This window comes from Oxyura jamaicensis, chromosome 4, assembly GCF_011077185.1.
Source record: "Oxyura jamaicensis isolate SHBP4307 breed ruddy duck chromosome 4, BPBGC_Ojam_1.0, whole genome shotgun sequence".
NCBI lineage: Eukaryota > Metazoa > Chordata > Aves > Anseriformes > Anatidae > Oxyura > Oxyura jamaicensis.
Window position 1 is genome coordinate 68,330,285 of NC_048896.1, and position 70,056 is coordinate 68,400,340.

Genomic DNA, 70,056 nt, shown 5'->3' on the forward strand with positions numbered 1-70,056 from the left:
CAAAGGCAGGCAGCTGTCTGTCACCAAAGCCCTGTGCATACATAGGCCGGGCACAGAGCAGCTCTGTGCCTCCTGCGTGGGCTCACCAGCAGCATCCCTCCTGCTCTGCTCAGAGAGGCACAGCTCAGAAAAGCCTTCGAACTCCTAGGAAAGAGAGGGAAAACCTTCACGTTTAACTGAGTTCACCTATGGCCAAAACACCACACCATTTTTGGCTACACCTTTCCTTTTTCAGGCCAGCCTGCCTCCGCTAACTTCCAGCCAGAGGAGCTCCTGTTGCATACACAGAGCATCAGAGAATTGTACACACATAGCCAAAACTGCCAAAGACAGAAATGAGGAACTAAACTGCAAGCGATGGAAATGTGTTGACGAAATCCCACTCCCTGGCTCACCCAGCAGATCAGCCTTGGGATGGTGGCTAACAGCTTCCTGAGCTCCTCTGAGCAAACAGCACAGAAATATAAGTCGTGGTTTGGTGCATGCCCAGAGTGCTGAACTAATAACATTTGTCTCACATGTAAGCAGCTGCAAAACCTGATATTTACACAAGGATTCACAGAGATGAGAAAAGACCGCTTTTTTTTTTTTTTTTAATTTTTATATTTTTAGATTTCTTTTTTTTCAGTCTCTGGTTCAGATGGGAATTAATTTGGGAAAACCCTCTGGTCTGTGTCATACAGCATGCCAGGTTAAATGACGACAGCAGACTTTTTTTTCTATCATTGAAGACTGGCTTTAAAGCATTGCCATCATTCCCACATCAGTACAGCAGCATTTTTACCTACCAAAGCACCCAGCATTTTGCATGCCAAATAGATTGTGAGAAAAATAAAATTCTACCTCTTAAAGCAACCAGCCAAAGATCTCACAAAGGCACTTTGTATAGATACAAACACACCCAAATGTGAAAAGAAAATGCTGTGAAGTTCTGGGAATGTCTTTTGTTAGCCCAATTAGCAGAGCTGGAAAATACTTGCCAGCTTTAGACGCCCAGGCCCTACCTCAAGTCCTGACACGAGTTACTTCTCATTTTTTTCAGCTCTATCAGCTGGTCTAATAAACACATCCTTCTTTTTACAAACCTTGTGTCATTTCCATGGAGAAATGATAGAGCAGGTGAAGCTCCTGCTGGCGGACTGCAGCAGTGCTAATGGCAGGGTGGATATGGAAATGCGTGATGCATGAGATTGCTGCAGGATTTAGAATAGTTTGCAAACTCAAAACACTTGAACCTGGATGCCTGCTGGGGGGTTTAGGGTTTGGCAGTTCTGGCTCTGTGCATTAGACTGGTTCCACCAGTTTTATTTTATTTTATTTTGAGGTAAAAATCAGCGTGCTCAACAGAGCCATCAGGACAGCAGGACAGCATGGCAGTTGCCAGAGAGGCTTCCAGCTTTGCAGGATTAGGGCTATATGTTTTAACACAAAATGTATAATTTTGGCCCAAATACATCCCATGTAATTCCTTCTCTTCCATGATGCTGTTTCAGTTTTTCCTTTGGTATGAATAGACTTGAGTATATGTATTACTCTTAGACAGGAACTTCTTCCACAGGTCTTACCCTACAGAAAACTATGGTTATCATACCCATGTTAAAAGTCCTTCAAAACAAAACATTTGGAGTTGATGGACAACAAATGTATTCCTTTACCTCTTATTTCTCTAGAGGCTCCAGCTGCTCTGCCTCTATGGTGGCAGCACATCTGTGCTGCTGTTGAAACCAAAAGGGGGAAAAAAAGATGAGGAAAAGAGGAACTATTTAACAGATTTTTGTCTGATGCTTCCATCTTGTGGCCAACTCAGAAAAGAAAACTTTTGTTCATTATTTCAGAATAGGTGAAAATAATGCAAGGAAACATCAGAACTTTTAAAGGTGTCCCAAACATCTCCTCTAGTTATATGGGTGGGGATGAACTTAAAATAAGTTTTTTAATTTGGAGGGCACTGACAACAAGCACTGTTAGAGGAAGGGACTGGGTGCCTCCTCCATCACCCACTGTGTTTTGTACTCATGAAGGCTGGCTGTGCTGAAGGGGGTAGGACAGAGAAAGGGCTGGGCTGATGAGCCCATGGGTGCTAAGCCCTGTCCTTTGTCTTACTGTGGTCACCGTGTCCAGACTCCCATGGTGTATGTGCTTTCTTTCAGCTGATGGCTTCATGGGCCAGCCCAGCTCTGCAATACGGCTTTCCTTCTTCGTCATGTATGAGCATATGAAAGGTTTACCTTTCATTTTCTCTGATCTTTCCGAGGGGTTACCCCAACACACAGCTCCTACACCACCAGGTGATGGGATGTGGCCACCTCACTGAGGCAGCTGCAAGCTCACCCTGCCTCAGGTGCCACCAGCATCTTCCCAGGGGTGACTGGGTGACTGCTGTTCCTGAGGGAACCGTTGTTCCCTGTTGGCACAGCAAGCCAGAAGGTTAGCCAAAGGCCTTCTCACCTGCATACGCTGAAGTCTCCCACCTCGGGTTTGTGTAAAAGGCTGCTCCCTACCTTTCCCGTCCCATCCTGGCCAGGAGCCCACCCCTCTTTACTGCTCATGGCACACTGCTGCTCTCACCCCAGCTCCTGTCTCCTGGCAAATGACTCTTCCACAGGCCAGCAAGCTCCCTTGGTGGATTTTCAGCCAAATACACACATAGGCCTTGAGAGAGGGAGCAGGACCGTGAGCATGACTTCTGGGGAAACCTTGGCTGTGGTCTCCAGTGCAGTGAGAATTTGGGCTTTTGTGCAGGGTGGGTCTACTTCAGCAGGAGGGCTCCCAGTGTGGACACATGCATGCAGTCGTACCTGATGCAGTGGTGAATGTGTTCCTGCTCTGCAACAGGAAAGAAGGGGACAGAAAGGGATTTGTGCATCCCCCCTGTAATAGGGCATCAGGATTAATAAGTCTGTCGCTCCCCATGCCTCATGCAGGTGCTGATGTTGCAGCCCAGCAGGCACACAGCTGAGGACACAAGACATAAGCTCACAGCACTGCTGTGACTCTCTCCCCACCCCTGATGTGGTGGGAATTGTTGCCTGTCCACACAGTGCTCTGGGATAAGGAATCCTCTTTGGCAAGGGTGCAAAGGAGAAGTACTCAGCTGTGCCTAAGGCAAGGGCTCAGGCTGTTACGCCCTGCTTGATGTGAGGAGGGGCTTTGTTTTGTGAGGAACTGGTGAAGGAGATGTTAGAGGGAGGGTTCACCTCAAGGAATGTTTGAACAAAAGTGACTACTCCCTGGACAGGAGGCTGCTAACATGCCCCTTCTCAGGGCTTCCCCACTGCAAGCCTTTCCCAGCTCCTGCTTGCAAACAGGGACAGTTTGCAGAGCAGGGAGCTCATCAGACAAGTTTAATTCAGTTTTCTGGCTGATATCACGCAATTCTTTTCCAATTCTCATTTGGTTATATTAAATCCTGTGGGAGCTCAGCATCACAGAGCAAAATTTGTTTGGATTTGTAAAGAAGGTTTGTTCAGTTTTTTTTTTTCTTAAAAAACAAACAAACAAACAAAAAAACATCCATGGCTAAAGGAAGAAAAACCATAGCCATTTAAAGACAGGGTCATCTAATCTTCCACATTCATCAAGAGCATCAGACCAAAGACTGACACAAGCCAGTTTTAGTTCCTTGTTGAAAACAACCCTTGCATAAAACCCTATACCAGAAAAGCCTATACCAGAGAGGCAGAACATATAGTGCAGGCATACAACAAAGCATTACTGTTTGCATCCCATGTCACCCTTTCCACAGTATGTGCAGACTGGTGGGCATCAAACCTACCAGCACACACAGTGCCAAGACCAGAAGAGTTTTGAGCGTTTCGACTCTTGTGGGGAGATCATCATTCACAAAAATAAAAATTAAAAAAAAAAAAAAAAAAGACTGACTCCTTATAACCACCTTTCAATAAGTGAGTATAGACCCCTCACATATCCTTAAATTATATATCATTTATTGAAATATAGAGATCTTAATTTACAGGATTTTTTTTTCAAAGACAAAATATCAACAGGGGCATTTTGTAATACATTTTGTGCCTACCATCACTCAGGCCAGTTTGCCCTTCTTCAAACATTTCACAACAGCCACCATTTTGGAAACACTTCCTTTTTTATTATTCTAAAATATAACTTTTGGACATTCAAAGTGCAACAGTTAACGTGCCTGTGGAATATATCACAGTAAAAAAAAAAATATAAACAAAGGCAGTGATATAGCTGTCATAAATGTTTTGGCAGTATTCTAGAAGTCTATATAAAAATACTTATATACATATTGATGTATAACATCACCATATCTCACGTCCTTCATCATGAAATAGGACCTTTTTGTACAAGTTGAAGACCACACTGTAAGGAATTGGTTGGCCATTCCAAATCAAAAGCTGTGTTTCATAGGCTAATGTTGATTGTCATTATACAATTACCCTAGAAAAAGGTTTGGGAATTTCTCTTCCAGTGGCTTCTCAAAAATTAAGCCATAAAAGAAAAAGTTGGTACTACTGAAAATGTTGTAAAACTAAAGGAATCATCCTCTGCCTCTCATTCTAATTTCCAGGCCAGCTTATCTGATTCCAGCTGGGTTTGGCTAGATCCCTGCTACAGATGAAATTAATGTACACAATTTTAATGAGAGGATGGAAAATTATCATTCCCATGCATTGGAAAGTGAGCTGGCTCTGGTTCGCATCCACCGTTTGGGTCTACCCCCAAGATGTGTTGTGCGATACAGAATGAAACTATTGAGGGGAAGGGGAGACCATGTGAAAATGTCCTTGTATTCCAGTAACTGGTAAATAAAATGTGCTGGGCCTGACTTTCAGACCCTGAAGAACACTAGGCCATGTGCAAAAATGCAGGTGAAATTGCTTGCCTAATTTGAGCATGTAGTTGTAACGATTACACATGCAAATTAAGGCACGTGTGGTCTCAAGTGGCCATTCAGATATCTGGGATATCCAATAGACAATTTGTGTTTCCTCAATTCATAGTTCATAGCTGGAAGGGGGCTTTACATCATCTTGTGTGTCCTGGCTATATCAAGAGTCTTTATATTTCACAGTTGTCCCCATACAGAGCTCAGCGGCATGTTTGGCTAAAGCACAGCTCCCAGAAAGACTCTCAGTCTTTATTGACTGCAGGAAATGGAGGATGCACCATTGCTCTTGGTTCATTCTGATTGTCAGCCATCACCAGGGTTGGAAATGCAGGTGCCTCACTTCAGGTTGTGTTTCCACATCTGCAGAACATTTGTACGTGGCCTCAGCCAGGTGACATTTTGAAACCAAGATCCAGAATTATTTGCCTGTAACACTGACAATATTACATCAGCTTTCATTTGATCCACAACCATCCGCAAGTGAAGCCAAGGGGAGTTGTGTAGCTTTCTTTAGGGCCATTTCAAACTAAATTTTAGTTTGTTGTTCAGATCCAGGTAGGATGTGCTGTACTCACTGCTGGTCCACTTCTCACACTTGCTAGGAAAAATACTGCAACACAGGGATGAACTTAAACCATATTTGCATTGATTGTGTCATGCCAGATGCTGAGCACTCCTGCGAGGTGCTTGTCACACTGAATTAGGGTTAAGTTTGAAAGCTGAGCACCAGAAAGTATGGGGCCCTTTGCAGTGATGTACCTTTTTTCACATGTAAGTCTTCCAAAGCATCATATATCAATAACACATTGTATAGTGATAGCAGTAATCATAATACTTTGTTCATGTAAGTGGTGTCAAAAATAACTATTGCAGGCTGAGATCAGGTTCATTTTCATGCACCTTCTTCCAAAAAGCACACTTGGAAGCAATTACCATTTGTAATTAGTCTGCAAAGATAATAAGTCAGAGATTTCTGCTCTTGTTTAAACCTGAAAACTAAGACAAGGATACTTGTTGCAGAATTATTTCTGCTTGTTTAATCTGGAGCTCGAGGCTGGGAGAGATGTCTTTGTTCCTTGAGCAGTTCAAATACCAAATTGATTCTTCACAGCTAAACCCAGGATAAGATTTCTTTTGAGTACACATGAAATACTAAACAATGGGATGTTGCTGGTGGTTTATGATAATTTCCATCCTGGAAATCTGGCATAAATTTAATTTTAAAAAAAACTTTACTTACTTGCAGGACAATAACTGCTTCTAGTACATCTGATTAGAAAAGCTACTCAGTTCATGATAGAAAACTAAATCTTAGTGTAATATAAGATCCAAATTTTTCTCCGTAGTAAAGTAGTTTTAGCTAATCAGAGCAATACTCTGCACAGCCAGATAAAAGGATTGTTTCATAAAATTTTTCAGGTCAGACTTTTTTTTATCATACTTTATAAAATTTCTTGAGACTGTGCTTTTACTGAAGGACAATGAATTATAAAATATACACTTAGTGTTACTGAAAACAGTAGTAGTATTATCATGAAAACAGCTATCTTCTATAGTTAATAAAGACTTGCTAGGTTTCTAACACCTATTATAGACTGTTTTTTAATTATTATTATTATTATTATTCCCCTTGCATTAATGGTTAAAAGTAACATGTTTTTTAGTACCGGTCAGTTTTTTTGTGGTTTCAGACCCTTTTGGTCCAAAAGTGGTTTTTGCATGTTCTTCAATTCACATGATAGTTCAACAGCAGCTGACATTGAGATTGAGGGAGGAAGTACACAAAATTCATGAGCAATCTCTTCTAAAATCCATGGAGTGTGTTCAATGTGCACCTCAGAAGATCCTTGAGTAGACAGTTATTTACATAATTACAATGGTGAAGTATTGCTGCAGTGGAAATTCTATACATCAAAGTCATAGGAATGCCCTTGAAACACAAAACTGGTCTGTTTGTGGCCTTTTCCTTCTCCCTCCTACCAGTCTGAATGGCAAACAACACTGAGATGCTAATGAAGTACTGCAAGAAGCAACACTAAAAAAATCCATCTTCAACACGTCGCTCTCATTCACACTCAGGCTGATTCCCGTGCCCATCACTGGGAGTTTCTCTGTACAAATCCATCTTCCCTTCACATCCTCAACATTGCAATAAAGTGGTTTTCTCTGTGGAGCAGAAGTCTGTAGACAGCACGGCAAGCTTCCCCATGTGCAGAGTCAGAGGGTGTCCGTGGGGTTACAGGAAGCTGTCCTCTACCAGGTCTGAGGAGTCAATCCCAATGTCATCCATCATGTCAATGTCCTCAATGGTCTCATCCTCTCTCTTGATAAAAGTAGAGCTACTGGAACCAGTTTCAATGGCACTTTCTTCAGATGTCTGGGAACTGGAAGAGACAAACATCTCAGAGTTAAAATATGCATCTAATGTGGCCAGGTAAGTGTCCCAGTTTCTAGCAGAACTGAACACCACCTCCCCATGTGCTTTCTGATGCATGACGCAATAAGATAATAAGACTAATAAATAGATTAATACTGAATGAAAAAATAGAGGTAATAAATCTTAATCTCATTGGTGTTTCTTAGAGACTTCGTTTGCCCTCTTACTGAAAACAGTGCAAGAATATCCAAAAAATAAATGTCTAGGTTGCTAATTTTATATACAATGCTGCTGAAAAGGCAGTGGTGAGTTAAGTCGCTGCCACTCACAGTAGGGGTTAGACAGTGCTGTGCTTTAGTGGAATTGTTCGTATACTCTGAACAGGAAGCAGTAAAATGTCCTGGACAGACTGCTGTCAATGAAAAAATATTGTAGAAGCTAATGACAAAAACTTCAGAATTTTGGAGTTGGTCTCATACAGAACTAACCAGTCCCGTGATACATTGACCGGGAGGGACAAAAATGTGCCCACAGAGCACTCAGACAGCTGCTGTGACTTGGCAAAGCTAGCAAGAGAGTCCCAGTGACACACAGGAGCACCCTGTGTCCCTGGCAGCCACAAAAGAGCCAAAATAAGGTATTTCCCATAGAAAATATTGTGGCTAGTCATATTGCCATAGTTACATGGGACCTTCCTAGTCAGTAACTCCAACAGAGCCCAGGAAACTATTAATGGAACGGGATGATAAAAAGCTTTAATGCACATCACCAAAGAGGACCCAGAATGGTAACGATGGGCCACCTGATCTGAAAATCGCACCCACCTGTGCCGGTTCCTCTTGCCAAGCTCATCTTCAGAAACAGGGTCAATATCAGGCAGGGGGATGATGTACCCGCTGTCAGCGCTCAGCCTCTGCTCATCAAATCCACTCTCTCTGTCCTTTAACTTGTCTTCGTTCTTGTAGGTGACACCAATGTAAGCATTGTCACAGTCCCCTCTCATGCGTGTGACAGCTGGGTGATCGCTTTTCAGGAAGTCCAGGTGAATCTTCTCGTAGCTCTGAAAATATTCATTTCAACCCCCTCATTAGATGTTATTCACTAAGACAACTTTTCTTCAGCTGGGTAACTATGATTCATTAACCCACTCATTAATTCATCATTTGCCCTTTGAGCCTGCAACACTCGATGGAGAAGCCCAGCATCTTAAAGTGACTGGGAGTTTGAAGTGATAAGTTGGTTTTAGAAGATGCTGGAGTGAGTGTGGCAGCATAAAACAGTCAAGTAGGTGTGACAAAGAGGTAGGGGGAGAGGGAAGGGTTTGAAAGCAGGTTGGGAAATGAAATTAGGAAATGAAGCACTAAATGATGGAGCAGGCAAAGCTTTTAAAGAGGTGTTAGGAGTTTGAGAGGAAAACCTGGTGGTGAATTGTGGCAGGGTCTAAAGAGGGAGAGAGTAAGATTGTACATATGGGCCAAGTAATTCCTTTTCTGGAATACTTTCACTGCCTGGAAAATCCCGTGAAAATACGTGAAAAAAATCCTCCACTAAAACCTTCACTCAGTAGGATTTCATGAGAGTTCTGCTTCCCACCTAAAACTGCAGAATTGCTTCTTTTGGTAACCTCAGCTTCATGTCCCCAGGACATGCAATGTCCCTGCCTGAATCATGTAATTCATGCAGGTTAGGGTGTGTCAGTCCGGTGGTTCTGATGGCTGAACAACGGTGACAACTCCCTCTAAAAATATATGCCGAAAACACAAACCTTTTTGTACTCTCCAGGCAACAAGCTCTCCACGATTTCACTCAAGTGGTAAAAAGAGGGTCTTTTCTCTGGTTCACTGTTCCAGCATTTCACCATGATCTCATACCTGCAGATAAGATGGAAACCAGTTTAATCAACTGGGAAGTAAAATGAGCTATCAAATGAAAGCTGAAGCCAAAATTGTCCAGGCTGCCCAGGCATGGGAAAACCAAACACACACTTACACTTCATTGGTAGCATGATCGGGTTTTGCCATTCGGTAGCCACTCTTTATCTTATTGTAGAAGGTAGAATCAACCATCATGCCAGGATATGGTGTGCCACCTGCAGGTAAAACAGAAGAAAAAATACTGTTCTACATTGTGTTAATACTTGCAACCTTGTAATAAATCACAGCTTATGATATTGAAAATGTTCACATATCCACAAATACCAATTAGTGTGTGTTTGCTGAACTATATAAAGATGCTGACTTGGAGAAAACCACACAATTCATTTGTCTGCTTAACACTCCACTAGGGTATATTTTAAATTTTAGAGAGTGCTGAGGACACACAAGAGTTTAGATGAGTAAGAAGCAGCTTGGTTTTAAAGGCTTTTTAAGAACTGTTCAGAGGCACATATATCTATTCCAGTTATTGATCATTTTATGTTTCGTGATGTGAGATAAGAACTGTTAATAAAAATGATAGCTAACAAGCCTGGAAGCTGTGTGCAGGCTTGTGTGCCTACATGTACAAAATATTCTTTCCTCTCAGCAAGGGTGTAATTGCATAGAACTGAAGCTTTGTAATTCATTACTTGCAATGTTAAGTGGCTCTAACGTAGAACCTGTTTATAAAACTGAAACATTGTCTTTTTCTCCAAATACTGACTTGCTGCTCAGGCCAAAAAGTGCCATGGTTTGATATGCCATTAAAATTAATGAAACTAAACTGAAGAAGACCAAAATAAATAAATAAATAAATAAAATAAAATAAAAAATAAAAAACTGAAGTACGTTGTTTGCATCAGCTGCAATCTATTTCTGGTCTGACGTGAAACATTGGCCAGGAAAGACTGAAGTGGGAACCACTTAAAAAAAAATACCTTTGCAGTGTTTCTAAAGTGTATTAACTGGGCAAAGAGTCTGAATGACGCCCGGATCAGGTCATCAGTCTGCATTTGACAGACCTAAGGTTACTGCTCTGCTCTGCTTCTGGCTTTCTGTGTGACTTTGGACAAGTCCCTTGCTTGTGACTGTGTTTTGCTTTCCAAGAAATAACAATTTTCTTTGGTGCAGGCATGCACGCTGTAATATTTACTCCAAAGATCTCATCCCTTTCAAAAGCAAGGTTTTCACCTTAAAACTAGGCTTCAGACCCTACCTTACAAGCAGGACCACGAAGCACTTAATTGTGCCTCGGTTCCCCATCTATACAGTGGCACTTCTGTGTCTCCCAGGGATGCTGGTGAATGGATAGTACAATGCCCAGAGATTACAGTAATTAATACCATAAGTAGTGGTGCAATTGCTGCGTTGTTTTGTTGATTTTTGTTGTTGTTGTTTGTTTGATTGTTTGTTTTTTGAGAAGCAGCAACGTGACAGCTTATTCTAGAAAATAGCATTAGACTTGGGGTTGCCATGGGGCAGTAGTAGACACCATACAGGCATGATTAATTCTGCTCTGAGTAAATCTGGGCAAAGCACACTTGCTGAAGCAGGCCAGCCACCCACCCGGGAGGCTAATTAATCAGCCTGAGTCAAGAGCCAGGCTGTTCCCAGCTGGGAACTGTACATTGTCTCTAACTGCTATACGTTGTCATAACCACTTTACACTGCCATAAACCAACTGTGTGAACAGTGCTGACCTGGAAATGAGAAATCAGTGTCCCAGAAGATTGACATTTGTGTCTGTTCAGTAATGGGACTAAGACAGGATCTTTTGAAACATATATGAAGAGACTGCTTCAAAACAGCCACTCGGCTGGGATGCAGCCGAGTCTCCCCGATGCATGGGGGAAGCTTGTTCCTCTGCGTTTTGGCCAGAAATTTTATCTTGGCCTGGAGACACCAATATTTTTCCACAACAGCTTTCCAGTCAGTGCTTTCAGTTTTCTAGCAAAAAATGTTAAAAAGTATCTTTTTTTAAAAAAAAAAAATAATAGAATGGACTTCTTCACACCTAATTCTGGGACCTGAAACCCCATAAACCACATATAGAAGAATAATTACAAATTGATTTCATGCATATATTTCTAGTGTAGAATTTGAAATGCTTTATGTGGAACAGCTTGGACTGAAAAAGTTTAATTATGGCACGTAAGAAAGTGTTCACAGTACATACCAAGAGAAAATATTTCCCACAGCAGAATGCCATAAGACCAGACATCACTTAATGTTGTGTACAGATTGTCAAAAATGCTTTCAGGTGCCATCCATTTTACTGGGAGAAAAGTCTGTAGCAAAAAGAAATAGACCCCAAAGCACACAGGTTAGTCATTAAATAAATACTTCCCATTACAGTTGTTTGATAGCCAGGATTAGCTTCTCTTTTGTAAGAAAACTTGTGTTAACATGGATAGTATTTATTTTTAATTCCATGTCACACAGAGGTGCTAGGATTAGAAGCAATTAGAGCTACTCTGCTCCCCAGAATAACTGATTAAGCTGTAACTGTATTCATTTTATTACTAGCAAATGACCAGGCTGATTGGAGATACAGTGCAAAGGGTGGCACTGATGATCTAGATTTGATATGTCATTGACTGATGTGTTACTGCTCTACATATCACAGTAACAGTTCCTTAATCTATCCAGTCACAAAACTTGCCAGTTAAAACTTAAGCCTGTGAAGCACTAAGTGTGGCCAAGAGCTTTCCAGCTTTCAAGCAGACTTAGGAAAGTTCTGTGAATTAATGAACTGAAGAAAAATTGTTCTCAAGAGTGCTCATCGCAACAGTCAATTAGTGTAACCAACACTGCTAACTGACATTTAAGGCTGACACTTCTCATTGCCATTAAAACAGAGCTAGGGAGATTAAGAAGTACATACGCTGCCCTTGGAGACGTAGTTGGAATCATGCATGATGTCTCTAGCCAACCCAAAGTCACAGATCTTCACAATTTTTCCTTGAGCCAGAAGGACATTACGAGCTGCCAAGTCACGGTGTACGCACTGCACGGAGAGAAATTAAGTAGTTCAAGGACATGCTAATTCCAGGAGGGCCACTTCCCTTGCAGAGCCCTCTGAAAACATCCAGTTCTGTTGGTTTTCTGGGCACAGTCTCAACAAGACCTTCTAATGCACAGCCGTCATTCCTGCCCTCTAACAGGGACATGGAGGCATGAGTCCCCAGAGACAGCAGGGGCTCATGTGGGGTTACTGCAGTGGGGAGGATGCCACTCTTTTCTCCTCCACCCATCATGTGCTAGTGATACATTTGTGCTTCTGAGCACGCTGGCCTGTGGCTGCATGGACCCTCCACCCAGCCTCTGCCTTCCCCCACCTTCTCCAGGACCCTGACTCCACAAATGTCATGGGCTGCAAAGGAGAAAGAGGAGGGTGCTTTGATTTTTCTAACCATGGTGATCTCAATTTCCAGGTAAGTGAGAGAGCTGCCCAGAACCCCAGAAGAATATTATACTGCGTCATGTTTTTAGAATCTAAACTGAAACTCACAGCTGAAGACATTTTGACACTTTCTTACACGTTTTATTTACTTACATTTTTAGAAGCCAAGAATTCCATTCCCCGTGCAACCTGGTAGGTGAAGCTCAGCAAATCCAATAGGCTGAGGCCCTCCGAACTGTCATCTGAAAGAAGGTTTTTGACTTCTGAATCTATTGAAAAAGAGAGAAAAAAATATGTTTGTGCTGTAGAGTGTGAAAGCAACATTAATTTCCCCCTACCTATCATGATTCTAGGCTGATGATTTTAACAGAGTACCATGACCAAAACAGTCTTTTTATAATAACTAAACACTTCTAACGTCTGCATCAGCCACTCACATGCTGCATTGTGTTAAATATAGTTTTTTTTTTCCTCCTGTCTGCATTTTTTCCACCACAGAATGACAGAAAAGGGAGAAATTTAAAAGGCCCAAAGAAGTGTTATACAAGTTGTTTACAATACCAAGTGTGTGGTTTATTTATTATTTTTATCATTTTTATTTAATATTTATTTAGAGGTGGTACTTCTGTCAGGTTTTTGTGTATGCATATACATTCTTATCCATTTACTGTCACTGAACACTGTTATGTTTTCCAGAAAGTATTCACTGGGATGAATCCAATACCAGCAAAATGGGTCAGGAATTCTATGGCAACAAATTTATTTTTTTATGAAAGATGTCAGCAAAAAAACAGTCAAAACTCAGTGATTCATTTATCCCTACTGTCCGAGAGCACAATATGAGTGCATTAGTCTGCCCGGTAAATCTGGGACTGGATATGCTTCAGTTCCTGAGGCCTAGGGCCAGAAGTGACTGTGCCTATTTTAAAGCAAAGCATATTTAGTTTCTGAGAAAAGGGACAGGGAATGGGATGCATTCATTATCTTCATTACATAATTCAGGAAAGTATTTGGGAGTGTTCTACATTTGGTAAGTGTCAGCTAATATGAAATGTAAGTGGAAACAGAGCGATATAAATTACTATTATTATTGTTCATTCCTATTGCTCAAAATCTTGCAGACTACACGACTAATGAAATCACTGCCTCCAAAGACTGTCTATAGCTCCAGTGCAGAACACAGCCCCTCAGCAACTCAGCACAGAAGGAAATATGCAGCTCTACCTCTTCTGCCCCAGGAGCATGCGCTCCTGCCACCAACCATGACAGTCCTAGCACCAGCTTTTAGCTGATAGCTGATACTCACACACTTACAGAACACAGCTGAGTGGTTTATGCCCATATCATAAATGGCAAAAATAAGACACGGAAGGGACAATTCTATGTTACCTGACAAAGATTTCTTCTTATATGAAGCCGGCCGATCATACACAGATCTCTGAATATCAGAATATTTAGATCCCTCCTTCCTTTCCAGCATTGGCACGTACTGAGTTGTATCAGCTTGTTTCATGTCCATGTATTCTCCAGTGTTTTCAAATGATAAAATCACATAACTGAAATTAAATAATAATAATAATACAGTTGCAACAGTTAGTATTACATAGTCTTCCCCACCAGATCCTATGCATCTGGCAGTTCTTATGGCATACAACTTTATTGCTGTGAAATACAAGGGTGTAAGAGCTGACTTCTTGATAGAGAATGCATAGGAATCCTGTATTACAACATAGCCATGTATTGCCATACATGCATTACCACATATTATTTATTACATGCTACCATGGATTACAGTAGTCAAACAAAAGTGCCTCAAACTTATCCTTTTGTCAACAGTCAGGTATGCAAACATGTATTGTCTAACTTCCAAAAATCCCACTAAATTCAGATATTACTACCTCAGCTGTTCAGTTCAAGGAGTTCCAAAGGATAAATGTAGTTTATTCACTCAGTTTGTATCAAATCCAGTCCATCTGAGCAATCCCATGCTCAGATGAATGTTTCTGGCTGAATTTGGCTACCAAGTCAGTTGGTCTATTTGCCTGCATGTTTTTTCGAGGGAATCCCTGACACCTTCTAAATCCTGGCTAATGCTATGACACTACTTGATTGTTGAATGTACAATGACAAGCTTCATCCACCATCATCTGGAAAAAGCTATTGGAAACTGTTGAGACTAGCTGGGCCTTTGGTAGGTAAAGGAGAATACTTGGAGAGCAAACTCTGCCAGGTTATTTGAAGGGAAGGAGTTTTAGACAGGAGAAATCCCCCAAACAAGTAAACAGAGAAACCAAGTAGTGGTGCTTTACTTCTAAATCTTGGGTGCGTAGAGGCAAAAGGACATCTATAGAGAAAGGAGGAACACTGGACCATCCTTTCTTAATGGAGGTGTTCTTTGGGACCTCAGGATCAGGTAGGGAAGAGGGAATGGGTCTTGAGAAGACAGTAGACGAACTGCATTACTCCAGAGACGATGCTGTAACAAGGCAGATTTGAGACTGCTGGGGACTTGTAAGGATGTTAGCTTTTTCTCTAGATACGTATATCTCTCACACTACCTTGGGTACAGCAGAAATTGTTTAAAGGGTTTGCAAAACCTGTATGTTGTGCTGTCCCTTGAGTACATGGAAGGCTCTAAGTTGCTGGTGTCTGTGGAGAACCCACAGCGATGCTGGGGCTGTGGGCATCTGTACAGAGGAACCATGGATCTAGGATACATGTCAGGGAGACTCAACAAAAGGTGCTGAACCTTCCTGGATCTATGAAAACTGATAAATGAAAACCCACTGAGAAGAATTAGGGAGAGCTCTGAATCACAGAATGAGAGGAAAGGAATAAGTGTTAGTAATCACATTCCCTTATGTTGCAGGTCATACGTTTTTTTCCCCCTTTTTCCCACCTTCTTGTGCTTTCATCAGCTGGGTTCATCCCAAAGATATCCAAGTCTTTCTTGGGCTTCTCTGGGTGGCGGCTCAGGAAATTGTCCCTGTTCTTATGCAGATAGTTCACCAAATCACCATAAAAGCAGTATTCAGTGATGATGTAAATAGGACCTGATGAAATAAGGCAAATCAATGCATTGATGATGTCTTTCAAAAATGAAAGATTTCAAAGACAGCAGAAAATCAATTCTAAAACATTAAAAGTACTGGAAGTTAATGCATTTACTAAGTTATGACTGTAATGTCTGCCAAATAACAAGTAGGTTATGAAACCTTTTATTTATATATATTTTGTGTTAAAGTGCTTTGCTTGACATTTATGCATTTTTTACAGAGCAGCAAACCTCTGCTCTGTCAGACAAACTCACCTGATTTTGTACAAGCTCCAAGCAGGTTCACAATATTCAGGTGGGGCCCGAGATGCGTCATTATCTTCAGTTCAGACATGAGTGCCTGTTTTTCACTGGATCTAGCTGTAGCTGTTGAAAAAGCACACCAATCACTTAGCGAGAGCAGTCACCTTCTTCACAATAACAAGCCATCTTTCTTTGCTTGCCTCAGTAGAACATTTCTCCCATGGTGCCTTGAAGAAGACTGTGTACTTTGCTTGACAAGGAGATCTCTTAAGGCTTGGAGAAGAGTCACGAATCACTAATAAAGGACTCATTTGATCCAAATCAAGAGCTGGCCCAGTCTGTTTGCCCTTTTCCAGGGGTACAGTGGATTGCCTGGGTGGCACAGAGGCACTTTACAAGCTGCTCTTTTCAACACAAGAAATCTCCTCGTGGTCCTGTGCAAGTGATGCAAACAGGCTCCACCCACACTGCAGGTAGGTTTGCAGCTTCAGATAAGGAGAAACTATTTATATACAAGCAACATTTAAATAACCCCATGGGAACATGCACTGCCTAGCATGGGAAATGAAACAGTGATAACTTACGTTTCAGCATTTTCACAGCTACTTTCATCACTGGTTGAGAACGGCTCAATCCATATGCAGTCCCTTCAACCACTTTTCCGAATGCACCAGAACCAAGGATTCGACCTGAGCACAAGAGAAAGCATTATTTATTCCCGAGAAAAACAACAATTAGCCTCATTTCCTGCTGCCGTTCCACTCTGGGCTGTGATTCTTACATGGAATGAACACGCTCACTTAGCCAGACCGCCGGTATTATTATTATCAGTGTTGTTAAGCAGAAAAGCCAAAAATATTTTAAAGAAATGTTGTAATTAAGAACAATTCCTAAATAAAACCAAGCAAGAAAACATCAGGAGCACATCTGTACATGGGCACTTGTAGGAAAGGAGCTCTGAGGAATTTCATTTCACTCAAACTTGTCTCCTAACCTGCCTTGCCACCCTCATTTTACCCGTCCTAAACATTGAACTCCCTATGTCTAAGCTATTGCCTCAGTCAGTATCTGACTACACTACAATTGTGCCCTTTACTTCAAATCTGAACTGGGCTCTCCAGCTGTTCTTTCAGGCTGCTATATCAGTGCTGGATACATCTAGCAGCAAGACAGGCTGAAGAGAATCAGCAGCACGTTTAGGAATAGACAAGCAGGGCCATCAGTGATCTGAAGGAAGCTGAAATACATATTGATCACATATGACGGGAAACTCCTCTGAAGTTTAATGTACAAGTGTGCTTCACATGTTTGAATAAATTTTATTGCAAATTTCCAAATGCTATAATGAAACATCTAATGTTTATACACACTTTACTCTTCCCACAAATCAATTTAGACAAAAATTTTGGATTATCATATCCTGTCTTCTGTTATGGATATAGTGTGCAGAAGAATTGTATACAGATTGAGCAAGATTTTAGAGAAATATAAACTGCACAAACATGATCCAAAATACTATATTTCATAGCTTCCATATTGGACAGCAAGCTCATTACGGCAACGTTTATTCAGTGAACAAACCCATATATGAACTCCAGATGACAGGACATTTTCATATTCCCAATGAGCTTGCTGTTTCATTTCATGTTATTTTTTAACTTCCAACACTGGCAGACTAAGTAATGGCTTTTACTACGGAGATATATGGCATCTTGTCTTTGACGTTCACTTGCAGTTTGAACTTGCCGCCTTTTACACTTCTGAAGGTGTTATCTGGCATGCAATACCATATGTTTCTGTTATCCTGTGGCTACAGTCCACACTTTTATTGTATACACACTTTTAGAAGAAAGTTTTCAGCCAAAAAAAATATATATATCAGCATTCATTAACAAACACAAGAAACAGTTAAAGCGTGAGTAGCTGAGTTACCACTGAAGAACTTCTCCAAGATCATGACAGTGTAGTTTGTCACGCACACAAAAACTATCCAATTTCTTTTCAAAATTCCTGTGTTCCAAAGGTTATTTTTCCCAGTCAGGATGTGAGAAAGCTTCCCACTAAATTTCAAACTAATTCAAACAACCTGAGTCTGAAATTTGGCCCCTGAAATTTTTCAGCCTAAAGGTCTGGGAGCCACATGGCAGGATGCAGCCCTTCAGAAAGTGATGGCACTCACTGATGCTCCTTGATCTTCTTGTCTTCACAAGCCAATTCTTCCCCAGACCATATTGTCGACTGAGCACGAGACACACATTTCCCTCCCCTGCACCTTGGCCGAGCCTGGGCGAATGTGGAGGCAGTGAGAGCGCTTCTGGAGCAGCAGGGAGCTATTGCTGTTATTTCCCCTTTTCACCCCTTTCCATATAAGTCCCATGTGTCTTACACTTGGAACTTGGAGTCAGGTGGGAGCTGACTGCTTACAAGGCATCTGTAATGCAACCAGCTCCATCACTTTCTGGATGCCAAGGCCTGCACTGGAGCCCAAAATTATATTGTAGATTTACTTTTCTTAGTATAAAGGCATGAGGGGGATGTGCCCACTGGAGGAACAGGACTACTTCTCTGCAACAGAGGGACTGTGCAGACGCAAGGCTCCTCAAACTGGTGGAGGAACTGTACTTGGGGGTGAGAGCTAACTTCAGTTCCACCTTGGCACCCACTCAGAGAGCTTATGTGCCGAGACCAGCAGAGAGGTGCCACGTTCTGTTCCAGGGGGCACGACTACAAAGGTGAATTCCCAGACACAGCCCTCTCAACTGGGCTCTCCTTTGGCTGAAATTGAACAGGAAGGATCATATAACCCCAAACCAAATCATTACTTTCTTGGCATGTACAAAAAAGCCAAACAAAGGACAAGCTTTATCATCTATATCCAGCTTCTAGACTCGTAAGAAATTAGGTACCACATCACTAAGTGCTGAAAAACTTGAACCTTAACTTGTCTTTTGCAAGATGCAAGTGGGGATGGGTCTGATTCTATGTGTCAGACAGGCATTTCATTTTATTAACTCCACAGTATCAAAAGAGTGTCTTTTTTGGGAAGCAATGGGAGCAACTCTGCAACCTCTACATCCATCCCAAAATCCTGAGATCCAGCAGCACTCAAAGCGCTCTCCTGGAAGGGCCCTGCCCTCTGCCATTTCAGGATGTCCTGCAGGGACTGCTTCTCAGCAGTGCCAAGAGAAAACAGTGGCACAAAAGCAGCTCACTCTGTTATCCAATTTCTCATTCTCTTGCACAACCCCTAGTCCTGTGCTGGCTTCTGGGTGCTTTAAACAGAGCACTACCCACATTGTGGAGAGGGGATAACAAAGGGAAATGTGCAGTGTAACCCAAATTTATCAATTGAAACTCCAGCCAGCAAATGTTCAGAGTTGGCATTTAACATAGCTCTGCACTCCAGGCATTACTAGCTCAGGAAAAAAAAAAAAAAAAAAGGGGAGAGAGAGAGAAAAAAAAAAAAAAAAAAAAAAAAGAATGCCAGCTGGCTTACTCAGCTAGGGCGGGAAGTGCTCATCTGAATGAGCCAAAATGTTTTTGCCTCCTCTTTCACAGCCTCCCTGAGCTAAAGGTGCAATTCCTTTGCCGCCGTCTCCCACTTCAATAAGAGAAAACACGCAGACCAGAATTATCAGGCCCAGGAACAAAACTGTCCTTGTCAGCCAGAGAGGAAGCATTTAATATGGCAAAACAGCCAGCAGGGAAATGTTAACTGTGTCAAGAAGAATGCTTTGCACAATCCTGTTTGCTAAAAGGACATGTAGCACCCGCGTTTAAAGCACTGACTGTCATGAATGTACTTGTAAACAGGAAAGCGCTGAAGTAGACTGGTGCTCATGAGTCAGAGGGAGACAAAGTCACAGTGGTGGTCTGTTAACTCAGATCTGACAAATCCTATTTAGGCATATAATTAAAGTCGGGGTTGTTATAAAATAATTCCATTAAATATCCACCCTTGCCTAGTTTTCAATTAGCAAGATGAATTTAATTAAAGGCTATCATTCCTGAACCAGAAATTTTCTGTGCCTCTTTTTTCAAGAAATAATACCAGTTCTTTTCTCAAATAGGGGTAGGAGAACTACACCAGGGGAATGCGTTCTTTAAACGATACAAAAATAAATAAATAAAAAAAAAAAATACACCTTTCAGTTTTCTTCTCCTGAGTTTTTGTATACAGTTTGGTGCACTGATACATCCAAGAGAGGGATGCCTTGTGCATTTAAAGCACTACCTGGACAGAATAGTAAAATTGTTTATAATCACTACAATTTCAAATGATATAAATGAAAAATTGGGCCAGCCCTGAAGAAGTAATTGCTAATTGAACTCTGTATGAAGGCCAAGGCAGGCAAAACAAAGCAAGAAAGCAAAGGGGGAAGGAAGAAGGGCAGTAGCCACAAAAATAAGTTATGCAGTTACTCAGCAATTATATATGCACATCATGGATTAATAATTTAAAAAATATTTTAATAAAACTACATAACTACTTGCAGGTTTCCTTTGGCCTCTCCACATAAATATATAAATGTCTCGCAAATTAAAACTGCTGATTTGCTCCTTGTGGATGCTTTAGCAGAAGTGATTGTTGGAACTGCAGTTTAACACTAGCAGGGGCCACTTAAGCCACATTGACGTGGGCATTACACACAGAGCATGCAAAGCTGGAATGAAGGCGTGGGAGACACTAACATGAGTTGCTCGAGGCTAATACCACTGCAGGAGAAGAGGATGTGGAAGGAGAATTAAAGAAAGCAGATAGAGTCTGGAGTTCATGGTCATGAGTTACATTGCAAATGCTGGTATTGGAGTTGTCCATAAAAAGTTGTCCATAATTGTCCTTTTCCCAGGAGAAGGACCGGATTAGCCAGAGGAAACTTACCAAGCACTAACCCATCTCGAGGAAACTCCCATCTGGAGTCATAAGGCAGTTGCATTGGGTCCACATAAATGTATTCATGGCCATCAGGGCTGATAGACTCAATGACTCTCCATCTTATCTCATACCTTGGCTTCTGCAAAACATATTGAATGCAAAACTTATCATTAGTCCTGTGCCTGACTTGAGATCAAAACCCAGCAGGGCTCAGCATCCAACGTGAAATATTTCTTTCTAGGTTACCTGCTTCCAGATGATGACCAGGACAATCAGTGAAATTATCACAATCACTAACAGTACTAGGACTGCAGCAGCCACCGTCAGTTCTGATCGCAAGGCTGTGAAGTAACAAAACAGACCATATTTTCCTCCTGAGACATGAAGAACATGACACATGCACAAGACACCCCTCTCCCGCACCGCCACAGTTCCCATGTCTTGCAGATGTGGCAGGAGCACTCCCTGGGGCTGGTGACTGTAAAGCCTTTCCAAGCCCAGAGCTGTGCTGCCTTCCTGTTTCAAGACCAAATGCAAAGATTGTCTGGAATAACATCCCATAGCCAGTGGTAATAAAATGATTAAATGAATTGTGGAAACACGTAATAAGCGAAAAACAGATGCACCATAAAGACCTGTAAAATGCCTCATCCTCAGATGTCCCAGGGTGAATAAAATCCATTTTAATTTATCTTTATTTGCAGTAACTTATGTTTTTATCTATAATGCATTCTTCCAAACTGAATTGATGTGTTAAAGAGAGTTCAAACTGGCTGCTGTAATCTGACAGAAGGACAAAGCAAACTCACTGGGAGCCACAAGTTTCAGTTCCCGAGTAACAGCACCGAGGTCGTTCCTTGCCACACATCGCACAGCCAGGGTTTCCTCTACTTTCTGGAAGGTCACCTGGCTTTCCACCATGTTCTTCTCATCCAGATGGGCTTCCATGTGTATATCGGAGATATTGTTAGTCAGAAGTGTCCATGAAGTGTCATTGCTGCATCTGCAAAGAAGAATAACAGTGGAAACAGGGCTGGGCGTAGGTATGGATAAAGAAGAGTGAACACAACAGGAATCACCTTTCCCTATAATCATCTTCTGACAATGATCATTTTAAAGACCAGAAGTACTTAAGACCACCTTGGTGAAAAGCCTGCATCTTTCTTCCATCAGAATAATTGGCCTTCTGATGCTCATTACTGCTGCCACTTTGAAGGCCTGATAATGCAACCCAGCAGGTCCAGCGTAGATAGATCTTGGTGTTGCTAAGTATCGTGCATATAGTAACAGATGGATCTCTACTTCTCCCTGAATCCTTCACAGTCTTCAGGGCTTCTTGGGGCAGGGCTAAGAGGACAACCATCCCACCAGGCAGGAGGAGACAATGAGAGCGGAGCACAGTTGGGCTGTGCCCAGGGCTCCTAGCCTCTTTGCATGTGTGGTCTCCTTCTGCCTTCTGTGCAACCTCTCAGGGACAGCCCAGCCTCCCAGCAGCTACAGCAGGAATCAGTCTAGAAGCAACAGGATAATTGCTACATGTCTAGAATACTTTGGAGGTGAAAATTATAATTTTGGGGAGAAATAATTACAAGTGAAAATTTAGAAGCACACAAGAGTGTTAATGGGGCAGATTGAGCTATCAGTGAAACGATAGGAACTCCCTGAAAGGAGGGACAGGTACTCTTCAGGATCTGCTACATTCACTTATTGAACACAAAGCTTTTATCAGAGCTAAATCAAGGCATCATGTATTCTCCTACAGGATATGATCACTAGGAAAGGTACGGACAACCTCTCAAAATATAAGCAATATGCCTCTGAAAAGATAAATCAGATTTATAGTTTACTGGGCCTTGATGAGGAAAGTGTAGGATAGTAACTAGTAATGTTAAGTTAGTCAGTGAGAAAAACAGTCATATTTTAGATCACAAAGCACCCCTTCTTACTTTTTAATGTCCTTGCAAACCAGCCATTCCACATCAGGAAGTGGGGTCCCCTCTGCCAAGCACCTCACTGTCTGTCCCCCTGCAGAGCCGTGGTGGTCATCCACAAGGTCTAAGATCAAGGCTGGAACTAGAAAGGAGTCAGGAGTTTGTTAAAATATTAAGCAAGATCTAGAAAACAGTTTAAAAACTCAGAAAAAGCAGGGCAGGTATTATTTGGCCAACAGCTTAGTGGCAGCTAGCAACTGGGGCTTGGCCAGGAGGTCCTTGTCTCCTGAAGGGCAGAAGGGATCCTAGACTAGAGCCACGAAAAGGAAGTGCGGTGGGTATGCCACGTCCTCATGTCATGCTGAATGAGCTATCGCTCCTGCTGTCAGCTGGAATAACTTAGGCGGGAGGAAAAAGTTTCTTTCTGGCACAATGCCAGTGCAGAAGTCAAAGCCAGGATCAGCGTACAAGAGCTCCAAGGACTTAGCACGCACACACTCCTCCGGACACCCTAATTCTCACTTTTCTTATCTCAATAGTCCAGGCAATCCAGTGCTCGGTGTTGACGCTGTGTGTAAGTGGATCAAATCTTTGATGTGGGCCATCAGTTGTGGTGAGCAAGGCTTTGGGACTCCTTACCTTGTATGAGCAATGAGAAGGTGTATCTTTTTATCTCATCTTCATTTTCAGCAACCAAAGTATAGTACCCACTATCTTCTTCCTTGGCCCGGATTAATTTTAGTATACTTTGAAACCTGCAGAAATGGGAGGTCTGGTTTGCAAATTTTTGTTTGTATTTTGTTTGTATTTTTAAAGCAGGCATAAAAAAATCTGCTTCAATGCAACATATAATCTGGGTATGTGGAGATTGTAATGTGTTGACATTTGGCATTTCTAGCATGCCTTTGCACTAAAATCATTATTCAAACAGCAAATATCTACCAAAATACAACTGAGTAACAAGTGGGCATTATTGTATTCTGCATGGCTCTGACAAAGACTCTGATATTATTGGAAGTAGCTAGAGATTATTGGAGTGAAAATTTCTTGGAGGGACTGAAGAGGGCTAGTGCCCAGAAACCAAGCTTTGTATGTTTTGGAGGTGTTAATGTTATCAAGGGAACAAAAAAAAAAAGGCAGAATAGGCATCACCCTTTAGAGCAGAAAACAGAGGTTTTTTAAACGCTACTTTAGAAGAAGCAACAAACTGAAGTAGAAAGAGAGAGCAGGAGTAGCTCTTAAGTTTCTAGGGGAGATTGCAAAGTAAGATTCATGAGAGTATTTTTACCTTGTTTCCTGGACTCTGCTTGAACTAGTAACAATCTCAGTAAGATTTTCAATCAGAGTCACATTATCCTTCAACCAGTACATTTTTGGAGCTGGGTACGCCTGCACATCGACAACAAAATTTTTGACTTCATGTAGATTGACAGCTTCCAAAGGGCTAAACTGAGGCTCTAGATGAATGAACCCTTTGTCTGGAAATGAAAAAGCCATGTGTGAACAATGCTGTGCGGCATTTTTCAAGAGTAGTGTTTTCCAACACGTTAATAATTTTTGGACACTGAAATCAGACTATACCATGAACTGTAATGACTACTTTCTTATTTTCCTTAACCTCCTTGGTTGCATGTCGAGCAGTACATTCGTAATCCCCTGTGTCTTTCACTGATGCCTCAGGAATGGTCAAGGTGTAAACCAGCTTCTGCGATGGGACTTTGATATCATCAAGTTTTATCACACCTTTTTCTTTCTGTAGTTTGGAGAAGGAAAAAAAACCTTACTTAAGTAACTAAGCTGAAAGTAGACCATTGAGGATTTATGATGCCACTGGAGTGAGAGTAACCATCTAAATCTGGCATGCAGAAGACTTGTTTAAGTCAAGGATATATTTTCAAGCCACAGGCACAAAAGATGTGTCTATAAAAATACATCCTTCTGGGGGCAGTCACAGAAGGGTGAGGAGATTTAGAGCTCATATTTTGTTCACTTGAAACAAAATACCATTCAAAATTTGGGTGAGCAGTCTGAAGGAACATTTCACTGCTTATACTACCTTCTCAGACAGAAAACCTGTGGGGTTTTATTTTGAATTTTCTTTGTTCAGTTCCCATGAAGTATAGGGTGAATTTTTATCCCCTCCACCAGACAAAAAGTAACCAGTTACTAGATGATTTGTTCTCTGTGCTCTAAAACAAGAATAATTTATCAGCAAGGAGAAGACTCTTACAAGAGTAAGAATGGTAACCATGTTTTGAGAAGCTGGAATAAAAAATATGTTGGAGATAGTTTTCAAAGATGGTATATAGCAGGGGCTTTAATGTGTAAAATGGAAAATAGAACAAAATCTCAAATCATTATTTCTCTTGGGGTATTGATTTACTTAAGTAAAAGCTGTAATTTGGGGTCACAATTAGGCAGTCACTTCAACTACTCCATGCCCTCAGTTACCAGACATTTTAGATGGGATATTCTGAAATTTTGTTTTGACAGGATGCTAACCTATTTTCACTGGATAATTTTTTTTACTGCAGAAGGATGTTATGCAGGTTTGAAAAAGTTCTGAGGTTCTCTGGAAGTTTTAAGGTTTTCTTACTTTTTTTTTTTCTTATATGTTCTTTTTTTTTTTTCTTTGAAGTTCTCATTAGTGAGTAATTATACTGACAGCAAGAGTCATTTTAATTTACACCTGCACATCTAGGAACAACTAAGACTGTGAACCTCATTCTCCATCATCCTTTATTATGCCCAAGAAGCCAGGGTTTAAGAGAGCCATCTTTGAGGTTCATACCCTCAGCAGTAGCACTATGCGCAGATGTCCGACACATTCCTAGATCTATTTCCACAACATTTCTTTTTTTGAACTGGCACGAGACCTGAGAGACAGCATTCCTCCCTCAGTGTGTGGACTCCCAGTCACACCTCACCTTCCTCTCATGCTTTGCATACTTACTAACAACAAAGTCTAACTTTTGGTACTGAGTTTCTTTTGTGATACCTTAGAAGTAAAAGAAATTACTTTGTTTTTTCTCCTCAGCTGTCCTCATTCAGAGAAGAGATGAATATTTCACAACCCCACCTTCTTCCCCAACAAATAACTACAAACATGCAGACTGAGAAAAAGAAAGAGAGAGAGATTTACCACTTTCCCAGGATAATTCCACTGTAAATTAACCACCTCGTTGTCAAAGACCACACAAGTTACTACAATGGTCTCGCCTGTTTTGTAGACAGTTTTAAGAGCTTCAATTTCAACCGGCAGCTGTGACGTAGCTAAAGATAGAGAGAGAGTACAGATTTAGTGTGCAATGTATGCAATTTTCACATTGTGTAATTTCAGGGGGAGATTTCTATTTCACTTCCTCAATTGAGGAATTACCTGGAAAATTCAGTGAAAGTACTGCTGATTTATACTGATATAAACATTGTGTATTTAAAGGATGAAGTGTGCAGGCATTGAGTTTAATCAATTCAATTAATAAAAGATCCATGCATAAAATTCAATTAACAGTTCCTATCTCAAATGCCCCTATGAGATATTTTACTCACTGCACTTGGGATAAAAGTTATTTTCCATTTTGCTAATCAGTGGCTGTCTTTGAATATCCACTACTGGTCAATAAAACCTTGTTCTCAAAATATTTGAATTATGTTGTTTTTTCCAGCCAACCAAAGTTCTATCATTTGAATCCACTGGGGAACACCAGGCTTTTAAGTTCTGTTTCAACAAACAGGATGAAAACAAATGGGTTACAAAAGACTTTTGCAACTATTTGAGAGAGGAGGTAAAATTAAGGGCATTTTATTCTCATCAGAATTGTATACAAGGTAGTTTGCTAGACAAACTAGCAACTAAGTGACTAGCAATATTGCCACAGGATCAAGGAGCTCATCATCGGGGTAATATCTGATATAACTCCATGATGCTGGTGCTAATATGACTCTACAGTGTGAGAAAAGAACTGGGCTGCACATTATTGCTTTTTTTTTTTATTAATGAAAATAAATAAATACCTCTTAAAATATAGATGAGGAACGCATCAGACTTGAACTCCACACCATTAACCGTTGTTTTGCATGTGTATGATCCTGCGAGGAAGTTTCCTATGAAGCCTTGTTTGTTGTCATAGAAAGCATAGACAGCCTTGTCTAAACTGTTAATTAAAGTCACTTGAGCATTTGGGTCACTCGTCCGACAAGGGATAATGGTGGGATCACCTTCTTCTACTAGGATGAACTGGTCTTCTGGTATGGAAGGAACAAAAGGCATGTCTGGGTCTGTAAAAAACAAGAGGTATGTTTACACTACCTTGTTTGTAGGAAGTCCATATGCAAGAACTGGATATCAATGACCACCTACAGGTCTTAACTGAAATCAGTACAGTTCATGACTCTGCTTGTTCAGAGACTGCAGGTGAGGCATGCTAACAGCATCTCGGTTTTGCTTTTTGTTGCGTCATGTAGCGAGACATTTGACCTAAGCACAAAAGAGGAAAGGTCTCAGGCTCCTTCCTGACAATTCAGGATGCAGAATAGGAAATGAAAAGGACTCCAAGAGAAAAAAAGCTAAATATTATTCTTCCCATTAGACCTGGTTCTGATATATTCCTACAGTGAGGGCAAAAGGGTATTAAGTGACACAAAGCATGAAAAATAACGAATGGGTATGAAAACATTTATGCAGTTTCTGGTGATTAAATTAAAGATGACTTCTCTGTCATAAACAACTTTATCAAGACATATATACAGCAAAGATCTTAGGGATGAATTTGGACTTATACATCTAATTTTTAGGACAAAAGATTTTGTGCTCAAGTGCAACTTTCACTGCAATAAAAAGAAATATAATAAAAATCAAACAAAATTAATGTACCGATAATGTTTTATTGGAACAAATCACTCATCTTTTTCAGATGGATTTTTTTTCCTTCTGTAATAGTAGCTGCCCCATAACCAATACACAAATAAAAGAAAAAAGAAAAAAAGAAAAAAAGAAAAAAGAAAAAAAGAAAAAAAGAAAACACTCTTAATAGCAAAAATAGTAGAAATCAGTTTTAGTGTTGCTTATGGCTAACACCATTAAAGCCACATTTAATCAAAAATAATTCAGGATACTTATCTTTATTCATATGTAACATGTCCAACATTGCAGTTAGGAGACATAGTTAATTATGGTCACAGCATGTGGTTTCCAGACTATGGTATTTGACCATAAAAAAGCAAACAAACACCTGGTAGTTTTAGTTCTTCAAAGTCAACAAAATGCATGCCAACTTTCCTATCCAGCCAATCCTAAGTCAGAGTTCAAAACATAATTACATAACATATCAAACATAAAAAGCAAAGCCCTTAAATTATCTACACTTGGCCATTCGGAATAAACAAATAATCTTTGCTAGCCTGAAGCTTCTGTGCAAAGCTTTATAATGAAATTTAATAAATAGCAATACAAATCCCTCCAACAATAGAATTTATGCTGCACTGGCAGGCTCTTTGTAGCAATAGTCCAAACACAGCCCTCTATCCCAAACACACTGCCAAGTCCATGTATTCATTTTCCCAATGAAATTTAAAACAGAAACAGGATTCACCTAGTTTGGTTTTCTCTGTGCTTTTAGTGAAACTGGGATATTGCGTGAAGTCTCAGAGTAATGCTCCTTGGCCAAAGTGGGTTGCTGCCACCCATTGCCCTCCTAATTCATTGCAGGAAAAACAATTGTAAAGACAAAATTTATAGTGGAAACAGAAACATTCTCTGTAATTTGGAGAAAAGGATATGTTTCTGCATTTATGACATCCTAATGTTCAGTGAGTGGAAAAAATTACAGGGTGTCCCTGCTTTGCAAATGTGGTAGGCTGAAATCTAGAGGCATTTCAAAATCAAAACAAAATGCCTTCTTCTTGAAGAAATCTTCTGTCTTTTGCCCTTCTATCCTTTTACTGAATGAGTTACAAGCCTGTTTAACAGCAAGAAAATCTTTTGGTGATTTGGCTAGAGCTGTTTGGAAATTGAGATACGTGTGCCAAACCCCGCAGCCTCTGCTGAAACCTCTTAGTGCTTCAAGAATGAATACAAACGCATTCAGTTTGTTGTGGGAAATGTAGAGAAAGTCTTGGAAGAATTGCTGTACTTGAATCACACATCATGAACTGCAAAGAATCAATAACGCAGTAAAATAGCCTTTAAAAAAGCCTCATTAGTCCTTCCTGCCCTTTTCCCCTTCCACAATCCTCCTTGCAGTTTCAGACATCATCTCCTTCACAACTTATTTTAGTTTTGCAGGATGATTTACAGTCCTTTCTTTTCTCCTTCATTTCCTGCTCAGACTATTTACTGCAAATATCATGGCTTGGTCTTCTCTGGCCCTGCCGTTCTGCCACTTATCCCCTGAACACTGAGGAAACATCCAGACAGCGCTTGGCCAATGCAGCCAGCTATGGCTCAGTCTGTGGTGCCTACTTCAACCACAGAAAAATAAATAAATAAATAACTTGATGGATAACATGGGAATCCTTTAAATAAATTTTCAGCCAGAACAAGGGGGTGGGAGGGCAAAGCTGGTGATAGGAACTTCTGAAGAGATGTCATTTCTTCTGCATCCAGCAGATTTTCCACCACTACAGAGAAAGGTGGCACGGGGACTGGGAAGGCTGTGTTTACTTTGAAAATTATAGGGCACTGCAAGAAATGCTGTGTAGAAACACCATATTTTTAATCTTGCCTCAGACTGGTCAGCAGTAGCATTTCTCTTTTCATCCTCCCCTGTAACTGCCACCTCAGGACAACTCTGCTGCTTCCTGCTTCCCGGGCCCTCTGCACATGTGGGCTATTCCCCTTTCTGTTTAAATCAGGTTAAAAACAAGACCTGGCCTTCCCCAGCTGGTGACTGCTTTAGTGTCAGATGTGACACTGGTTTGGGGCAACACATGTCCCAAAACATCCCTCAGTCACCCCGGAAAGTGGGTCAGTCACCCTGTGGCACCCCCACTTACCAGGAACATAGATGTAGATGTCTTTCCCCTCCACTTCCCCATCCTCCACTTGCGTGTGGTTGTAATAGCAAACATACAGGCCCGTGTGAGCAGCTGAGGCATTTCCTACTTCCAGCACTGTCACGAAGAGGCCACTGTTGTTCTCTTCATGTCTGATGTCTATCCTGTGGCTTCCCTCGGTCACTGGGTACTGCCAGCTCACTTCGCTGTCTCCAGAGCATTTGAGTGTGAAATTGGAATTGAGCTGTACAACCATTTCATTTCTGTTGGGAACAATAGTCGGCAGAGGAAGCTGGCAAAATGTTAGGAACGGGCCTGGAAAAAGACACAAATAAAGAGCACATGAACACACAGCCCCTCCTCAGCACAGGAACGAGAGAGGGTGCAGAGTGGATCCAGAGCAGGCATCTTTATGGCCATTTCAGACGTGCTGACATCCCAGGAAATTTGCCCTTGTTAAAAGCCAGAGCTGTTCCCAGTGGCGGGCAAATGGCCTCCCTTTGAAATGCTAAGCGGAGAAGTGTTTGCTCACTGAGCCCTGTTTGACAACTCCAGAGGTGAAAGACAGAGGTGAAGTTAGGGATGGCTCCCAATCCACACCTCAGCTTCCCAGCCCCAAGTCCCAGCCCCAGCCCCTGGCTCCCAGTTCATGGGCACCCTACAAGCCGGGCTGCAGGTCCTTGCAGCAATGGCCAGGAAATCAGCAAGTCTGTCAATTTTCAAGGAAGCTCACTGCTGAAAGTTGGAAACCACTTCCCAAGGCCAACACCTGCACTTTACATCTGGCTTCTATTTCAACAAAGGGCCGGGGAAGGGGCCTAAATCCAAAATTTGTGCATCGGGTCTACCTCTGGCCAAAATGTACAGAAATTTTATAGCCAAATAAAACTGTAATTCACTGAACTAGATGTTGTAGATGGCACCACTTTTCAGATGCAATCTACATTTATGGGGTCAGATTTGCAAGCCTAGGTAATTTGTAGGTGGGCTGGTGCAGGTCCAAGTCCCAGAAGGAAAATGAGAGGGTCCACACCCTAAGCTCCCGAAAAAGAAAATGGGGAATCACCAGGAAAACAGTGTGAAAGTGGGCCCTGCACAACAAACCAGCAGTAGGAGCCCAGGCTTTCTTTGAAACCAGTTTCTCACGTCTGCACGTGTTATCTCAGCCCGCAGGGCCCTTTCTATATTTGGCAGCCCTGTGGCAAACCCTGCCCTCCCCTCCCAGCGCCATTCGTTCTGCAGATGTGGGCAGCCCGGCGAGTGCGGTTATGTGGTGGGAAGGGGGAGGATGCTGGAGCCCACACAGGCAGCCCGGCTTGCTCCATGCTGCCGGAGGTGCTCCAGCGTGCCGAGGGTGGGACAGCTGTAGGTAGGCCTTTCTCTTGGACTACCAAAGGGGAGGACAGAAAAATAGAGGCTGGAGGCAGCTGGCCAACCATTTGTTATTGTGAACACGACGAAAGGAAACTTAAATATGGGTTTGCAAAGGAGTAGGGATGGGGAGGCTTAGAGGACTGAGGAATATTACCTGTGAGGAAACATCCCAGGATCAGGAATGTCCTTGGGGAAGTACCCATCGCTACCAACAACTGAAACAGAAGAGGGCAACACGGAGCCAGTTAATAAGCTGACAACAGATAAAAGAGCTCACAGGACCACTCTCCAACAGTGCCCTTTGCTTGCACCCTGCCGAGAGCAGGAGCACCCTCTGGACCCCATCTCACACCCTCATCCTGGTGAGACACCCACCCACACCACCCACACGGCACTTGGGGCCACAGGCAGACCACCAGCATGGGGAACGCAGCCAAGGGACCACAACCTCTTCTCCTCACTAAGTTCTGGCCCACCCTGCTTTTGAATTTTGGAAGTTACACACAGCACAAAGCTGGCACTTGCAGCAAAGAGCCTGCAAACAGCACTGGTGCCTGCTGCAGCACCCAGGACTGAACCCACACTTCTACTTGGATGCTGTATTGAAGTCAGTGGGGATGCAATGGCTATATGCACTAAGTTCTGACCTTTTAGCAGCTTGCAGCTTTTTTTTTTTTTTGGGGGGGGGGATATTTAAAAGCTACTTTTATTATAAATCACACAATTGTGAGTGATATTTTTGTTTTGCCATTGTACATATGTATATATATAGCTTAATGAGCACAATACAATACAATAGTGTTTATTGCTTATTTAGCAAGTATTCCCTTGATCAAGAGACATGCTATTTAAAACATATGCTGAAATTTTCTAATGGAATAAATACATGACAGACTGTAGGCCAGCAATGCCATTCACTGAGCACCTCTTCTCTCCAACAGTGTGAAAATCATAGGCTATTTGTGATAATTTCTGCTTTCAAACAAATAATCAGAAGGCATCAGTTATGAAGAGGCAGCAATGGCAATAAACAACTCTGAACCTTTATGTTATCTAATCACATTTCTACTTAAAACCCTAAAGCAGCCTGCTAGGTAATTTCCAAAAGAGAAGCTCCTACAACCCCTGCTCCCATTGAGATCAATGGACATTTTTTGTTGACTTTAATAGCAACTGGATTTGGCCCAGAGCCAACATAGACTAAAAAGGACCGTACAGAAGAACCCGTAATCTGAAACACAGTCTAAGGAGTAAAATAAAGAATGATGTGCCAAAACAGAGACTAGTTTTTCAAAGGTTCTGGTGAGTTTCTATTCACCCTCTGCTCCCAATTCTGAGATAGGAAAGCACATAGGTGAATCCAGTTATGAAGGCTATGCTGATGCCATATGGGAGCTAAATGATTACAACATGCCATGGGCTGCTTCTGAACCCATCCCTCTTTCCTCCTGCGACGCGTGGAACAGACAGTGCTCCTTTGCAAAGCGAAAAGTATTTGATACTCCAATCAAACAAAAGGTCTCAGAAGCAGGATTAGAAGATTTACAAACTACCAGCCCCCAAAATTGTACAAACAACCTCAGAAATCCAGCTGACAACTTTCCAGCAGAGACAAACCATTTTGCCTGATTCTTCAATTAGCAATAATTGCCACGTGTTTATGTATCTGTCTCCTGTTGATAAGAGACTCTCAGACATCAAAGAAGTCCATTTGTTTCAGCCTCCTTATTCATTTTTATCACATTTATATCCTGCAATATTTTTTCTGATAAAGTGACCCTTTCACTGTAAATCTTTAAAGAATTCCCATCATCTGCTTTACTGATCTGAATCCTAAACTCCCAAGATCCACAAGACAATGTTACCCCACTGCCTACCGAATTTCCTTCAGCCTTTTCCATTTGAAAATAGAGTCTTTACCCCTACTGTGTTTTTTTTCCAGACTATTCAATGCAAGTGATGCAACACAGAAAGAGAAAACACAAAACTAATATCTTTTACACACCAGACTGCAGAAGCTCTGCTGAAGTGAGCTTACACTGATGCAAAGCTGTGTGAGGACTGAAGCCTTGTGAATAAACTGATGTAAATAGAGGTGATGGCATTTCCAAAGTGTTATTTGAAATTTGTTGCCTTAGTTGGGCTGCTATAGCAATCAGTAAGAGCTGAGTGCTTCAGTCTACACTTGCAGTTAAAAAAAAAAAAAAAAAAAAAAAAAAAAAAGATTTTCTAAATCTGCATTTCCCAACTGGCTATTCTTTCAAAATTCATAGCTTTGATCTTTCCTCAATGACCTGTTAATCTTAGCAAGACCCAGAGCAACATTTATGCACTGTGAAAAACAGAATAATGTACTAAGGACTCATCATCATTCATACTCAAAATCTGTTTGAACTGGATTTAATTACATCGTGCATCTGACTTTGGCATACTGGAGTCAAGGTTTAACACAGAATTTAACACCTCTGTTCTGGGCAAAAGAAAGTTTACTCATTCCCAAAACACCTAACATTTGCTGTTTATTTACCATAAGTTAATTTTATGCACTTATTTTGCTTTTTAACCTTCTTTGTAGCAGAGGAGCCCTCTTTGTCCTAAATTACCCACATCTCAGCCTTGAATAAATACACCAGGTTCAGTTTTTAGCATAACTACATCAAACTACAAATTGGTGTAACCTCTGTGAAGCCAGTAGATTTATGCAAGCATTGGTAGCATGTATACAATGTAAGTTGGAGCCAACCTTAATTCCTTGCATACCTTGAACAGAGCTAGTTAAAATAGAAACATGAGAGTGCATAATGAAAGAGAGATGATGCCACGGGGGTGGGAGGGGGGGGGTTGCCAAACTCTCTGCAGTGGAGGTTGATTGCCCAGGGTAAAACAATCATCACATCTGCTCTAATCACTGGGTTTTGAAAGGAACTGACTGAAAATTCGGTATCTCTGTTGTGTGCTTTAATGATAAAAAAAATCAGGAAAAGAGCATCAGAAGAACTTTTATCAGCAAGGAGCCAGTCTTCCAAACACTCACTGCCAAGCACTGGCTTCCATCCAAGAGGGGTTTCATTGACTGCAGAGCAGAAGAGAAAAAGTAAAATCAATATCCAAAAAGCTGATGGAAATATGTGTTTAGAAGATGATGATATTCCTAGGCGATTGCGTGACCTAGATAGAAAGCATGGTGGCGGGGTAAAAAGAGCCATCCGTATATGTTTTTCATACTGCTGTAAATCAAACAAAGAACTCTTTCAAGATGGAAAACCGTCCCATCTACCAGCAGCCTGGAGACTGACAAACTCGATTCCTGCCAGCTACCTAGTCACTGCACTTCGTGCTCTTGGCCGCAGGATGGCAATGTTGATCCACAGCAATAAGCCAGCTCTCCTGTCCAGCAGGAGGAAAGGCTGGTCTCCAGCGCGGCAGCTGGAATCTCAGCTAGGTCTCCTAAATGAACTTAAAATAAAACTTCTTATGTCTTAACTTCATGCGAATTTGCTGGGTTTTCTTCTTTGGGAAAAATAAATAAAAAAGTCCCTATTGCTCTGTATTTATATAAATTATACGATAGTAGGTGGATTGCAAATCTTGGCACGTAATGATGTGATTATCCTTGTTATGAGAGGGCTGGATAATTTCAGTGGAGGTTTTGTCTGAGTGGCAATCCATCCTTCTGGGAAAGCTGATCTTTTCCAGCAAGAGTGAAGGTTAGCCCAAGAGAAGAGGACAACTTTTCTTCCTTGTGTTACATGTCACCAGTTGAATGCAAATGTTCAGTCAGGACCTCCTGAAACATTTCTTGGTTTGCAGTTCCCAAATTACAAACTCAGTTCTCCACAAGAGCAGAGCAAACAGGAGAGCGTCTGACGGTTTCGCTGGGGAAAGGCACAAACAACACGAGAAAATTTCTTCTTTGAAAAGTCCAGCATAAATGTTCTCCCAAAGAGCAGTTTGTTCCATGTCCCTTTGTGAGTGTTTGCATCTAGCATAGCCTGTGCATCTCTTCTGGGCTGTGCGGGAATAACTACGCAGCAAGCTGAGTCTGTCTGGGGCTCCTGCAGCGGCTTCAGGCTCTGCAGGACACCTAGTGATGGTTGCCACCCGTCAGCCTTCCAGTCAGCTCCAATTCTTCAGCCTAAGCCATCAGGACAGACCACAGGACTAGGAAATTAGAGGTAGAGGACAGTCTACAAAGTCTAAATTTACTTAAAGGACTTTCTGGTCTATTCCAGCAGACAGAAAACACAACAGGTATTTCCAAGGGTACATCTCACTTAGGTTCACAGGATCGGGTCAGGAACTTCAGAGAACACCTCAAATCTCAACTTAGGTGCTCAGAAGTGGTGGATGGAAAAAAACAATCCATTTCTGTTGACCATAGGAGCTAGGAAGCCCAGCCATTGTAATCTGTTCCCCTGAGTGCCTACGTGAAGCTTTATTGACTTGAAATAGATGAGTCAAGCAGGAGAGCAAGGCAAGAGGGAGAGAAAGGACCGCTTGCTTACTTGCTTGCTTCTTTTAAATTTTCAGCAATTCTTGCCAGCACCAAAAAAAAAAAAAAAAATGACCTCTCAGAAATCAATCTAGTCTTTAAAACGAGTGAAGCAAACGTGTTCTAACAGATTTTTCAGTGTTCACATGCAAGAGTAACACCATTGTGGCCATCATGATGTAAGGATACAAGCGAGGTGAGGTTTCTATAGGGTTATCCATTTCACCCCTTTTCAGACCAATTGCTGCTGTTGGAAATAGCCAACAGTAGGTCGGTCACGAAAAATAAAGGTCTGGGCTACGCAAGTCTTTTCTGTCTATATGAATTGGACTCAAATCCTAGCTTGATACTGCAGTACTGCAGAGAGGTATTTTATTAAAATATTTATTACTTCCTGCTTTCTTGAAACCTAATACCTATGTATTACTCTCCCAGCCACATGAAGATCCCCCATACATCAAGGAGCAAATAAGGGCAGAGATGGCCCCGGTGCCCATCACAGTCCTGCTGGCACACCTTCTGCCCGTCCCTGCCTGGGGAGGAGTACCAGACTAAGGGGGCTCATTTCAAGGCAGCGGGAGACCGCCTGCAGGCTGGGAGAGCTGCTTTGCTTGCAGACTCCAATGTCCCAGTGCTTTGTGCGGTCTCATTTTTCTTCAAACTTTTTTCCCCCCCAAGCTTTGAGGTTGGCTAAACTGCTGTTTAGCTGAGGGCTTCACAATGCTCTTTGTTAAGTGGAAGCTGAAAACTAAGAGCCTTGCTGTGAGATCTTTCTCTGTCTCCTCTAGAAGTAAAAGCCAGATATCCACAGCTCAGATTTTGAGCCGCTGGTGGCAGAGGGACCTTTGATGCCTCTCTCCTTGCTTTGATCCTGTCTCTGGCCCCGTCCGGGGACACTGAGTTAATGCAGCCTAGCTGGACCCCCAGCTGGGCCCTGACCAGGCCCTGGGAGATGCTGAGGGCAGCACCCCGGCATCCCCCTGCTGGCTGCCCCCACCTCACTGCTCCCCCGGGCAGCAAAATCCAGTGGGGAGGGGGGGGGGGGAGGGTGTTTAGCAAAAGGAGACACAGCAGGGACCCCGTTGGGGAGGCAGTGGAGACCCCATTGGGGACCCCATAACCAGACAGGACGTAGCTGGGGAATGGAGGAGGGAGGAGAGGGGCACATTGCCACTCTCCAGCCCCCATCCTCGGGGTTTTTCTCCCCGCTGCAGGGAACCCGAGCTGGCGGTCTCGAGGGAGCGGGAAGAGGGGCAACCCCAAAGCGCCCCCCCCCCCCGACTCCCCAGCTTGGTTTTCGGCTGCTAGAGCCGCTGCAGATCAGAGGCTGCCCGGGACACCGAGCAAACCTAGCAGAGACGGCAGCTCCCAGCCACTCTGCTGTTTGTCTAGGAAACAATAGGAAAGCGTTTGCCAAGCTGGAGCAATTTTTTTTTAAACGCGAGGTAACCAGAAAAAAAAAAAAAAAAAGAAAAAAAAAGAACAAAAAAGGGGGGGGGGGGGGGGGGGGGGCAAAACAAAGCCGTGTTTCCCTCCAGGGCAGCTCCCCGACGTGAGATCCGGGCTTCTTCTCCTGCCCGCTCCGCCAAGCGAGGCACGGAGTTCTCCGTGTCCCCCGAGGGGGCGGCCACCCGCGGGGGGACAGCGGCTTTACCCCGTCCGGGGCTGTGACAGCGACGTGCCCGCAGCCACGGGGACGGTTCCGTCTGTCCCGAATGCCCTGGGCGTGTGGTTTCGGGTCCCGGAGGCTCGCCGGGAAGCCGGAGCGTTTGCGAGATGCCGAAATGCCGTCGAGGGGCGCTGGGTGCGTGCCCCCGGCGAGGGAGGGGGCCAGGGCAGCGGCCCCCGCAGCTGTCGGGACGTGGGCAAGCCCACGGGGGCGGCTGCTGCTGCCTCGCTGGATCCACCGCTGCTCGCACAGAAAAAGGCTGTCCAAGTCCTGTTCTCTGGAACGGCTCCTGGGCCGCTGGGTCCCCGTCCAAAAATGTTGAGCAATGCCGCAGCCAGCCAAAAAGCCATTTCCTACTCGCTCCTAGGACTTTTCCAGGGGACTCCAGCCTGGCAGAGGCTGGCGAGCTTGCAGCCTCCGCTCTTGACCAAATCCAAACGGGGGCCGCGAAGACTTCAGGCCCCCCAGGGGGGCGAGGCGGAGGGCTCCAGCCGTCCGGCGGTGCGGGCGGCGCTCCCGGTGCGAGAAGGGGGCTGTAAGCTGGAGCGGCTCCAGGTACCAGTCCTGCCCGAGTTCAGCATCTTCTCTTTCCGCTGAGACGTGGAAATACAGCAAAAGAGCGGGGGGGTGGGGGGTGGGGGAGCGCAGGGATGGAGATGTGGTCGCCAGCGCAAAGCGTGTCCCGCCTGGACCCTCGGGGGGGGGGGGGGGGGGGAGCAAGGTGGGAAAGGGGACCTGAAAAGGGGAAGGTGGCGAAAAACAAAGGGTGGGGGAAGGGAGAGGAAAGCGGCGGGGTGAAGGAAGCGAGGGCAGAAGGTGGGGATGCGAGAAGAGGGGGAGCCGCCGGGTGCCACCCTGCCCTGCTTCCCATCCTCGCTGTGCGTCCCCCCGCGCCCTCCGGGCGGGCACCGGCGCTGCCCTAGGAGCCCCGGAGGGGCAGGAATGCGGCCCGGTGGCCCCCGCCGTCCCAATGTGTTTGTCATTAGCGCTGCCCGAGCTGCTCCCCGCCGCCGCCGCCGCCGCCGCCGCGCCCCGACGGCCCGCGGAGAGCCCGGTCCCAGCTCCCCGCCACCCCCGGGGGCCGCCAGCCCCCGGCACCCCTGCGGGAAGGCGCCCCCGGAGCGGCTCAGCCGGGGAAAAAAATAAAAAAGAAAAAAGAAAGAAAAAGAAAGGAAATAGCAACAAATGAATAAAGGGAGAGAAAAAATAAATTTAAAAAAATGGGAAAAGAAAAGATTGTTAAAAATGGGAAAAAGAAACGGGGGAAAACGGGGGAAAAATGGGGAAAGTGCCCCTCACCTCTTACCTTCCCCTCTCCAACCCGCAGCTATAGCCCCGCAGATCGTAAAATATCCAAAATATGTCCACGTCTTTTGTGACTTTCCCCGCTCAGCCGCGCTCCTTCCCTCCCGCTCGCCCTCCCACCAGATCCGACTGCAACGGGCTCACAACCCGCGCCCCGTAATTGATTCAATGTTAGAGTCCATCCTTCCAAAACTAATCATTTGCTTTAAGTAAATAGCTGTCAGGAAATGAAGCCCCCCTCCGGCCCCTTCGCAATAAGAGCCGCCCTGGCTCGCCCGGCGCCCCCAGCCCCGCGGCCGGAGGCGGGCGCAGGAGGGAGGCTCTTACGGAGGCAGGGGGGCCAGTCTCAGCCTCCAGATTTCAGCAGCCTCGCAGGGGAGGGGGAGGCTGGCCATATGGCAGGGGGAGGAAAAGGGGGGAATCGGAGAGTTTTGCACTGCGGGGGGAAGAAAAAAAATAAAAAATAAAGGAAAAAAAAAAAAAACTTTGGTGAAAAGTCAGAGGGCTCCCAGTTTCGTGAATGAGCCTCCTCCCTCAGCCCCTCCAGGACGGTGGGTCACGGTGTGAGGTTATGGACGGGGAGCTGGAGCTGGAAACGAATTGGCGGCTTCCTCGTGTCCTTTGTGCGCTCCTGAGCGCGGGCACGGGGCGCAGAGCAGGACGGAGGGCTGCGAGGCGGCCAGAAGCAGGAGGCACCGGGCGAGAGGGTCAGAGCCGCACCGCTCGGCTTTATGAATGAAAGCCACAACGAAAGGCAGCCGTCGCCGGGAGCCGGCAGCCACAAACCCTGCTGCTGTGCCGGGACCGGGGAAGCTCTTCTCATCCTCTGTGCCCTCGGCCCGAGAGCCCGGTCTGAGCTCGCCTGGAGCCCCGACGGCTTTAGCCGGAGACCTCCGCTTGGTCGCGGCGACAGGCGGTGGCCGGGGGAGGTGGCGGGGGCTGCCCCCGTCGCCCCGCTGCGGGGTCCCGGAGCCGAGCCCGGCGAGCGGGGCGATGCTGCGGCCGCGGGAGAGGGGGCAGTGCAGCCCCAGGAACGGAGCAGGGACGGAGGCCCCTGCCTCCCGGGAGGGCTCCGGCCTCGGAGCCGAGCCCCCGGGTTTCTCCCGCTTCCTCCCTTCCCGCTCCGGCCCGCCTCCCTCCCCCCCCCCCACTTTTTTAAAAAAAATTTTTATTATTATTTTTTTCCGTTTAGCGCCAAACAAAAGTTTCGTCCTCAAAGTCAAGCGACAGGATGCGGTGGTTTTTCTCCCTCCCCAAACCAAGGAGAGCTAAGCCTCCGAAGCGAAGATGCCCCGAAGGGAGTGGGGGCAGGCAGGAGAAGAACAGCATGCTCGGGCTGAGGGCCCTGTGGCGAGGCTCGCAGGGTCCCCAGGCTTTTTGCACGCTCTCCACTAGTGCATCCTCAGCTCGGGTGAGTGCACAACCCCGCTATTGCTTCCACATGTTCCTGCAGGAAACCAGCGGAGTCAGATCCCTGGTCGGAATGCTAACAGGATACCGTAATGCTTGTGAATAAACAACAGGCTGCGACTGAGTCAAAAGCACAATGAGGGAAAATAATAATAAATAAATAAATAAATAAATGAGTACACCCGGGTGTTCTCCACCTGGGGGGCGAGCACAGGCAGCAGCCCGGCCCCCAGAGGTTCTGCAGGACGAGCCCCGACGGGACGGGAGGGCTCCGGGCAGGGTTCAGCGCCACGAAGATGTGCGGGTGCCGAAAACGCGTGAGCATGAGGCCGTGCGGGGTTCGGGCTGGCACCCAAGGAGCCTGCTTTGATGGGTTTAAGGATGGAGGCGATGCCTGGGGAGGAACCGCCAGCATCAGCCGTGACGCCTGCTCAAGGAAAAGAGCAAAAGGAAGGGGAGAAGGCGCTCTCTGTTTGCAATTACCTGCTTCATTTGAATAATGCCTTCGTCGTGATCATTATCGAGCATTCGTTAACGGCTTCCACGTGGGATCTCGCAAGAACGAGCACAGAATAAAACCAAATCGCGGAGTCGGGACGGGCAAAAAGCTGCGGGCGGGGATCCCGGCGGCTCCTGCGGGGCCGGGCCGGGAGCAGCGGGGCCGCTTTCCCCGACGTGGCTCCCCCTTCCCCGCCCCGACGGCAGGGGAGAGGGGCCCCTGCCCGCGGGAGGAGCCCGGGAGCCTGCTCGGGGCCAGTCCCCCACTCTTGGTGCCGGCGGTGGCTGGGGGGTGTTTGAAACAACCCCTCCGGGACGGCTCCCGAGCTCTCCCCCCGCCCCGTGTGGCGCAGGGGGTTCCCGTCCAGGGGCTCGGGGTTAGCGAGAGGACAGGCTGGGGGTGGGGGGATTTACACCACGGCAGCCCCCTCCCCTCCCAGCCCCTCTCCCCTCCCCCGGAGTGCTTCAGCATAAGGCATCCTGCCTGTTTATGTGGCAACAGATGGAAGCCGCACGTCTTAAACAACCCTGGCTGCAGCCTCTGCCGCCTGTTTACTCTCCCAGTCTGCAGCCCCTCAACGCCCCCCAACACCCCCGGGGGCGCGGTCGTGGTCCCGGCCCCCTCCCCGGTTCCGCAGGGCCCGCAGGCTCCGGGCGGCGGGTACCGACGGGGCGGCTCGCTGCAGCCCCGGGAGCTTGGGGGGGGGGGGGGGGGGGGCGGGTTTGGAGCTGAGATTTTGGGCTGGGAGGGAAGGCAGAGATGGGGTTGAGAGCCGTCAGCCACGTTTCAGGGATGCCCGGTGCCGGCTGAGCTCTCCCGTAGGCACAGCGCCGCTCAGGAGTACCGCGACACCCCTGGATGCACACCTCTCTGCTCATCATTATTTTTCTTCTTCTATTTTTTAAAATTATTTTTAATTTATTTCTCAAAATATCCATTCAATGCCCAGCTCTCGGGCCCACCCTTTTCCCGAGCAAAACACTGGCCTAAGCCACAACCCCTGCATCGAGAAGGGCAGCTCCGGCTCGGAGCAGAGCCCCGACAAACCTCGAGAGAGGGAGAAAACCGAGCGGGCTCTCCTCGCTTGTCTCTGTAAATCTGTGCCCCCGTCTGTCGCGGAGGGAGGAGAACACAGCAGCGGGACAGACGGGGACAGACGGGGGCACAGCCGGGCTCCGCAGAACCCAGCCCCGCCGAGGGAGATGCTCGGCCCCTGCAGACGTGTCGCGTTTACAGCCACGGCGGGGATTTTTTGATTTTTTCCCTTTTTCCACAATTTCCTCGTTCTGTTTGTTCAACGTCGGCTGTCCCCGTGTCGGTGGGCGAGCAGGGAGCCAGACAAAAGAAATCAACGGCTGCTCCCCGCCGCCAGCCTCCCCTCTCCTCCCTTTATTTTCATTCACCCCGGGGTGGTTTAAAGGCAGTTCCCCGTGCCTGTCGTGTTCCCTCTAAGGCCTCTGCTGCCCCGACATCGAGTTGTTCTGTTTTCATTGTCACATTTGGCTCTTGACGTTAAAAGATGCCAGAAGAAGCGTGGCAGCCTTATTGCCTCATTCTTTGTGGTAAGGGAAAAAAAAAAAAAAAAAAAAAAAAAAAAAAACCTTTGTTTTTTCTGCCTTTTTTTTTTTTCTTATTTTTTGGGACTGGGGCAGCACAAACAGGCTGCTCCGGTCCCAGCCCGGTTTAGGGGTGGGGTAATGGGGCGGCAGCGGAGGCTGCGGGGGCAGCGGGCGGGACGCTAGAGGGCACCGCAGCCCGCGGGAGGAGCGGCCGGGCAGCGCCAGCCGCCGGGGGGAGCGGGCACACGGCTTCCCCCCTGCACCGGAGGAGCTCTCCTTTCACAGATCCTCCCCCCATCCCGAAAAATAATTAGCACCCGCCCTCCCCGTTAGCCCGCGGGAGAGGGCAGCGCTGGGTGCGCGCCTGTGTCCTGCAGCCGGGGGATGGTTTTCTTTCCGAAATATAACCCGCGAGCCCTAGGAGGAGTTCGGTGGGGCACGGCACACCCCGCAGACGCTTGGTTTCGCTGTTCGCAGTTAAAGGATCGGCAGGGTTTTGGGGAGGATGGGGAAGCGAGGAGCCGAGCACTGCATCCCTGCGGGTGGAGCAGCAGCCCCGTGGCGAGCAGAGTTCTCCCCTGCCACAAACGTGGGGTTTTCTCTCCCCAGAATCAAAGGACCTCCTCTGCTGATTCAGCCCAGGTTTGATTTTGATCCGTAACTCCTCAGACCATTATCTTTGCCTTTGTTCTTCCAAACCGCAGCAATTAATGGATTACAGCAGGACACAGACACAGCCAAGCTAGACAGCCCTGTTCCTCTGTCTAGTTACTGTTGGTGCCAGCTTTACCCCTTCGGGCTGCTGTGCTCAGGGGCCCTGAGGTCTGCACTGGGCAGCTGGCTGGTCCCTGGACCACCCAGGACAGAGGTCACCACGACCCGTGGCATGGTGAACACAGACAGCCCAGGTCCACACCAATGTCAGTCGCCACATATGCACGGACTGGCCTTGTCCTCAACACATTACTCCCATGGCCAAAGAAGAGCCAAGGTAGGCTGAGCATCACAAGGTGCACAGCTCTGGAGGGACCCCACAGGTCTGTCCAGTGACCTGAATTGCCCATGCTCCAGACACAGGCTGTCATTTTTCTGCTTCATCCTGTGATAGGTTTTCCTCTGGTGCTTAACGTTTTGACAACACATCCCTTTGGAACAATCTGATGTAGAACAACTGAAGCTAAGGACAAGGTTTTGGAGATGTAACTGACTTTGCAAACAGATCCCTCCCTTTCCTGGAAGTTTTATGCTCTGAAATACCATGACAAACAAAGCACTGTCCCCCTGTTTTCGTGGCAGAGAGATCCTGAGCAGGGGTCTCACTCCTCCCGCGATTAAACTCGTGTGATCAGTTGCTTTCTTTAGTCGGGAGATAGGAGGGACCGACACACTGAACAGCCAGGGGAAATTGTTCTTCTCTTTTCTGTCGCTTCTATAAATGACTAATTGGGCTTTTCCTTTTGTCTGAGGTCAACAGGTTTTAGCCTGTACCTCATCTCATTCCCCAGGGAGTACTTGCTGCTTCAGTTACATGTTTATTTGCCTGTCCATTGTCGAGAGTCCTTTAGGGTACTCAGTTATTTGCACTTCACTTGAGTGGGGTGGCCGCAGAGGGAGAAACGAGAAAGTGAAATGAGAGGAAAATACAGGCACAGGTCAGTTCCCGGCAGCTGTGGACAAGAAATGACGGCTCAGGCTTGGCTCAGACCGGGGAGATCCAGCGTGACTCAAGAACAGGGCTCATGGCAGTATCGGGGTGGGTTTGGGTCCTTGGTCTTCTGGCTGTTGTAGTCAGACAGCCCTGGTCTTAACCTAGATTATCTTTCGAAAAAATGGTCTAATGTGGAAACCGGGACAGATTCTGCATCGTGTAAATCTGGTGTAATTCCAACTTCAAGGGAAATATTCCAGATTGAATCTGGTATAATTAAGATTAAAAATTGGCTCTGGAAGTCTTTTCTTTGGCAATAAAGTTAGAGAAGCACTGTGAAGAAAAATAATTCAAACCAGAACATTGTTTCAGTGCTCTTTTAAATAACATATGCTATAGGCGCTTTGAAGGCATTTGTTCTCCATGGCAGCAGTATTTTAAAACTTTCACTTTGGCTCCACTGAGTTAACCCTTGAGAACCAAGTGTGTTTAAAATCGGCTACGTACACAAACACTGTTTTACAGGACATTCTCCAAATAACAGTAATTTTAAAATATCCTTTAGAGTGATATGATTGCTGCAATCGCGGTGGCAAGCTTCCTAGTGTGGGTGAAGCCATGCATACACAAAGCAGGCAATGCAATGAGTCTGAATTTACACCTAACTTGTCATAGTGTTGTTTTTTCTTTTTTTTTTTTTCATGGTGAAAACTTTGTTATCAGAATACTAAACTCAACAGACCAAGAAGGACCAATTTCAGAAGGCAGTTGTTTAGTGTCTCTGGGAAGCAAACTCTGAACGGAGTCCCTAAAGGAATGGAGGAAAACTGAAGAGCCATAAATTACTCGGCATTTTTCTAGCTCCCATGAATAAGATGACAAGCTCTCCTCTAATAGTCACTGTGTCCAGTGCCACTTCATTTGTGAGGCCTGTGTCCCCGGTAGAAATGATTTCATCGTATTTTTTTTGCAATTGCTGAGGAGGTGCTGGTGCTTGCCTTGTGTAGCTGGGCAATTTTTCCAGGTCTGGTGTTCAGCCCTAATGAAATCACGAGGTCTGTCAGTCTCATAGTGGTCCCAGATTTTCACCACAGGTTAATCAGATCTTTCTTCAGGGTGTGGAAAAAAAGAAAGAAAAAAAAAAAAAAAAAAAAAAAAGAGGGGAAAAATAAGAATCAGCTGTGCCTGTCTTTGATTCCTTGTGGCATATAAATAATATGGTCTTGGAAAATGCATTTTCCACTTTTTAAGTGGGGTGGGGAAGTAGGAGGGGTTAAATCTTTCAAAAGCACAGGGACATTGAGCCTTGTCACCCCTGTTTTTTGCCAGAGGACCCCTTGCTGAACAAGCAAGGAGGTTGTGATAATGCTGACCCTTTCACCGGGCAATCTTTCAAGCTGCCTGATGAGCAAGTTCGTAGAGCTAGGTAGCGGTGAGACACATCCTGCCCCAAACCTGCTGCTGCAAGGAGCTTAGCAGGTGTCCTTCCACCGCCCTGCATGGGTGCCCCGGAGGGAGGCAGGGAGATGGGAAACAAGCACAGGAGAGACCAGACGCAGCCCCGAATGGACCTGCAGATGGGGCCCATCTGAGGTTTCTTTCAGAGAAAGTGAATTGTGGGATAATCCCTCACCTTTCTGGCCCCTGCTCCCATCCCTGTTTTGCTTCCTTTGTCTGAAGATAACAGGCTAAGTGCTGAAGGAATAGTGGTAAGGACACAAAAAAATGCCTAAATCAGAGCAGTGCTCTTTGCTGGCTCTCTTTGTCTGCCAGTCGAGGACACCACAGAAAAGAAGTAGGGTAGGAACAGGTCACTTCACCCCTATTTTCTATTTTCACAGTCAAAGGGAACAGAAACGTGCTCTCCTCAGTGTCAAGAGAATTCAGAATTTCCTTTCCCTCTCGTTTTGTGATGGGAGAAAACATTTGTGCAGCCAAAGTAAATCCAAATAAATTCTTGCAATTCCTGTCCATCACCAAACTTCTATTTTCTCTTCTTAGTTATTTTTCTCCCAATGTGCTCCACACTACTATAAGGAAAAGGTGTTATTTAAATCCACACCTCAGTGAAACCTTGCGGGGATCACCTCATTAAGAAAGCTGCAAGCAGAGTCTCAGGAGGTCCGAATGAATCTATGATGCCTGCTACGATTACTCTTTTCCGAAACATAGTAGGGTTTAGTCAACGTGACAACGTGAAGATTCGAGGAAATGCTTTCCTCCCGAAACATCAGCAGCTGTACAGCTGGGGGCTGATCAAAACAGCACTCGGAAGTATCGCTGCAGCCTCCACCGTGAATGGAGAAGTCAGCAGCACACAGTTCTGCTTACGGGAGGTTAAAATATATAGGTAGTTAGACAGCTTGGGTGGACAGAAGCCATTGTAAATATCTGAAGAGTCGAGTGCCTTTTTTTTTTTTTTTTTTCTGGGAGACAAATGGTCCCACAGCCCACTTAGCACCTGCCAGTGCCCCTCCGTTGCCCTTTGCCCCGTGGGGCTGCTTGTTCTGACGGCTTCTAAAGCTCTCCCGGCTTCAAATTCCTTCTCCGTATGTTGGCTTTTTTCATTGCTGCCTATCCCAATATTGACTTAGGAAAGAAGGAGAGTTAAAAGTAGCCAGCTCCCGTGCTGCCTACAGACCTTCTGCCTAGCTTTGCTTTGGGCCCCAAACCACAAACATTGGCTTAAGCTACCATTAGCATCTGAATGGAGATAAGGGTCGCAGGAGAACCTAGGGTAGGCAGTTACCTTGTGCAAGCATCACCCCTCAATTACTTTGAGAAGTGGGAGAGAAGCAGGATCACAGTGGAGAATGTTTCCATCCCATTTCAACAGCAAGGAATTATTTGGAATTAAGGAAGTAACAAATTTGCTTTAAAAAAAAAAAAAAAAAAAAAAAAAGTTGCATTCCACAAGGAGACTACTGGAGCCTGCTGTCGGTGACAGGTAGCTTCATCTCCTCACTGCTCCTTGTCCTTGCCCCTGTGCTGCTCTGCCTGGCCAAGCCCAGGGAATTGGGGGGGGGAGGGGGGGGGGAAGGGGGATATGGGGCATGCACAGGTGGCACAGGTCAGTAAACTTGGGCTCCATCAGACCACCAGACACAGTGGGTTTCCCAGTTGGAAGTACTCAAACATGTGGCCCTGCACGGAAAAACACCCTCGCTCCAGCCAACAGGAATGCATCTCTGCCACGGTTAGTAAAAGTGTCCCAGAATATCTCGGCGTCGCAGCGTTACACAAGAAGACAGCCAGACTCTGCGTTCAGACTCAGGATTAAAAACAACTGCTGGATTCCCACCCAGAAGCAAAAATAAAACAAGTGGAGGCTGTGAGCACAGGCACCGTGGGCTCCCTCAGCCCAGCTCCGCAGCTTCTGTGGCATCTGCAGCAACCACAGCAGAAAGGATACATGGCAAAAGCCAAACCCAAAGTAGACTGCAGTGATGTGTCCTCCAGGCAGAAAAAATTTTGGATCTCTACAAACATTAAAACAAACCAGGAATAGCTGTTTTGACCCTGCTTTGATTCTGAGAGCAGGTGGTGGATCCCAAAATATCCTAGTGCTGTGGCTTTCTCTGGCACGGCGTCAGCACTGAGAGAGATCTGATGTCATCTTGATGTCAGAGCTTGAGTGTGATACATGGATATGTCAACACGGTGACACACCCCCTTGGACGTGGGCCTCTATGGTTTGCAAAGGAGACCTGAGGACCGGCCCAGCCACACAGTGAGCCTGCAGAGGTAGCCATGGAGGGATGATGGTGACACACTCAGGGATGTGCTTGATGGCATTTCCTGGCAGTAGCTGGGCAGTTCTTGAGGAAACAAAAAAGTGGAAGGCATGCGGCCATCAAACATGCCCTGTAACCAGAGGGGCATCTCCAAAGGCTAGCTCTGGTGGGGAAGATCTGGGCACAGCCTGGGTTCCTGACTCCAGGAATTACATATATACCTGGAACCTGAACAGGACCACAAGAGATGCCCCGTGCTGAGGGTACAAGCAGAACTTGTATGGTCTGAGGGGTAAAGACCACTTGTTTGGTCTTCACGGTGGTGGTGACAGGTCCCCAGGCTTATTAAAATGTATCATCTGTCCTCAAATTCTTTGGACAGATGGGGGGTAGTTTTGCTGACAATTAGAGAAAACACCGTGATCAGGTCTGTGTTAGGAGGAGGATTTTGTCAGGGGCAGAGAAAACTCAGGGTAGAAGGAAGGAATAAGCCTATGAGGAAAGCATAGGCAGAGGCTTGGGTTCTCTTTCAGGGATTCAAGTTAATTATGCACTCAGTAATTTGCTAAAGCAGCTACAAGGCTACAAAGGTGCAAATTTAGACTACCTGCCGTTGTGTTCGTAGTAAGCTAGAAAACCTTCAGCTGTCTGAGAGTTACAGTTCAGGAGAGTGGGTCTGACCAACTAGATGAAATCAGTCAGCTAACTATGTAGGGAAAAGAAGACCACATGCTCCAAAAATGCAGTGAATTTGCTGTGATGTGTAAATGAGGGGCAACTGTTGAAATCCACAGCATTACAGCATTGTGTTACAGGGACGAGAACTGGACCAAGAAGATGAATATTTTCCTTGAGGCCACCGTGATCACCAATGATGTTTGTCACATTTGGAACATGCAAGAAAACATAAAATGCTTAAGGGTAATATGTGCAACAAGCTGTTATCTACAGGAATCTGTTAGATGTCTCCAAGAAAAATCTGTGTTGGAAAGGTGGGATTCTAAGGAAAGTTTCTAGTGTTTTCATTTCACTCATTCGATCTGTGTTAAGAACATCACTGAAAGGACTTTGCTTTGGAAACACAGAAAACAGAGCCAACTTTCCACTTCCAGCATCTCCCATTCAGAAGGAATGTGCAGAAGACCTTGATATGATATGAATTAAAATGATTATGTCCTTGCCAGCCCTAAATTCCAGGAAGCGAAGCACACCATCCTCATCTGCCGTTCCAGGCAACATTTGCTTTTACTCTAGCCTAAATACCAGACTGTTTCCTAAATCCCCAGAAGCTGACCATTCGCTCAGATTCCTCAAGCTCTCCCAGCAGAGCAGCATGCTCTCCAGGCATTTCAGGCACTCTTGCATGCCATCCAAAATCATCTCCTGCCCCTCGGGGATTTAGAGGCACCTCTGGAAGAAGAACGATGGGCTTCCATGGCACGTGGGGCTGGTAGGACACACTGCCTGCACAGAGGCCCCTCGGTGGTACCTCCTGATGGAGCCAGAAGAGCCTTTGTTCTTTGAACCCATGCTAGCACACTAGTTCACAACCCTGCAGGGGAGTGGGTTTCATAAAGGAGATTCAGAGCTTCATGAAATCCTTCCATAGGATAATTGTGCTGTTATTGTTTCTTTGATTCCTCTCTAGCATGTTCCATTACTCTACTTTCTATGCATAAGCATGTCCTCCCAAGGAGATGTAGAAATTCTCTGGCCTTGAGTAGACATTTCCTGTGTAGATTTGGGTGCTTGGACACTTCTGTGACACCATGGATGCCTCACCGTCAAATCTTACTTCTTGGTCCAGGGAATCTGTAGGGAAGATGATAGGCATTGGGAGGACTTAAGCAAAGTGATAGGGTTTGTAGAAGATGAGAAAGATGAGAAAAAGCATGTCTCATTTGACTCCCATAGTCACCATGCAACATGAACATCCCAGGAGGATTTTATTTTCCTCAAAACACCAGGAAATCTCTATATACAGGCAGGACAATCTCTCAGCACACAGTCCTACTAGGCTTCACCTGGCTAGGGATTCAGGAAGGGAAAGGGTGACAACCTCCTGGGGTTAGCCCCAGGGGTATGAAGCTCCTTCATGGACAGAGCAGCAGGTTTGGTGACATGACCCATTTGGGGATTTCCTCCTTCCCAACCCTCAGCCCTTGTGGGTATTGCCTAGCCAGTCCCTGGCTCTGCAGAGGAACTGAGCTGATGCTCTCCGAGTGTAGAACGCATCATGCCAGCAACATCTGATGCTCTTCAAAGAGATTACAGACTACATCTGTCGGAGGCACTGGATTTGCTGCTGTCATGTAGAGGAAGGATGCAGATAGAGAGGCTCATGCAGTAGCCAGACAGCTATTAAAACGTACAGATTTTGATCCATGGGACAATAAGGTCAATCAAAACCTTAAATTTGTTGGGATTCCTGTGCCTGCTCTATGCTGGTAAATCACCACTCATCCGGCTTCCCCCTCCTGCCACCAAAATCTGCTGACTTTGGTGTCCCAGAAGTGCAGGGCTGTAGCAGAGCAAACAGTAAAGCATGACAAAGTTGTGGGGTTCCTACTATTGAATTAAGATTAAAAAAAAAAAAATACAAAAAGCTGTAGCACTAAGTACTAAGTATTTTCTGAAGTTGCTGAAAGATTTAAGTAGTGAATAGCCATTGATGTTACTCAGAGGTAGTGTAGTAGCTTTTAATCTTGAAAAAAATAATTACACACAATAGCATATTTGACAATCATTGTTCTTTCCAAAATTTAAAAATAATGTTATTATTGCACCAACTATATAAGAACTAATCAAGGACTGCCTGTGTTAATATCCATGTTCCCAAATGCTCTATAAGTTGCTTTAAAAAACTTCAGCATGGTATATTTATATGTACATCACCTCCTGCCAGAGGTCCTCTTTCTGCATCACAGTGGGAGGAACTCAGGACAGGGAGTGCAGCTGAGCAGGACGGCTTCAGCCCAACATCCCTCTGCAGCCAAACGGCACGAAATCACTGCTCAAAGCGGGCTCCTGCTAACGTAAATGGAAAAACTTCAACTAGCCAAAACAGGTCACTGCTTTCTCCTGGAAATTTGTAAAAGGCTTTAGTAAGAGTTTTTAGTTTTCTCTGAGAAATCTCTTCTTTTTTTGACAAAATTATGAAGGCCCAAATCCTTACAACAGCAAGATCCATATAAAACACACACATTTGCTGCATTTTTTATGAGTTTCTTTTTCTCTTTATCTCTTTTTATTTATTTATTTATTTTCCCCAGAACATATAGAAGAAGAAGAAAAAACAACCAAGAGAATGACAGAAGTCCCCCTGGGGGTGTGACGCTCCCTACAAATGCCAGGGCTATCTGAGACCCGTGCTCTGGCTGTGCCTGTTTACTTCTCTGTGCAGCCATGCAGCCCTGCTGGCTCACCTTCCAGCTGTTGCAACAGACAGCCACATCCTGAGACTCTTCCTCCATCTGTCTTACTTCAGACTGAAGCACTTTCCTGCTTACTGGAGTGGGGACAGGCGAAAAATGGGTCAAGAGAAAGTGCAAAGTCTTCGAGCTGTGCTGGCAACACGGGCGGACCAAATGCTGGGTGTAGCTCTGGACGGAGGCAGGGGTATACACCCGAGAGAGAAGGAGATCATGATGGGTTTGGTCAATATACGGGTCCAAGACTTCTCTAAGCAGTTTTGAAAACAGAGAATGGTGAAATATAGGGATGAGGCCAAAGAAAGGCAAGTAGCTCCTTTCCAGCTCCGATTCCTTCTGCCACCTCCTTGTCTGGCTGATGTGCAGGACAAGGCTTCCACAGGCAGGGACTGTCATCCTAAGTGTTTCATAAGGTGCATCAAAAGAGAGAATTTGAAAAAAACAAACAAACAAACAAACAAACATATAATTTCATTAAAATATTGAGGAGTACATGGTGTGCTGTCTCAAGAAAATGAGATATGCAGTATTTCCAGTAAATCAGATAACATTCATACAAGAACAACTTAGAAGAATGTGACTATGCTAGATATTTAGGCTGATTTTTACTATGTTTGACAACTGTTTTAAAGACAAATCAGCATTTTAGGAAGATTTTTCACTTCCTATATGCATAGCAAAAGGATTTTGAGGTGCAGAGGTCAGTCATTTTTTTAAAGGGTGTGGTGCTATAGATCAAAATGTTATATCATGGTATTAAATTTGTTTCATTACAAACTTTAATCACTATCAGGTTGTTATGATTCCTACTGGAGAAAAACTTTGAAAAATAAAACAAGTCCTGATAGCACAGTTTTGAAATGCTATCTCTGGCATTTCTTTTGAAATCCTTTTGAAATATTTTTGTCACATTATTTGCTTTTACTAGTTTGTTCTCCCAGTCTGTGAGTTTTATATTATAATTAGGGTCTTTTCAGCAAAGAAAAATCTGAATAGCTTCCTTAGAGAAAATAATACACCAAGCTTGTATAGCATACTATATACTGCTTGTCATTTTGCTGATGACATGTTTTGCAGGCACAGGTATAATTTCAAGTTGGCAGTGCAACCTTGAACTTCAATTTCAAGAAAGCAATTTTATTAACATGACCTGTGAGATTCCCATAAACTAACAATGTTGTGCAATGCTTCTCCCACACTGCTATCTCTTAGAAGAGATCTATTTTATTTTTCTTTTTCTATTTTTTTTTTTTTTTTTCCAGAACAGAAGAGCATTTCAGCATTACTGGGGCAGCACAGGTAATTTTACAAAACACATCTTCTAGAGAAAGATTACCATAATCCATTATTTCCTCTTATAACTAATCCAGGAAGTGTCAAAAGCAGCTTGATTTACTGCTTAGAACAAATGAATGAAAAAATAAATAAATAAAACATAGAGAACCATATGAGTAAGCTACATACAGAAGTCAGTCATTATTGTACTTTCTGTACACTATGTGCAAGCATACTTTTTCCTGCAACTTTCTTATTTTCTCTAAATTTCCATTTACAAACGTTTTGTTTATTGTTTGTTTCCCAAAATTTTTTGTTTGCTATTAATATTTTGTCATTTATTTTTTTTTTTAACTGTGGTAAGAAAGAAGATTAGGGCTAGAACCAATATAATAGACAGAGCCTGTCCCACAGCCTGCAGACAAATGCTCCCCTAGATCCTGACCCTGCCCTCAGTCCCAGGAGAAGACAGCAGAGCCAAGTCTGGTTCAATCACTGTGAAGAAGTGAGGTTGCTCTGGCCCTGGATTTGGTCAAGGACAGGGTGCTGCTGGACCATGACAATCAAGGGACTCTGCTCATGCAGTGGTGGTGGGTGTGCACCAGAGGATGCTACAAAGGACATGTTTCACAAGGAGACATCTCAGTTAAATGAGAAGTTTATCAAAATGTTAAACTTAAAAAAGAAATAATAAAAATTTAAAAAATCTGGGATTTCTGGCCAAGATAAGAATGGAAGAACAGCTGTACTGTTCTTAGGCCCAGACCCTAGGCCCATCCTGTCTTTGACCATGTCCACTAACAAGTAACAGACTAGTAAAGGCAAATATGTAAAGCTGCTTTTCTTAGAGTATCAATCTAGACTGCAGTGATTTGCATCTCAGAGACTGCTGGAGCCAAGGGTTTGTTTCTTCATGTTTAATAGTTCTCTATGTCCATGAATTTTTTCCAGTTGCACTTTGAACCCAAGCAGTTTTTTAGCCTCTGGCACCAAGGATTTCCCTGGACATAAGCTTCAGCAGAGCCTTAGGAGAGATGAATATCACTGACAACAGTATGGACACTAGCAAGGTTGGAGAGGCCCAAAGGCAAAGTCAAAATGGGGAAATCAGGCTTTAGAGATGCCACTAAAGAGAAGCATAAATTAGAGCAGGCAATAAATAACAGGGAAATTAATAGGAAGGGTCATCATAAATTTTATAAAGTGAAGTACAAAAAGTTTAAAACAAACAGCAAGGGATTTTTCACCTAAAGAAAGAGGGTTTCATTTAAAGAATTGGGGGCCCACTGGATCATGAGGAATGAAAGGGAATATTCAAAATAAACACACTATTGAGAAGCTGAGTACTTTTCCTTCATCTTTGTCTATCATCAGAAAGGTGGAAATATGCCTGCCCTGAACTCGGTCACTTCCTGTAAGAAACACGAGATCTTCTTGGAGATGAAAATCTTGGAAGAAACCAGAGTTTGCAGGGAGTAACTTCTGCAGGGAGTTTACTTCTGTATAGAAGTAAATATTGATCATGCACATATTCCATGCTATTTTGGCTGGTAGTCAAAAGGTTTCCAACCACCAGAAAGAAGGGGTTAGCCCTCTCAGATGCTGGGCTGGTCAAACTAGGTGACAGCCCAAGAGGTGAGGACAGAAGAACACCTAACTTTGCCATGGGAGGAAAGGATCTCTTACGGCCTTCGTCTCAAAAGACCATGCTCCATATAATCCTGAAGACCATGTATTTTACCAGAAAGTTGGGACAGCTGAGACAAGTGGGCACTGGAGATGTTATATCCTATTCCCAGCTTGTGGAACCAAGCTATTAGCCATTGCCTTCTGTTATGTGGTGGAAACATATCCTCCACCAGTAACATCCTCTCTATAGGATGTTTCTACCCTTGTTGGTGGGAACTGAAGTCTAATTTTCCAGAGCTTTTGGATCCATGGAACGGGCAGAGATTTGGCCATACTGGGAATTAATGTTGAATTCTGACACTCCAAAAACCACTGCAGTTCAGAAAGAAAGTAATTTCTTCATTATAACATCTAAAGGTCCTGAGTAAAAGTATACCATTATTTACCCCAATGGTTCATCAGTTGGTTTGTTAGACGTCCAGAGTTTGATTGGGGTTTCCTAGTTTACTGGGGAGGTCATCAGAAAGGCTGAGGGAAGAGGCAGAAAAAGAACAGGATTGGAACCAAGACTGAAACCTGTTAACTTTGCTGAGACCTGGCACGCTTCTCTGAGAGCAGCTCAGCACAGTGTTAGGGTGTCAGCTTGTGAATCCTCCCTTCTCACCATACAACCCTCCAGAAGTTGGCTGAAGATGACAGCGTACCGCAAAATACCTTGGCTACGTGATGAATCATCTTATTACACTACCAAGAGTGAAGGGAAGATATTAAGGCAGGCATAGCTGGAAGCTGTATTTGTGAGAGTGATCTGGACCTCATGTTATTTATATCTGTAAAGCGATTAACCCTTGCACTCTGCTTTCAACACATCAGCTCTATTTTCTTTTTAAAATGATACAGAGAACTAAGTCTGGGGGTATTTCCTAAGTAACTCTGTATGTGGCTGCCATCATTGCTTGCTCTCGGGGGTTTCTCTCTCTTTAGCACTCACATCTAAGTTTCTTCAAATAAGTGCATATAGGGGCTGGGGCTGTGCCAATCTCCCCTCACTTGTGTATGCTCGCTGCCTCTTGGTTGCTGAGAGACACAGAAGTGAGATTTCCCCAAGGTGCTGGGAAATATTTCCTTCTGTTTTGCTCAGACACACAGGGCAAATGCCACCCTTACTCTGTGAGTTTACTGCCTTGTCTCTGCATCCTTTTTCCCTGCTGCTTCCACAAAACAAAGCATTTTGCTGTATCCCGAACTTTTTGCTATACACTGTTACTTCTTGCAAATGCTGTAAGGGAAATGCTTGTTTTTCTTTTCTCTAGACACCAGCTAAATAATTTTTTATAAAGCTTTGGTACCTGGACTGGGATGCTGGTTCACATTTGTGGGTGTGTGATTCACCCCCTCCCCCCCCAAGTCTGGGGAGACAGTCTGTGGTTCAGGAGCAGAGACCTGTACTTTGAAGCCGAAGGATGAGACAATTTCTAAACCTCAGTTCTTCTGGGTTTATAAATAATTTATGTCAACTGTGTCCTCAGACTGTGCCGCATGGCTCCGCTAACACCCCCCTAAAATCTATTAGAAAAATACACTGGTTGATTGCATCAATTTAAAATGTTGCATGTTTCCTGTGGAGTGACAAATTCCAGTGTGAACCAATGGAAAATGAGGTCTCTGTATCAGCACACATGGAGGCAGGAGGGGATTAGAGTCCTTTCAATAATCAAAAATGTATAAAGTTGGGGCTTGGTTCAAAGCCTGAATCAGGACCTATTGAATTGGCTGGAATGTTTCCAAAGGCTGCAGTCGGCTTTGGACCACTTCCAGACTGCAGAAAATAAATAGGTGAAATGTAATATCCTCAGATATATGGAAGCACACTTTGGATGAGCTAATAATTTCATTTTGGACTTTGTCTCTGTGCTTCTTTCAAGTCTGCGGCTTTTTTAGCCTCTTAAAAACAGTTCTCACATGAAGAAAACACAAAGTAGACATCTACACTAAGCAGTGGGGCATGATACAGGGATCCCAGAGCCACTGCTGCCTGCACGCCGTCCCTTCAGCTGCATGGCACTGTGCCCAGGCTAATAAGACCTGCTGAGCAACAGAATTTGTTAGCACCAGAGTAGCTTGGCCTTTAGAGCTTCTCATCTCCTCTGCTCCTTGCACCCATCTCCACATGGGCACTCCATTAATTTCTGTCCCATCTGCTGAGCTGCTTGTAGGGTTCTGATTTTTCTCAAATATTGGGCCAGGTTAGCAAAAACAATGTTCTTTAAATCAATTAAGCTGACCTGGTCCATCTCTGCCAACTATAAAAAGGGAAGGGCTTAGTGGGAGCAGATCCAGGGACAGACGCAAGCAGCAGGGAGATGGTGGGAGGGTAAGGACAAAAGCTGCACCAAGACCTTCTCAGTCACCCTGATGCCACCAAAGTGTTGACCCCAAAGAATTTACCCAGGAAGAATCACTATGGTTGGTTGTCTGAAAATATCTGTGCCTTTTACTTTCTCAAAAACACTATACCAAAGCTTGAATTTCGTATTCTATAATTGTTATATCTATTATCTTTACTGAATTCTTGTTATTGTTTAACTTTTACAAGAGAGATAGCAAACGTAGAAGGAGAATAACATTGTTCCACCTGTTACAGGTTTTAAAACAAAAACTTTCCTATCACCAAAAACACAGAGATAACAACACATTTTTCCCAGACTTCTGTTTTGTCAAGAGCCTTATTCCCTCTTGAGACAGTTCATTATGTTTCTATGAAAAAAAAAAGAAAAAAAGAAAAAAGGGCTATGACTGCATCTTTTCTGCTAGTGTTGCACATTCTAAATATTAAAAGCCAGCAGTGGCAATCTCACTGCAAGGAGATGTGGTATGTAACATTTTCCCATCATATATTAAAGCTGATTTTAAAGTGGAGCAAATCAGCACTGTTTTCCAAATTATGCTAGAAAGAGACTATAACTCTTAAGAACTCTGGAGGAATGGAAAAAACAGTTGGTCTTTTTACTGAAGAAAACAGCATTACTCCAATAATGAATCATTTGAAACATTCGCACAGCCTATTATAATAATATTTTAAATCAAACTGTAGGGGAGTTAACCCCATAAATCTGAAAACGGGGTAAGCCCTCTGGGAACTACATTACTGTCTTGATAGGCCAGATTCTGCACTGCTGAAAGCAAGAAATCTTTTTTACTTCCCTGGGAAAAATAATAATAATAAAAAAAAAAGTATGAAGAATTTATGCTGTGGAAGTTTACCTTATTGTTTTAGATAGTAGCAACCCCAGCTGAACATACTGAGTGTTGTATTATAGGCATTTTCTCTCATCAGTCAAAATATTCTCCCGAGCAGTTTAACAAAATGTTTTTCACCTCAGCATAAAGAGGTCCCACTATTACCTACAGAGGTGCAGATCAGGAGGGGTGCCATGGCACTAGTACCACGTCACTGCAGGCCTGCCATAAGAGAGGAGAATCAGGTAAGAGAATGAAGCAGGTGTATGTTACCCGCTATGTAACATAAACTGCTCCAGGAAATTCTTATTCATTCAAGAGACCTCTGAAACTAAACATCTGTTCACATTAATTTTTATTCAGTCATATTATATATAGAAAAGAAATATATATATATATATATATTTATGTGTGTATATTTGGCATTTTAAAATACAAATTCCTTTCCATTTAAAAAGACAATGGTCTTTCTCAACCATCACAAGAAAGGTTCTCTTGTCATTCCAGCCCTGATTTCTGGTGCACAATACAGGTTTCCCAACCCTGCAGTACTGCAGAAGTGCTACATGAATTAGCAGTGTTTAGGAAGAGGAAGCGAAGAAGGCCAAGAAATCTATCTAGTCTGGAAAATACACCAATAGAGCAACTCTAGGACCTCATACAGAAACGTACAAAGATGACCTTACGCTGAGGTCAACATGAGCATAAAGAAGCACTGACACTAATAAAACTGCATTTAGCATTTTATGCTGTGTGCTACCTCTGTCTAGAGCTGCTCTGTATCATGTGAGAAGGTAAAACCTCACAGAAGTTAATGTGTAGTTATAAATATTACTTTATTATGGTACTACCCCCTCCTTTTTCTTATAAAGCTGTCAAAGTAATATAATAGATATAAATCAAATTTCTATGGTTTTAGCCCAGTCCTGGCCTCTTTGCTGAGGCTGCTTGTGCAGTGTTCCTGCCACAGCACTTGCTTCCTTGACAGGGTGAGCAGAAAATCCCATCCTCTACTCTTCCATCACACACCTGCCATGCAGCAACCTAACATAGCTGCCCTGTGAACCTGCTCTGAAGCACACCCCACACTCTGACAGGCATCCTAGAGGTGGGACAGGGATGGATGAACTGGGAAGAGCAAGGGGCTTGACCTCATATTTCCCGTGTTTGCCTATGAGTGAATTTATTTTTTGTCTACACAAGGACTAATGTCAAGTTATGCCTATGCATCTGTCCAGATTTGCTGTTCCTAAGTCAAAAGTATTTCTGACTTCATGTTAGAACCCCTGATTCAAAATAAAGCCCCTGTCCACTCTAAGGAATAAACTTTCCCAAGAAGAACTATAAAAAGGTAATGAGCAGAGGTGATGATAAAGATATGGAAAAAAGGGAGGGCAGGACTAGGAACTGGGACTTCCATCCACATCAAAATAAATAAATAAATAAATCAGTCCAGCTGTATTTTGGAGCTATACCCAGCAAGAAGGAAGTTAGAGCAACCAGCTCAAGCCATCTACACGCAGGTACCCAGGCTGAGCCAGCTGCCTCTCCATTCAGTGGAAAGGGAGAGGTGTCTCCAGGGAGTGATTTAGGAAAACACTTAATCACATGCTTAACCTTTGAAGCGTGTATTGAATTCTGTAATTAAAAGGCTGGGTACTTTTCCAGTGTGTAGCCACAGTGACGAGAGACAAATCAATGAACATGAAATGCTAGGAGCATCAATCTTGCTTTCCCTTATGTTGTGTATTCATTGCAAGACTTCTGAGAGCAGATGCATGCAGTGCCTTCAGCTAAACACAGACTGCTTCTGGGCTACTGCAGGCAGGACATCTCACGGAGGACAAGCAGGATCAGGTCTGCATAGAGGAATTCAAAGCAGAAAGTCTTCTGATTCAAAGTGATGTTGGACTTGGTTCCCTAGGGGAAATCCCTGTCTATTGAGTGAGATTAACACCACCACCACCATGTCTTCTTCCAAAATGAAACACAACAAATGAGATGGCCCTTTGTGCTCCAAGAAAGAGAAGTGTTTGCTTATCATGGATTGTGTGTGTGTGTGTGTGATATCTCCCCTTCTCTCTTTTTGGAGTACTTCAAGCTGAAATCTCTATGCAGCATGACGATGGTGTTGCTCAAAGAATTTGAGTACACAGCTGGGTATTCTAGGCACCTTCAAAAATAATATATTCCCTTCACAATGTCATATACTTGATTGCAACACCTATATATTACATATATATATTTAAAAGATACATGTAAATGCCCAGACATGCTGATATTTTATAATCATTATTTGGAGCAGAGAATGGGAGGCTGCCTTGTCTTTCATGGGTCTCATATTTCTGTAATCTGGGTAAATGTGAAGCAACAGGAAGCTCTGACACCCTGTAAAATATATAGCACAGCCAATTCTTGAACTTTTGTTTTCTTCTGGCCAGGGAGGGATTCATCTTTCCTTGCCTCAGGCATGCAGTCTAAGCTATTTATTTAAGCAAGCTATGATACAGTCCACGGAGGAAGATAAGTGCACTGAAGTGGCTAGAGACTGTATTTTATGTATGTTATTTCACTTGTCCTTGAGTTGTCGTGCTTACAGTAAAATTGTTTTCAGATGCGTGCTTTAATTATTACCACTAAATATTAACCAAAAATAGTGCACGTGCATATCTTCAGCTGGAAAAAGGAAAAATGAAAATTGATATATTTTTTTTTTCAATTGGTGGAAAGTCTCCTGCATCGCTTTCACTGTTGGGTTGCCCACAACATTGCTGATGGCATGCTGTAGCTGGACTATGAAAGCTGTAGCTCCATTACCTGCAGGCAGCTAAAAGCAATGCAAGCATCATCCTCTTCAGATTTGCTTTGGAATATAAACCTCACAGAGAATTCACTTCAGTTAGAGAACAAATTGACACCTCCCGCCATTTTATAATCTGTGTAGGGAGAATTATTTTGCCCTCACGTTGTTGAACAGCATGAATGCATTATGATCCATTCAAAAAAACAGCTGCATTTTTTTTCACTTCGTAGCTATTCCTTTTATTCCAAATCTATTCCTTTAACCCAGAATACTGATAATAGATTGAAGATGAGATCACTGGCTATACATACATGGTGGGCGGCTTCCAAATACCACACTAGCAGAAGGACAATAGGGTCCTAAAAAAGGCAGCATTTTTTGTCTATTAAATACCAGAAAGTATTGAAAAATGCAAATGAGGGAAAATAGCTAATTCCTCTGGCATGGATAATTAAAAAAGAATTATACAAATAGCTTTTGAGTTAGATGGAAAACTTAATTAAGCCCTAAATTTGAAGCCATCACCCACCCCATTTTCTTATCTGTACTATGAATCTTTATTAAAAACAGTATGTATTACTCTACAAACTTAGTCTGGCCATATTTCCCCCCATAAGCATCTCTCAAAGTTGTCATTTATTTAATAAATGGCACATCATGCTGGGATTCCCTAAGCGTCCTGTTAAGGTGCCAAATGCACCTATAGAAATCACATATATTTTAAACAAATTTTAACAAACTGTTTACAAATTTGGATGTGCTACAAACATATACCATAAAGAGCTAGAAAATCACCTAACTGGATAGCCTTGGCTTGCATCCTAGCTCCTACTTTCTCCCAGTGCTGCTCCAGTCCTACCCTGTCTTTGGCTTTGAGACTTTGCAGCCCTCTCTAATAGTCCCCAGGAGCTTTTCCCACACGGACCTATCTGACTCTCGCTGTCACTTACTCCTGGATTTGCATCCCGCTTCTCTTCCAGCTGGATGCAAAACAAGCAGGCTCTATCTACAGACCAACAAACCCTTCCCAGTGCTTTCCCAGGAGGGTGGGAAGTGGATAACAGCATGAAATGTTCCAGGCAAATATTACCATCCTGCTTCACTTTCTACAACAATTAAAACAACATTTTCATGCTGTTTTCTGCTCCAGCTAGGCAGTGTGTGTGAGCAAACTAAGGTTTGCACATACAGATGCTGCTTTGCATGTGCAAACACAAGGCTGCATGGAGACTTCAGGGTTTGTTTTTTTGTTTGTGGGTACAATTGTGTTTGCACGAGTCTTAGCCAAGGCACAGTTTGAAATATTTGCCCCCGGACTTCTGCTGAGAATAAACACAACACATCTTAGACAAAAGTCTACTTTTTAGAGAGCTCGAAGCAACTGGAAGAGGCTGATAGAGCAAACATTTCCTTAATCACTGCCACATCACTTTCATGCTGCTATGGAAAGGCTCAAAGATGTTTATTGATCAGCCTCGATGTAATTACAGTGGAAGCTTCTGCTCTTCGAAGATGAATAAGTATTTGTTAACATGCTGTTCCAGAGCTATGAGCATGCAGTCTAGAAAATAAATCAGCAAGTTCCGTGAAGTAAAGAGCCAAAGGGTGTTAGGAACACACAGGTGTACCTTGTTAAGACTGTAATGGGTCACCTTTGTGCCATTCCCATTCTCATGTACAACCATTGCCATTGGGATGTATTCGTGGCGTGCCATTTGCTGTTCTGGCTACAATAAGATCAAAGTATTCAAATCCCCATCAGTTCTTTGACTTGATGGCCATTCCTCTTCCCCAGGTGTGGCAGCTTGAACAGTAAAATTGCAATGAATCCACATACTCCCGTTTGCAGGGAAAGGTTTTGTTCTCCGCTTTGTCTTCCTAAATTTCATCTTTTGGCTTCCAGAGACGGTCTGGAGGGAACCAACACCCAGCTGTCCTGCCCTAACCCTGAACACCGATCCTCTCTGGGGGTGACCTGGGCTGTGGTTGGGCTTCTCCATCAGGTGGCATTCGTTCAAGGTCCCTCTCGCATGACAAATTGTTCTGATGGTTGTGCTCCTCACCCACGTCCCTCCTGGAGCTGGCCAGACCACAGCTCCTCTCACTCCTCATCCCAGCCCTGGATGTCTCCCACCCCCAGAGCTGCTAATTCTGTAATTCTTGCCAGCACCCCCTGCCAAAAACTTGTCGTTTGCAAATGTATACATTTTTTATGTGTAAATAATCTCTTAAAGCACACAATTTGCTGTGATTTGCCATAACTACTTACTGGGTGTAGAAAGAATTGTGTGTGCACTTCTGTCTTTAATAGAAAGCATATGTACAAAACCAACTAGTGAGCTGTAAGCCAAAGTGTCCAGCATTATTGTGCTTGCTTTCAAAGGGGAAAAGTGTTAGAAGGCGAAAGGGAAACAAGTACTTCCTTATCTCCTTCCTAAATGAACCCCCAAATAGCAAAAGGGAATAAAGCAAATCAGCAAAACATATTTTTTTTTTTCCCCTGTAGAGTGCTGTTAGTCCTATGAAAGGCAGTGTTACATAGCAGAAAGGCTAGGCTATAATGCAACCTGCTCTTTTCTATGAAGAAAAAAAGAAAAAAAAAAATTCTTTCTGCAAAAGATGACCTGGGGGATTCTCAAGTTCCCTCAAGATACACTGAAATGGGAAATCCGAGGTGTGTGAAGACAGACAGACGTGCTGGCAAGGAGCACAGCTTGCCACAGAGCCTGGGGAAGCTGAGTGTTCAAAATTAATGTAAAACGGGAATAAATCTCCAACATTTGTGTCTTGTGTTTACTTTTTACACAGAAATTTCTCCTTAATTTCAGACGTCAGATTTCTTCATATGCCCTTGAACTTGCCTTAAGGAAAAAACTTTTTAAAAGGGAGAAAAACAAAACAAAAAAAAAAAAAACAGTAGATCTCTCCCACTTCCATTCAGAGTTATAGGAAGAACTAAACACAAAGTTAACAGGAAAAACAGTTATGAAAACAGCAGATCTCTGCCTTCCTTTGCTCTAAACAAGCACTGTGTTTATTTTTTCCTCTTCCTGAGGTTTTTATGCAAGTTTTTTCTTTGCAGAACCCCCTAGCTCTATGGGCAAAGGACCCACACAGTTTTTCAGCTTTACGGCACATTTCTGCTGATATTCCTGTACCTCCAGCGTGGTAAGAGTCTTCTTCCAGAAAAGCCTCTTACAAAAGCTGCATTTACAGTGAATATTTAAGTGATTTCAACTTTGACCTAGCAACTCTGGGAGTGCAGCTTCTGCCAGCAGCTGATACTGTAAACCTCATTTTCTAGGGAGGTTAGATTTATGAGAGCAGTCTGCCCATCCCTCCCTCCATCTGTCTGTCTCCCAGGCTTGTCCCACCCACTCAGTTCCTCGGTGAGTTCTGGATCTGTTAGCCAACGTCAGGAAAGGAGCAGAAGTCTTAAGGAGATGCTGATGCTCTGTCCTCCCCTTTGGGTGTAGAGCTGTAAAGAGGATGACCCGGTGCAACCTCTGTTTTCATGTGCTTCTCAAGAAAATGAGGGCAAGGGCACCAGTTTCCATAGAAAAGAAACAGGAATAAAGGATGGGACAGCCCAGAGAGCAAGAGATGGGGAATGACGGGAGTCAAGAGCCATCTTTGCCAGCAACTACACTGCCTTCCTTCGCGAGCCTCCAACATAAACAGCTTACACTGCTCATGATTCACTTTCATTTACTTTCACAGGGTGTCCCTCAAAACAAAAAGTAGCATTTTTCACTTTGCTCTTCTGGCCAGTGCCCTCGAGATGGGGAGCCCCAGCACTGCTGCTCCCATCTCAGCAGCATCCATGTGGCCGCTGAGGTCAGCCCCATTTAGCACCCATGTGAAGACCAGCATCTCTTGCCCCGTATATACTGACAGCATATGTCATACAAATGCACTCCAAGTAGCAAGGTGACTTTCTCAGTCTTATTCCAAAATATTTCTAAGAACATGAAGTCAGGAATCAAGCTGTTCAGATGACTCCTCATCTATTTTTGAAAAATCAGAACTTGAGAGCTTCTTCCTGTGGAGGCAGGCACTTGTTACATTTAATAGCAATTGTGAGAGAGTGGCAAAATCCCACCTTGACAACTTTACTGTAATTTGACAGCTTTTACTGAAAACCCAGTGGACTGAATTGCCAGAATCTATTAAACTGTACCATGCCTAAGACCATTCAGTCTTGCATTAATTACAAAAGACAAATCTGACTTTGTAAAACATTTTCTGTCATGAAAATGAAATATGGTAACAAACAGAACAAAAGAAAACAAACAAACAAAAAACCTTCTGTCTTGTGATCTTTCCTAAACAGCATAATAATACAAAGAATTTAGAGGTGGTATCTTCTGCCTGTGGAAAACTGACAGGTCCTGCTACCTGGGGAAAAACAAAAACAAAGGAATTCAAACAAAGAAAAAGGTGGGAAAACAGGGGAAAAAAAAAAATACGGCAACATGAAAATCAGTTCTGTTTGCATCAAGGAGGATTCCTTTTCCCTGCTACTGTCCCAGCTGCCCCTTGGAGGTATTGCAGTTTTTACACAAGCAAGACTGACTTACAGTCACAGTTCACCTGAACTTGCTGGAGTCACCCATATGCCTAAGGACTTCTGGGTGCCTTTACCGTTATTAGTTTAACAAAAGCCAGCATAGTAACCCTGTCCATCTATTCCAGAATATGCCTCAAAAGACAGGTCTGGTCTTTTAGGGAAACTGAATGACAAAGCATCTAGTTTACAGTACGCACTGGAGGTAGGTATTGGAGGTACCTACTTGCTTTTCTGCAGTCACTCTGAGAATCTGAAGCCATGTCTGGTCTGACCACTGCTCTAGGAGAATGGGATAATGGTGGCAGGTTAGTTAAAATCCAAGGTTACTAGTGAAAAGTTAGAATATGAAGTTTTCATTCAAAAGCTCTGCATGTCTTAAGCTAAGCGTGCTTCTTGGCTCAGTGCAATTTGCATCTTCCATACGTGGCTAAGTTGTGGCCTAAACTTCTTGCTATTTTGAGAAGAGTGGTGACACTCGCAGCATAAAGACATCTTGAGCTGTCTCCACCATTGCAGCCTTCTACAGAAGGAGAGGGAAAGCTATTGCGTTTGTGGCCAGGGTTGCTTTGCTAGTGTCTTAAGGCAGAGTTTCTGTCTGTTACCTACAGCCTGGCAGGGCTGGGGCTGTGACACTTACATAAATAACTAATGGGGACCGACACGCACACCAACCAACCAACCCAAACCCACGTACAGTTCCCAAAAGCGTTTGTTGCTTTTTTTTTTGTTACATTTCCCCCCTTCTTCTCTTTTCACCGCCCCTTGGCATAATTAATATATTCGCGTTTCCTCCCTCCCATCCTCCCAATGGGCTTACCAGCTGCAGGGCCCCTGAATAGCAAGCTTAATTGTGCTTTGTCATGCAGAAGACCTCCCTTTTCTATAGCAGGTTACAAAGGGGGCCCGACGGCGGCCGGGCGGCCCCGCACCGCGCAGGTAGCGCCCTCCGCCCAGGGACCTCCACCAGGACGCAGGATCCGACCCGGGGCCTCGCTCCTGCTCGGGAGCAAATGGGGGTGATGGGGGTTAATTGGCACCGCCCGGGCTCAAAGGGGCTTTGCCATTATAGGCTAATCAGGAGCCCTCCACCCGGTACAAATAGCAGGGGCCGGGGGCTGTCGATATTCACCGCGAATTACGGCTAATTATTATTTGGGTCCCGAGCTGCTACTTCTGCCCGTTGATTGGCACCGTCGCCTTCAGAGTATCTCTTCTCTCCTCCTCCCCCCCCCCTTGTTTCTTGTTTTGACAGTTTAAATCCAGGTCTACGCGACATAGAAAGCTAATAAAATCCTCATTTCATTGTTAATCTGATTTCATCGCAGTGTAGGATTTTTACCCTCACACCTGCGTGGCGGGGTGTAATTCCATTAATAATAATAAAAAAAATCAACATATTCATTGCGTGTCTTTTCCCCGATGATATATTGTGAGCAGTGTGAGTTGAAAAAGAGCCATTTATTCTCACCGTGAATGAGTCTGCCTGGAACTGAAGACTTCACCTGCCTCCTCAGTCAATTAGGAATGTATCGAAAATTCTACCAGAAAACGAGTTAAATTAACCGTTAGCTAATTTCCTTGTGTCCCTCCTACATAATCCCCCCTTTTCAGCTTGCCCCAGAAATTACCACATGTTGCAAGGTTCAAATAGTGCCTAATGAAACAGTGACTAAATGGTGCGCTCCAACCCACAGCGAAGCCCTTTCGCTGTGCCTTCAAAGCCTGGGGGTCTGCAACGGTCGGGGGTCCCTAGCTTAAAAAAAAAAAAAAAAAAGAGAGAGGGGGGGAAAAAAAAAAAAAAAAAAAAAAAAAAAAGGCAAAATCCTTGGTTTTGGCAGAAAACCCTGCCTCGGGGCCTCGGGAGCGCTTGGGACGGGCTGCAGCATCCTGGGCTGGGGACATGGGGAAGGTATCGTCCCCCCGGCGGAGCGCAGCAAGGTGGGGAGCGCCGAGGGAGTCCCAAATCTGTCGCCCTGTGTGGGCACGGACACGCGTGGCACCTGCCGGGGGGGGGGGGGGGGGGGGGGGGGCAGGCAGCTGGGCGTGAACCCCCAGGGCTGGTAACCTCCCCCCGGGTGCGTGCGGGTTCCCTCGGGGCAATTCTTCCCCGTGGGATGTGGCATGGAGTAGAGCCGGTCTTTTTTGAGCTGAGGGGCCACGAAAACGGTAAACCTGGATTTTTTTGGAGCTTGTTTAGCGTGGGCTGTGCTGAAAAGCAAGGTCGGAGCCCAGGAGCTCCGTGCTGGGAGTTTTGCCCCGTGGTTACGGGCTGTAGTCACCGCCCAAAGCAGCCCCAGTGAAGTGTCAGCTACTCAACCCCGGTGAATTCCGTAAAGGGAGCAGAGTCACTTATTTGAAACGGTGAGGCTAATACAAAGTCATCAAAGCACTATGGTTCTTGTCTTTAAGTGACAACCCTCTTTATTGAACTGTTTGAAATACGCCTCCCGCTTTTCAATGTCTCTCTATCCATCTTTGTCTGCCCCGCAGAAAAGCAGACAATATAAAGCAAAGCCTGGCGAGCTCCCCACGCTCTGGCTTGGGCAGTGCCAACGTTAGCCTTGAAATTGTCACTCCTTCATTAATCTGCAACTACTACTTTTTTTTTTTCTTTGCAGAGCACACAGCGCACGCTTCCCATCCCATCCCTCGGGGCTCCCCGCGGCAGCTGCCCACGGTTTTCGAGAGGGATCCCCGTGGGACCGGGGGCTTCCCATGGGGCTGGGGTCCCTCCGCGGGTCTGGGGTCCCTCCATGGGTCAGGGGTCTCTCCATGGAGCCGGGATCTCCCCTGGCACAACCTCTTCCAGGGCTGCGAGCCCTGCCGGGGGTTTCTCCCGAGCATCTCCCCGGGGATGCTCGGAGACTGGCACTCCCGCTGAGCCTGAAAACTGAACCCTTAACTTTAAATCATTAAAACCGAACTCTTTTCGAGCAGTCTCCAAGGCTTACATAAATAAATAATAATATATATATGTATATATTTTCTGGCACAACTAATATATATATATTTTTCTAGAAAAACTGAGCCGCCTCTCCCTTCCGTGCCCACGGGGTTACCTGGGTGCTCCCGGGCAGTGCCCCAGCAGGGTCGGGGGAGGAAATTAGGAGAAGTTAGAGACACACAAACACCTCTTTCAGGGAGCTGTGCAGAGGCAAGGTTTCAGGCTCCTGCCTGAAGCTCGCCTTGTCCCCGGTTCGCACCCCCAGCAGCCTACACGCGGCTGCCTGCAGCGGGACACATGTGGTGGGGTTGCCGAGCGCCGGATCCGCAGCTGGAGCGTGTCGGGGCCGTGCCGGGGTCGTATCCGGTGCTAAAAAGCGGAATAAGGCTGGGAAATCGTCTTGAGGCTCGCGATGCTGGGGCACGGCGGCAGCGGCGGTCTGCTCCTTTCCGAGGCTCCGCTCTCGGTTTCTAAAGAGAAGCTAATTCATTGCTCCCACGGGAGCGCTGAAGAGAAGCTCAGTCATGTTTCCAGCACTCTCAAGCATCGTCGTGACAAGTGCCAAAGGAAAAGAAGAGGGTAGCATTTGTTTCTTATTCACCGCACTTGCAACAAATAAGGCTTGGGATCTCACTGAGTCATAAAAGGGACAAGCTGGTTTCTGGGTACTGTCCTATGTCCCTCAGCCCTCCAGCCACCTCTGTCGCTCCCCCCCCTGCTGGGTTATTTCCCCTGTAGCCATCCTCTTGCAGCGGTCTGCTGGGCCAAACAAATCGGACATAGCTGGCCCCGGATAGGTGCTCCCCTGATTCCTGCCCCCCGTGGATGGCAGCCGAGCTCCCTCCCGCACCTTTCCGTCGGTGATAACCCCTCCAGCCTGGTGTAAATCTCAAAGGAGCTCAATATCTCTGAGACCCCGGCACCCTGGCACAGCCCGCTGGTTGGCCGTGGTCACAGGGTGTAAGGGTGAGGAGGGAATGAGGGGAAGAAACGGGCAGATAAGCAGAGCAATGAATAATTTTCCCTGCTTTAGAAAATTCAAGGTAAGAAGAATATAAGTAGATGGCTGAACATCACCTGTGCACTGAATGGGGCGAGGACTTCATGGGGAATGAATAGAAAAGGCTACAATGGGGAAAAATAAAATAAAATAAAAAAATAAAAAAAGAAGAACAAAAAAAAAGTCAGAGCACAAGGTGAATAAATTAGTTTTACATTTTATTTTGTTTTTGTTTTCTAGCTGTTGGGTGCTGGACATTAAAGCCATCCATTAACTGCAAGTTAGGGCACACACAACTTCCAGCACTGCTCCTGTCATGCTGCTCCTGTCCTCTCCAGAGCTTTGGGTCAAGTCTTTTACCAGCCTTCTGAGATATATCAGGGCAAACCGTCGCATTATACCTCCATTCCTAAATGGTGCAACCTCTTTTAACCTGTAATATGTACTCTGGAAAAATAAATAAATAAATATATAAATATATAGTTGGTGATGATACCAACTGCCTCAATGGCACGGCCTGTGTGCTGGAATTGTATGTCACTATTTCCATTCACCCCTTGAATGGTGCATACAGACAAACATTCATTACTACGAGTAATAACAACTCATTTCACTTCCATTTCATTTTTAGGAAACTGTTAAATACTGCAATGAAGAGATCCCTTCCCACAGATCTCTAGAGCAGGTGAATTCCTGAAGCAGAGAGAAACTCATTTATCCACTGACTAATTTCCACAGCATTACACTGAGAACAGGTACACTATCAAGCAATGCCTTTGCAGTTTTGGTTGCAGTACCAGCCAGGCTTAGATTTCATAGTATCATAGAAGATCCCAAGTTGGAAGGGATTCACACGGATCATTGAGTCCAGCTCCTGGAAAATTTGGGAAAGTGTGATGCCTTCCCCCCCCATCAAGGCTCTGCCTCCCCAGGCTGCTGCAGGCCTGTGGACTCACTGCAGTTACTGAACTGGGATGGCACTGCCAAGGGGGCAGCTGGGATTTACATGGTGCTAACCAGCACCAAAGTTTCCAGAGAGGAAAAACCTCAGTGGGATTTTAGGAGCCATGGGGTTCCCCATAAGCAAGTCAGAGGGGCCATGAGCAGGCAGACAGGCAGCTGGGGGCAGCCTGGGCAATGCTGGGACTGCCACCTGGGGAAGTGAAGTCCCCATCTCTTGTCCCAGCTGCTGGCCTCTGCTGTGAAATAGTTGTGAAACAAGAGAGAGATTTTGTGGTTGCTTTCCAAGCCCAGGCTACAAATTTCCCTCCCGCCCATGCTGTCTCCTCCTGTAATACTCCCAGGCTCTGCCCCAGGCTGGTGCAGGCTGTGGCCTGCTCCGGGTCCTCTCCTTCCCACCCCAGCCCTGCCAATGGGCCTGGTGTCCCCTCCTGCGGCTGTTCAGGGGCTGCTCGCAGCCCCAGCACCCCAGGCACTGGGGTAGCCAACGCTGAAGAGCAGCAGGCTTATTGCTTGTCTCCTGATGAGGGAAGATACGGGACCGACCAGCTCCACACCCCTGTGCCTCGGCCCTCTGCAGGGAGCTCAGGCCGTGCTGCTTGAGGCAGAGGCAGGATGGGGCCCGTGGCCAGGCGCTGCCCAGCGCAGTCTGTAGGGTGCTTCCAGCCCAGCAGCGACCAACACAAAACCAACACCAAAAAGATTGCACATATCGCCCTGGTGTCCGAGAGGAAAAAAATTAAAAAAAAAAAAAAAAAGGAAAAAAAAAGGAAGAAAAGTTTTCCCTGCTCTCTGATTAACACCATTCAGCTAAGCATGGGATAAAGCAAGCGGGCTTTCTGTGTGT

The 70,056-nt window shown here is 44.6% G+C and overlaps 1 protein-coding gene across 2 annotated transcripts; it reads right to left on the reverse strand.

Annotated features, from left to right (window-relative positions):
* Window positions 1-3,925: 3,925 nt before the first annotated feature.
* Window positions 3,926-38,762, reverse strand: PDGFRA (platelet derived growth factor receptor alpha). 2 transcript variants are annotated; one of them, XM_035323747.1, is made up of 23 exons: window positions 38,502-38,762; window positions 31,196-31,256; window positions 29,668-29,982; window positions 26,689-26,952; window positions 25,817-25,947; window positions 24,256-24,427; window positions 23,963-24,152; window positions 23,314-23,429; window positions 22,690-22,816; window positions 21,553-21,746; window positions 20,990-21,084; window positions 20,750-20,882; window positions 16,452-16,556; window positions 15,880-15,990; window positions 15,469-15,622; window positions 13,959-14,125; window positions 12,723-12,838; window positions 12,051-12,173; window positions 11,343-11,454; window positions 9,240-9,339; window positions 9,016-9,121; window positions 8,075-8,310; window positions 3,926-7,257 (listed from the first exon to the last, which is right to left on the reverse strand). In XM_035323747.1, exons 2-23 carry the CDS (start codon window positions 31,242-31,244, stop codon window positions 7,110-7,112), a joined length of 3,264 nt encoding a protein of 1,087 aa, XP_035179638.1. In that variant the 5' UTR covers window positions 31,245-31,256; window positions 38,502-38,762; the 3' UTR covers window positions 3,926-7,109. The 2 variants fall into 2 exon arrangements, with proteins under 2 accessions (XP_035179638.1, XP_035179637.1); XM_035323746.1 differs by having other exon boundaries at window positions 38,509-38,761.
* Between the last annotated feature and the right edge of the window lie 31,294 nt (window positions 38,763-70,056).

Bases quoted from the DNA above. Each gene is read 5' to 3' on its own strand.
- PDGFRA (XM_035323747.1), bottom strand. From the start codon at position 31,244: ATGGGTACTTCCCCAAGGACATTCCTGATCCTGGGATGTTTCCTCACA. The intron at 24,153-24,255 runs GTATAGTCTGAT...TTTCATTTCCAG, and splicing joins AGTAGTCATTACAGTTCATG to ACAAAGGGTTCATTCATCTA. The intron at 12,839-13,958 runs GTAACATAGAAT...CTTTTTCAATAG, and splicing joins TAAGAAGAAATCTTTGTCAG to ATTCAGAAGTCAAAAACCTT.